Source organism: Ranitomeya imitator, chromosome 1 (assembly GCF_032444005.1).
Source record: "Ranitomeya imitator isolate aRanImi1 chromosome 1, aRanImi1.pri, whole genome shotgun sequence".
Lineage (NCBI taxonomy): Eukaryota > Metazoa > Chordata > Amphibia > Anura > Dendrobatidae > Ranitomeya > Ranitomeya imitator.
Window position 1 is genome coordinate 957,632,100 of NC_091282.1, and position 72,089 is coordinate 957,704,188.

At 44.8% G+C, this 72,089-nt stretch overlaps 1 long non-coding RNA gene across 1 annotated transcript; it reads left to right on the forward strand.

The window, feature by feature from the left end:
• The first annotated feature begins 28,037 nt into the window (after nucleotides 1-28,037).
• LOC138658233 (uncharacterized) lies at nucleotides 28,038-55,579 on the forward strand. Its single transcript, XR_011317406.1, has 3 exons — nucleotides 28,038-28,075; nucleotides 30,619-30,666; nucleotides 55,489-55,579. It is a non-coding gene; the product is annotated as an uncharacterized lncRNA (long non-coding RNA).
• The last annotated feature ends 16,510 nt before the right edge of the window (nucleotides 55,580-72,089 follow it).

The window sequence follows — 72,089 nt, forward strand, 5'->3', positions numbered from 1 at the left end:
ATGGGTGTGGAGGGCAGTGAATATTCATTGCTTTTTAATCCACATGGAGAGAAGTAGAACCGGAGAATAGAAGCCGCGCAGACCACAATAAAGGTATCAGAGTTACACACACACTCTGTTTATTAGCCTACGCGTTTCGTGGCCAACAGGCCACTTCATCAGGGCATCAAGATTCATCAGTAAAAACAGGTATATATACCTACAAATACAATCAAAAAAATATATACAAACATGTATAAACCCCACCTTCTTACGACATCACTTCTGGTGAGAACGCCCACTTTAAATCAAAAAATGTATAAAACACCCATAACATTAATTACAAAACATTAAAATACATAAAACACAATAATCAATCTTTAGAACTACAAATATTAATCAATAAATAATAAAAACAAATATATATAAACATTTCTGGTATCTAGATCAACCAGGATCAGAACTCACATATGAAGAAACCTAAAAACTATCCTCCAGAGAATAAACCTCCGTCTTATACCACTACACCACCTGGTGGTCTTACGAAGCAATTTTTTCCTCCAAAAATGGGGGGTGCGTCTTATAGTCTGGATGTACCTGCTCTGGCTAAGGTGGGGGAACGGCAGCGGGTCACAGGAGGCAGGAACTGGTGGCTGCGGCTAACTCCATTGCCCACTGCTAAAGAGAAATGAATATGTCCATGGGTGTGGAGGGCAGTGAATATTCATTGCTTTTTAATAGTGCACATGCTGTTAGCCTCAGCAACTGGCTTCCTGCAGCTGCCGGGCGTTCGCGTATTCACTCTGAGTAGGCGTGGAATGCAGTGAATATTCATTCCTTTAGCAGCGAGTGAACGACCGGCAGCTGCAGGAACCCAGCTGCTGCGGCTAAAAATATGCTCACTAGTAAGGAGCAATGAATATTGTCTCTCCTCCATGCACATAGTCCCGGCGTGGAGAGCAGTGAGTATTCCGGCAGCTGTCCTCGGCTTGTAGGCAGCACATGACGTCTCTGCCACGTGCTGCTTACAAGCATAAAGCAGCTGCTGACATGGGAAAAATATGCTGCGAGGGAGCGCTGGAAAGATAAGTATAATGGTTTATGGTTTTTTTTAAATGTTTTCTGATGAGGGCCATGCATACCAGGATAAGGATGGGGCCGTGCATACCAGGACAAAGATGGAGTTTCTGCATACCAGGATAGGGATGAGGGGGCCATGCATACCAGGAAAAGTGCCAATCATACCAGGATAAGGATCGGGCCATGCATACCAGGACAAAGATGTGGTCCCTGCATACCAGGATAGAGATGAGGGGACCATGCATACCAGGATAAGGGCCGATCATACCAGGATAAAGATGGGGCCATGCATACGAGGACAGAGATTGGGGCCATGCACACCAGGATAAGGATGAGGGGGACAATGCCTACCAGGATAGGGATGAGGGAGCCATGCATACCAGGATAGGGATGAGGGGGCCATTCATACCAGGATAAGGATGGGACAATGCATACCAGGACGGATATGAGGGCCCTGCCTACCAGGCTAGGGATAAGGGGGACATGCCTACCAGGGTAGGGATGAGGAGGCAATGCATACCAGGATTTTGATGAGGGTGCTGTACATACCAGGATGCTGATGAGGGAGCCGTGCATAGCAGGATGGGGATGAGGGGGTCATGCATACCAGGATAGGGTTGAGGGAGCCATGCATTCCAGAATAGAGATGAGAGGGCCATGCATACCAGGATAGGGATGAAGGAGCCATGCATTCCAGAATAGAGATGAGAGGGCCATGCATACCAGGATAGGGATGAGAGGGCCATGCATACCAGGATAGGGATGAAGTGGCCATGCACACCAGGATGGGGATAAGGGGGTCATGCATACCAGGATAGGGATGAGGGAGCCATGCATTCCAGAATAGAGATGAGAGGGCCATGCATACCAGGATAGGGATGAGAGGGCCATGCATACCAGGATAGGGATGAAGGAGCCATGCATTCCAGAATAGAGATGAGAGGGCCATGCATACGAGGATAGGGATGAGAGGGCCATGCATACCAGGATAGGGATGAGGGAGCCATGCATTCCAGAATAGAGATGAGAGGGCCATGCATACCAGGATGGGGATAAGGGGGTCATGCATACCAGGATAGGGATGAGGGAGCCATGCATTCCAGAATAGAGATGAGAGGGCCATGCATACCAGGATGGGGATAAGGGGGTCATGCATACCAGGATAGGGATGAGGGAGCCATGCATTCCAGAATAGAGATGAGAGGGCCATGCACACCAGGATGGGGATGAGGGGGCCATGCATACCATGGTAGGAATGAGGAGGCCTTGCATACCAAAATGGGGATGAGGGATGGGCGTGTATATCAGGATGGGGATGAGAGGTCTATGTATACCAGGATGGGGATGAGGGGGCCATATATACCAGGGTAGGGGATATTAAGTACAGAATTGACCACATTTTTTGCTTCAATTGCTTTTCTAATTTCCTCCTCTAAAACCTACTTGCATCTTATGGTCTGGTGCATCTTATAGTCTGAAAAATACAAAACCGATCTCACAGCTTTCTACTAGAAAAATCAATTTTTAAACTGCAAATCTTGAATATACAGTATATGTAAAAGTTTTGGCAGCCCTGGTCAAAATGACTGTTATTGTGAACAGTTAAAAGTTGAAGATGAAATGATCTCTAAAAGGCCTAAAGTTAAAGATGACACATTTACTGTGCATGTTAGGGGAAAATTATATATACAGTTGTGCTCAAAAGTTTAGATTCCTCAGCAGAATTTTTGCTTTCTTGGTTTTTTTTCAGAAAATATGAATGATAACACAAAACCTTTTTCTCCTCTCATGGTTAGTGGTTGGATGAAATGAAGCCATCTATGGTCAAACTACTGTGTTTTCTCTTTTTAAATCATAACGACAACCAAAAACATCCAAATGACCCTGATCAAAAGTTCACATACCCCATTTCTTAATACCCTGTATTGCCCCATCTAACATCAATGACATCTTGAAGTCGTTTGTGGTAGTGGTGGATGAGGTTTTTTATTTTCTCAGATGGTAAAGGTGCCAACTCTTCTTGGCAAAAAGCCTCCAGTTCCTGTAAATTCCTGGGCAGTCTAGCATGAACTGCGCGCTTGAGATTTCCACAAGAAGCTCAATGATATTGAGGTCAAGAGACTGAGATGGCCACTCCAGAACCTTCACTTTGTTCTACTGTAGCCAATGACAAGTCGACTTGGCCTTGTGTTTTGGATCTTTGTCATGTTGGAACGTCCAAGTACGTCCCATGCGCATATTCTGAGCTGATGAGTGCAAATTTTCCTCCAGTATTTGCTGAAAATATTTGCTGAAAATTTTCTGCATTCACCTTTCCTTCAACTTTGACCAAGTTTTCTGTGTCTTTGTAGCTCACACATCCCCAAAACATCAGCGATCCACCTCAGTGCTTTACAGTAGGAATGGTGTTCCTTTCATCATAGGCCTTGTTGACCTCTCTCCAAATGTAATGTTTATGGTTGTGGCCAAAAAGTTCAATTTTGTCTCATCACTCCAAATTACCTTGTTCCAGAAGTTTTGAGGCTTATCTCTGATCTTTTTTGCATATTGTACTTTGTGGCATTTTATTATTATTATTATTATTATTTATATAGCACCATTAATTCCATGGTGCTGTACATGAGAAGTGGTTACATCAAAATACAAATATCACTTACAGTAAACAAAACTAACAATGACAGACTGGTAGAGAGGGGAGAGGACCCTGCCCTTGCGGGCTTACATTCTACAGCATTATGGGGAAGGAGACAGTAGGTCGAGGGTTGCGGTAGCTCCAATGGTGTTGAGGTGGCCGTGTGGTCTTTACAGGCTGTAAGCTTCTTTGAAGAGGTGGGTTTTCAGGTTTATTCTGAAGGATCCAAAAGTAGTGGATAACCAGACGTGTTGGAGCACTGAATTCCAGAGGATGGGTGATATTCGGGAGAAGTCTTGGAGGCGATTGGGTGAGGAGCGAAAAAGCGTAGAGGAGAGGAGGAGGTCTTGGGAGGACCGGAGATTATGTGAGGGAAGATATTGAGAGATTAGTGTGGAAATATACGGAGGGGAAAGATTATGGATGGCTTTGTAGGTCAGTATTAGTAATTTAAACTGGATACGCTGGGAAATTGGGAGCCAGTGAAGGAATTTGCAAAGAGGGGAAGCAGGAGTGTAGCGAGGAGAGAGATTAATTAGTCGGGCAGCAGAGTTAAGGATGGACTGGAGGGATGCGAGAGTGTTAGAAGGTACGCCACAGAGGAGTATGTTGCAGTAGTCCAGGCGGGAGATGATTAGGGCATGAACGAGCATTTTGGTAGAGTGTGGGTTGAGGAGAGGACGGAATCTGGAAATATTTTTGAGCTGGAGGCGACTGGAGGTTGTGAGAGCTTGGATGTGCGGTTTGAAGGACAGGGCAGAGTCAAGGATTACTCCAAAGCAGCGGATTTTGGGGACAGGGGAAAGTGTGATTTCATTTATTTTGATAGATAGATCAGGTAGGAAAGATATGCGTGATGGAGGAAAGATGATGAGTTCAGATTTGTCCACATTGAGCTTGAGGAAGCGAGAGGAGAAGAAGGAGGATATGGCCGATAGACACTCTGGGATTCTGGAGAGGTGACATCTGGGCCAGAGAGGTCGATCTGAGTGTCATCGGCATATAGATGGTACTGGAAGCCATAGGACCTTATGAGTTGTCCCAGGCCGAGAGTATAGATTGAGAAGTGTAAGGGTCCTAGGACAGAGCCTTGGGGGATTCTAAAGAGAGGGGGCAAGATGAAGAGGTAGTATGGGAGTAGGAAACGCTAAATGTGCGGTTGGAAAGGTATGAGGAGATCCAAGATAGGGCAAGGTCTTTGCATAGTAATGGCTTTCTTCTGGCGACTCAACCATGCAGCCCATTTATCTTCATGTGCCTCCTTATTGTGCATCTTGTGCATCTTGAAAAAGCCACACCGCTAGTTTTCAGAGAGTCCTGTATTTCATCTGATGTTATTTGTGGGGTTTTCTTTGCATCCCGAACAATTTTCCTGGCAGTTGTGGACTAAATTTTTGTTAGTCTACCTGACCGTGGTTTTGTTTTTACAGAGCCCCTGATTTTCCATTTGTTAATCACAGTTTGAACGCTGCTGACTGGCATTATAAATTCTTTGGATATCTTTTTGTATCCCTTTCCTGTTTTATACAGTTCAACTACCTTTTCCCGTAGATCCATTATTTTGCTTTACCCATGACTCACAATCCAGAAACGTCAGTGGCTGGATGAAAGATCCAAGAGTCTGTCTGAATCCCAGAAACTCACTCAGCTTTAATGCACACACTGATCCAAGCAAACAGGTCACAGGTGAGGATGTTAGCCATTCAAACCCATTTGTGTCAATCACCAGGGTATGTGAACGTTTGGTCAGGGTCACTTGGATATTTTGGGTTGTCATTACGATTTAAAAAGAGAAAACACAGTAGTTTGACAATAAATGGCTTCACCCAACAATTAACCATGAGTGGAGGATTATATATATATATATATATATATACAGTAGGGCAAAAAAGTATTTAGTCAGTCAGCAATAGTGCAAGTTCCACCACTTAAAAAGATGAGAGGCGTCTGTAATTTACATCATAGGTAGACCTCAACTATGGGAGACAAACTGAGAAAAAAAAATCCAGAAAATCACATTGTCTGTTTTTTTAACATTTTATTTGCATATTATGGTGGAAAATAAGTATTTGGTCAGAAACAAAATTTCATCTCAATACTTTGTAATATATCCTTTGTTGGCAATGACAGAGGTCAAACGTTTTCTGTAAGTCTTCACAAGGTTGCCACACACTGTTGTTGGTATGTTGGCCCATTCCTCCATGCAGATCTCCTAGAGCAGTGATGTTTTTGGCTTTTCGCTTGGCAACACGGACTTTCAACTCCCTCCAAAGGTTTTCTATAGGGTTGAGATCTGGAGACTGGCTAGGCCACTCCAGGACCTTGAAATGCTTCTTACGAAGCCACTCCTTCGTTGCCCTGGCGGTGTGCTTTGGATCATTGTCATGTTGAAAGACCCAGCCACGTTTCATCTTCAATGCCCTTGCTGATGGAAGGAGGTTTGCACTCAAAATCTCACGATACATGGCCCCATTCATTCTTTCATGTACCCGGATCAGTCGTCCTGGCCCCTTTGCAGAGAAACAGCCCCAAAGCATGATGTTTCCACCACCATGCTTTACAGTAGGTATGGTGTTTGATGGATGCAACTCAGTATTCTTTTTCCTCCAAACACGACAAGTTGTGTTTCTACCAAACAGTTCCAGTTTGGTTTCATCAGACCATAGGACATTCTCTCAAAACTCCTCTGGATCATCCAAATGCTCTCTAGCAAACTTCAGACGGGCCCGGACATGTACTGGCTTAAGCAGTGGGACACGTCTGGCACTGCAGGATCTGAGTCCATGGTGGCGTAGTGTGTTACTTATGGTAGGCCTTGTTACATTGGTCCCAGCTCTCTGCAGTTCATTCACTAGGTCCCCCCCGCGTGGTTCTGGGATTTTTGCTCACCGTTCTTGTGATCATTCTGACCCCACGGGGTGGGATTTTGCGTGGAGCCCCAGATCGAGGGAGATTATCAGTGGTCTTGTATGTCTTCCATTTTCTAATTATTGCTCCCACTGTTGATTTCTTCACTCCAAGCTGGTTGGCTTTTGCAGATTCAGTCTTCCCAGCCTGGTGCAGGGCTACAATTTTGTTTCTGGTGTCCTTTGACAGCTCTTTGGTCTTCACCATAGTGGAGTTTGGAGTCATACTGTTTGAGGGTGTGCACAGGTGTCTTTTTATACTGATAACAAGTTTAAACAGGTGCCATTACTACAGGTAATGAGTGGAGGAAAGAGGAGACTCTTAAAGAAGAAGTTACAGGTCTGTGAGAGCCAGAAATCTTGATTGTTTGTTTCTGACCAAATACTTATTTTCCACCATAATATGCAAATAAAATGTTAAAAAAACAGACAATGTGATTTTCTGGATTTTTTTTTCTCAGTTTGTCTCCCATAGTTGAGGTCTACCTATGATGTAAATTACAGACGCCTCTCATCTTTTTAAGTGGTGGAACTTGCACTATTGCTGACTGACTAAATACTTTTTTGCCCCACTGTATATATATATACAGGGTGGTCAAAAAGTAGGTGGACAGTATGTGTAATAGGGTTATAATAAATGGATTGACCGAAGAGGCCCACTTGATTGGCCGGCACATTCACCAGACTTGACCCCAATGGATTTTTTCTTTTGGGGATTACTCAAGGACAAAGTTTATAGTCGAAAACCAAAATGTGTCAGTGATTTGAAAAATTACATAAGAGATGCATTACAGAAATTAATACCCAAAGAGAGTTGTGCAAAAATCTTGTCGAAGTGTAAGAGGCCGACTTCAAAGCTGTGCAAATTGTAATGGAAAACAGTTTGAGCACCTGCGTTGATAAAATTTAAGGGCTTTTGTATTATTGTTCAGAATACAATTTAATTGTCAATGTTATGCTTGTGTTAGTAAATATAATTTTATATATAAATCAAAATAAATGTTATTATTTTCTGTCCACCTACTTTTGGACCACCCTGTATATCAGGGCCGGACTGGCCATCTGGCAATTCTTGCAAATGCCAGAAGGGCCTGTCTGGTTGTGGGCTGCCTTGCCTGCTATGCTGTTAGCAGAATCTGTGTTCTCAAGACATCCATACTGTTAAGAGTTGTGATGGAGCATAAAGTGGCTGACTCCATCATTTACCCTAGCAGGACTCGGGTGTCATTAGAAATATTGGTCTTATAGTAAATCTTGCTTTCCTCCATCCAGTGTAATATTAGTGATATATGCCTGTGTGATTTCAAATGCCTGGGCTGAATTTCTGCCCCAGTCCGTACCTGCTGTATATATATATATATGTATATATATAAATATGTATATATATATATACACTATATAATTGTCTAAGGGTCTCTTCCGTCTGTCTGTCTGTCTGTCACAGATATTCATTGGTCGTGGCCTCTGTCTGTCATGGAATCCAAGTCGCTGATTGGTCTCGCCAGCTGCCTGTCATGGCTGCCGCGACCAATCAGCGACGGCCACAGTCCGGCGGAAAAATGGCCGCTCCTTCCTCCCCGCAGTCAGTGCCCGCTCCGTACTCCCCTCCGGTCAGCGCTCACACAGGGTCAATGGCAGCGTTGACCGCGGTGTAACGCACTCGGTTAACGCTGCTATTAACCATGTGTGACCAACTTTTTACTATTCATGCTGCCTATGCAGCATGAATAGTAAAAAGATCTAATGTTAAAAATAATAAAAAAAATAAAAAATAGTTACATACTCACCTTCTGGAGCCCCTTGATCGAAGCGGCCGATTACCGATGCTCCTCGTGACGCCCCGGTGGCCGCTCCATGCATTGCGGTCTCGCGAGATGATGACGTGCGGTCTCGCGAGACCGCTATGTCATCATCACGCGAGACTGCAATGCACTCTTCAGACCGGAGCGCGCGAGGAGCATCGGTAACCGGCCGCTTCGATCCGGGGGCTCCGGAAGGTGAGTATGTAACTATTTTTTATTTTAATTCCTTTTTTTAAACAGGGATATGGTGCATACTACGTGACTGGCCAATATACTACGTGACTGGGCAGTATACTTCGTGGCTCTTTGTTGTATACTACATGACTGGCCAATATACTACGTTGTTGGGCAATATACTGCGTGGCTAGGCAATATACTACGTGGCTGGACAATATACTACGTGGCTGGGCAATATACTACGTGGCTGGGCAATATACTACGTGGGCTGGGCAATATACTACGTGGACATGCATATTCTAGAATACCCGATGCGTTAGAATCGGGCCACCATCTAGTATATATATATATATATATATATATATATATATATATATATATAGGGTTATGGCTTGTTCACTAACATTGTTAGGAAACATCAGGCGATGCAAACCATTCAGGGTGCCCAAATTTTTGCATTGGCTCATTTTCCTTTTTGTAATTTTTAAAATGTAAGATATGATAATGTATATATATATATATATATATATATATATATATATATATATATACAGTTATATGAAAAAGTTTGTGCACCCCTATTAATCTTAAGCCTAATGTTTTATAAAAATTGTTTTTTTTTCAACAGTTTCATAAATCTAATAACTGTTGGACACAGTAATGTTTCTGCCTTGAAATGAGGTTTATTGTACTAACAGAAAATGTGCAATCTGCATTCAAACAAAATTTGACAGGTGCATAAGTATGGGCACCCCACCAGAAAAGTGACATTAATATTTAGTAGATCCTCCTTTTGCAAAAATAACAGCCTCTAGTCGCTTCCTGTAGCTTTTAATGAGTTCCTGGATCCTGGATGAAGGTATTTTTGACCATTCCTCTTTACAAAACAATTCCAGTCCAGTTAAGTTTAATGGTCGCCGAGCATGGACAGCCCTCTTCAAATGATCCCACAGATGTTCAATGATATTCCGGTCTGGGGACTGGGATGGCCATTCCAGAACAGTGTAATTGTTCCTCTGCATGAATGCCTGAGTAGATTTGGAACGGTGTTTTGGATCATTGTCTTGCTGAAAGATCCATCCCCTGCGTAACTTCAACTTTGTCACTGATTCATGAACATTATTGTCAAGAATCTGCTGTACTGAGAGGAATCCATGCATCCCTCAACTTTAACAAGATTCCCGGTGCCGGCATTGGCCACACAGCCCCAAAGCATGATGGAACCTCCACCAAATTTTACTGCGGGTAGCAAGTGTTTTTCTTGGAATGCTGTGTTTTTTGGCCGCCATGCATAATGCCATTTTGTTTGACCAAACAACTCAATCTTGGTTTCATCAGTCCACAGGACCTTCTTCCAAAAAGAAATTGGCTTCTCCAAATGTGCTTTTGCATACCTCAGCCAACTCAGTTTGTGGCGTGCTTGCAGAAACGGCTTCTTTCGAATCACTCTCCCATACAGCTTCTCCTTGTGCAAAGTGCATTCTATAGTTGACCAATGCACAGTGACACCATCTGCAGCAAGTTGATGCCGCAGCTCTCTGGAGGTGGTCTGAGGATTGTCCTTGATTGATCTCATCATTCTTCTTCTCTGCCTTTCTGATGTTTTTCTTGGCCTGCCACTTCTGGCCTTAACAAGAACTGTACCTATGTTCTTCCATTTCCTATGTTTCTCACATTGGAAATTGACAGGTTAAATCTCTGAGACAGCTTTTTGTATCCTTCCCCTGAACAACTATGTTGAATAATCTTTGTTTTCAGATCATTAGACAGTTGTTTTGAGGAGCCCATGATGCCACTCTTCAGAGGAGATTCAAACAGGAGAACAACTTGCAAGTGGCCACTTTAAGTAGCTTTTCTGATGATTGCATACACCTGACTATGAAGTTCAAAGCTCAATGAGGTTAGAAAGCCCAAAAAAGTGCTTTAGTAAGTCAGTAAAAAGTAGGTAGTAGTATTTAAAACAAGGAAATGATAAGGGTGCCCATACTTATGCACCTGTCAAATTTTGTTTGAATGCAGATTGCACATTTTCTGTTAGTACAATAAACCTCATTTCAAGGCAGAAACATTACTGTGTCCAACAGTTATTAGATATATGAAACTGAAATAGCTGTTGCAAAAAAACCAATTTTTATAAAACATTAGGCTTAAGATTAGGGTTGAGCGAAACGGGTCGGCCACTTTCAGAAGTCGCCGACTTTTGGCAAAGTCGGGTTTCATGAAACCCGACCCGACCCCTGTGTGGGGTCGGCCATGAAGTCGCCGATCTTCTCAATCTGGTATCGGAATTCCGATCCCGAGTTCCGATATGTTTGCAATATCGGAAATCGGTATCGGAATCCATATTTAAGTGTAAAATAAAGAATTAAAATAAAAAATATCGCTATACTCACCCTCTGACGCTCCCTGGTACTAACCGGGAACCTTCCTTCCTTCGAATCAGTGCTTGCAGGACCTTGCGGTGACATTGCAGTGACGTCGTGGCTTGTGATTGGTCGCGCGGCCGCCCATGTGACTGCTCGCGTGACCAATCACAAGCTGCAACGCCACCACGACGTCACGCAAGGTCCTGCAAGCGCTGATTCTTAGGAAGGAAGGCTGCCGGAAAGAAGCAGGGCGCGTCCGAGGGTGAGTATATACCTAATAGGAATATACTCACCCTCGGACGTGCCCTGCTTCTTTCCGGCAGCCTTCTTTCCTAAGAATCAGCGCTTGCAGGACCTTTTGTGACGTCGCGGCTTGTGATTGGTCGCGCGAGCGGTCACATGGGCGGCCGCGCGACCAGTCACAAGCCGCGACGTCACCGCGACGTCACCGCAAGGTCCTGCAAGTGCTGATTCGAAGGAAGGAAGGTTCCTGGTTAGTACCAGGGCGCGTCAGAGGGTGAGTATAGCGATATTTTTTATTTTAATTCTTTATTTTACACTTAAATATGGATCGCAGGGCCTGAAGGAGAGTTTCCTCTCCTTCAGACCCTGGGAACCATTGGAAACCCAATGCACTGCATTGGGTTTCGAGTTTCGGCCGACCCCGACCCCGACTTTTTTATAGGATCGGCCGATTTCACTCGACCCGACTTTTGAAAAAGTCGGGTTTCGTGAAACCCGACCCGATCCTATAAAAGTAAAAGTCGCTCAACCCTACTTAAGATTAATAGGGGTTCCCAAACTTTTTCATATATCTGTATATATATATATATATATATATATATATATATATATATATACACATTATCATATCTTACATTTTAAAAATTACAAAAAGGAAAATGAGCCAATGCAAAAGTTTGGGCACCCTGAATGGTTTACATCACCTGATGTTTCCTAACAATGTTAGTGAACAAGCCATAACCCTAACATGCTAATTAAGGTCTGAAACATTGGTCAATGATATCTGAGTACATAAATCTCCAAGGGTGCCCAAACTTTTGAATAAACCCATTTTCCTTTTTGTAATTTCTAAAATGTAAAAGAGAAATATATATATAGATTTTCCCTAAATACAAAGGAGATATGTCATCTTTAACTTTAGGCCTTTTAGAGATCATTTCACCTTCAACTTACTTAATTGTTCATTATAATAACAGTCATTTTGACCAGAGGTGCCCAAACTTCTACATGCCAATTTATTACTCTGGATTTAAAATTGAATGAAAGATGGAGTGTCAATTTATAAGTTGATTCCAGAGACATTAAACTTCAGATTTGCTATTCACTTATTGAGTGCTATGTTCTTCCTGTATTAAGTATTCGGAATCTCAGACTTGGTTCATGCAATAAGTTTGGTGTAAATATTTGTCTATCCTGAAACCCTGAGCACCCTGGACGCATTCTTATGAGAGGCGTATTGACTGGAGAGCTCCTGGTGCACAGATTTCAGCAGCTGGTAAGGATGTGGTTTTAACTATGCTCCAAACAAAACTCACTGACAACATGAAGGACACAGACACACTTCTGCTCAATGTCATCGAGTTCATTTTCTATTCTAGGAGTTGATATGTAAACATGTTATTGATAAAATTAAGATGTAACAAATGTAATCATTTCAATTCTGTAGTCAGATTGGTTAAGGAAACATTTTGAATGTATTTTTTTTTTTTACTTTAGCGCCATTTATAAGCCAGTTGACTACTAAGATATCACAATCTACTATTATCACGAGTAAACAATACTTAATTGTTGCTGTGCTATCTCAGATTAACCCCTTCACCCTTAAGCCTGTTTTCATCTTCCTGACCAGGCCAATTTTTTCAATTCTGAACACTGTCACTTTATGTGGTAATAACTCTGGAACTCTTAAACCGATCCCACTCATTCTGAGACTGTTATCACGTGACATATTGTACTTCATGGTTGTGGTAAAATTTGTTCGATGTGACTTGCATTTATTTGTGAAAATATCAGTTATTTGGCTAAAATTTTGCAGTTTTCAAACTTTTTATTTTTATGCCCTTAAACCGGAGTTACGTCACACAAAATAGTTAATAAATAACATTTCCCACATGTCTACTTTACAGCAGAACAGTTTTTGAAACATATCTTTTTTTGTTTTGTTATGAAGTTATAAGGGTTAAAATTTGACCAACAAAATTTATATAACCATTTTTTTAGTTACCACCTCACATTTTAAGTCAATCTTGCCTTGCACAGGCGTGTACTACGGAGGTCATAAAATGAACTTCAATCCAATATTGCGGCCAGCATGCAACCAGCGGGTAAGGAAAGGGTGAATCAAACACCCAAAAACTCCGCCCATATGACCGAAAACCGGTCCCGTCAAATTCAGGTGACAGGTTCCCTTTAACTTTTTTTCGCTAAAATTTTACTTTAGACCCAATTTTTCATTTTCATAAGGGTTACAGGAGCAAATGCAAATGCATAACTTTTGCTGTGTAATTTCTCCTGAGTATGCTCATACCCCATATGTGGGGAAAAATCACTGTTTGAGTACACACCGGACCTTGGAAGGGAAGGAGCACCATTTGACTTTTTGAACGCAAAATTCTCTGGATTCGAGAGCAGATGCCATATCGCTTTTGAAGAGCCCCTGATGTGTCTAAACAGTGGAAACCTCTCACAAGTTACCCATTTTGGAAACTAGATTCCTCAAGAACCTCCGCTGTTTGGGGAATCTCTCCTGGAATGTGTTGACTTAGGACGATACGGGCACTATCAGATTCAGAAGTACTTGGACCCTCACCTTCCTGAGTGCCAAACATTAGGGCCTTAACCCCTTTCTGCCATTAGACGTACTATTGCGTCCATGTGGGGTGGGCTTTACTTCCCAAGGACGCAATAGTACGTCATATGCGATCGGCAGCGCTCACGGGGGGAGCGCCGCCGATCGCGGCCGGGTGTCAGCTGTTTATCGCAGCTGACATCCGGCACTATGTGCCAGGAGCGGTCACGGACCGCCCCCGGCACATTAACCCCCGGCACACCGCGATCAAAGATGATCGCGATGTGCCGGCGGTACAGGGAAGCACCCTGCGGGCTTCCCTGAGCCCCCCGCAGCAACGCGATGTGATCGCGTTGCTGCGAGGGTCTCACCTCCCTCCCTGCTCCCTCCAGCCCCGGATCCAAGATGGCCGCGGATCCGGGTCCTGCAGGGAGGGAGGTGGCTTCACAGAGCCTGCTCAGAGCAGGCACTGTGAAGCAGCCTGCACTCCTATCAGATCAGTGATCTGACAGAGTGCTGTGCAAACTGTCAGATCACTGATCTGTGATGTCCCCCCCTGGGACAAAGTAAAAAAGTAAAAAAAAAAAATTTCAAATGTGTAAAAAAAAATAAAAAAAAATATTCCAAAATAATGAAAAAAAAATAAAAATATTATTCCCATAAATACATTTCTTTATCTAAATAATAATAAAAAAAACAATAAAAGTACACATATTTAGTATCGCCGCGTCCGTAACGGCCCGACCTATAAAACTGGCCCACTAGTTAACCCCTTCAGTAAACACCGTAAGAAAAAAAAAAAAAAAACGAGGCAAAAAACAACGCTTTATTATCATACCGCCGAACAAAAAGTGGAATAACACGCGATCAAAAAGACAGATATAACTAACCATGGTACCGCTGAAAACGTCATCTTGTCCCGCAAAAAACGAACCACCATACAGCATCATCAGCAAAAAAATAAAAAAGTTATAGTCCTGAGAATAAAGCGATGCAAAAAAAATTATTTTTTCTATAAAAGTTTTTATCGTATAAAAGCGCCAAAACATAAAAAAATGATATAAATGAGGTGTCGCTGTAATCGTACTGACCCGAAGAATAAAACTGCTTCATCAATTTTACCAAACGCGGAACGGTATAAACGCCTCCCCCAAAAGAAATTCATGAATAGCTGGTTTTTGGTCATTCTGCCTCACAAAAATCGGAATAAAAAGCGATCAAAAAATGTCACGTGCCCGAAAATGTTACCAATAAAAACATCAACTCGTCCAGCAAAAAACAAGACCTCACATGACTCTGTGGACCAGAATATAGAAAAATTATAGCTCTCAAAATGTGGTAACGCAAAAAATATTTTTTGCAATAAAAAGCGTCTTTCAGTGTGTGACGGCTGCCAATCATAAAAATCCACTAAAAAACCCACTATAAAAGTAAATCAAACCCCCTTCATCACCCCCTTAGTTAGGGAAAAATTAAAAAAATGTATTTATTTCCATTTTCCCATTAGGGCTAGGGTTAGAGTTAGGGCTAGGGTTAGGGCTAGGGTTAGGGCTAGGGTTAGGGCTAGGGTTAGGGCTAGGGCTAGGGTTAGGGTTAGGGCTAGGGCTAGGGTTAGGGCTAGGGTTAGGGCTAGGGCTAGGGTTAGGGCTAGGGTTAGGGCTAGGGTTAGGGCTAGGGTTAGGGCTAGGGTTAGGATTAGGGTTAGGATTAGGGTTAGGGCTAGGGCTACAGTTTGGGTTGGGGCTAAAGTTACAGTTAGGGTTTAGATTACATTTACGTTGGGAATAGGGTTGGGATTAGGGTTAGGGGTGTGTCAGGGTTAGAGGTGTGGTTAGGGTTACTGTTGGGATTAAGGTTAGGGATGTGTTTGGATTAGGGTTTCAGTTATAATTGGGGGGTTTCCACTGTTTAGGCACATCAGGGGCTCTCCAAACGCGACATGGCGTCCGATCTCAATTCCAGCCAATTCTGCGTTGAAAAAGTAAAACAGTGCTTCTTCCCTTCCGAGCTCTCCCGTGTGCCCAAACAGGGGTTTACCCCAACATATGGGGTATCAGCGTACTCAGGACAAATAGGACAACAACTTTTGGGGTCCAATTTCTCCTGCTACCCTTGGGAAAATACAAAACTCGGGGCTAAAACATATTTTTTGTGGGAAAAAAAAAAAGATTTTTTATTTTCACGGCTCTGCGTTATAAACTGTAGTGAAACACTTGGGGGTTCAAAGTTCTCACAACACATCTAGATTAGTTCCCTGGGGGGTCTAGTTTCCAATATGGGGTCACTTGTGGGGGGTTTCTACTGTTTAGGTACATTAGGGGTTCTGCAAACGCAATGTGACGTCTGCAGACCATTCCATCTAAGTCTGCATTCCAAATGGCGCTCCTTCCCTTCCGAGCTCTGCCATGCGCTCAAACGTTGGTTTCCCCCAACATACGGGGTATCAGCGTACTCAGGACAAATTGGACAACAACTTTTGGGGTCGAATTTCTCCTCTTACCCTCGGGAAAATACAAAACTGGGGGCTAAAAAATAATTTTGGGGGCAAAGATTTTTTTTTTTAATTTTCACGGCTCTGCGTTACAAACTGTAGTGAAACACTTGGGGGTTCAAAGCTATCACAACACATCTAGATGAGTTCCTTAGGGGGTCTAGTTTCCAAAATGGTGTCACTTGTGGGAGGTTTCTACTGTTTAGGTACATTAGGGGCTCTGCAAATGCAATGTGACACCTGCAGACCATTCCATCTAAGTCCTCATTCCAAATGGAGCTCCTTCCCTTCCGAGCCCTCCCATGCGCCCAAACAGTGGTTCCCCCCCACATATGGGGTATCAGCGCACTCAGGACAAATTGGACAACAAATTGTGGGGTCGAATTTCTCCTTTTACCCTCGGGAAAATACAAAACTGGGGGCTAAAAAATAATTTTTGTGGGAAAAAATTTTTGTTTTATTTTTACGGCTCTCCATTATAAACTTCTGTGAAGCCCTTGGTGGGTCAAAGCGCTCAGCACACATCTAGATAAGTTCCTAAGTGGGTCTACTTTCCAAAATGGTGTCACTTGTGGGGGGTTTCTACTGTTTAGGTACATTAGGGGCTCTGCAAACGCAATGTGACACCTGCAGACCATTCCATCTAAGTCTGCATTCAAATGGCACTCCTTCCCTTCTGAGCCCTCCCATGTGCCCAAACAGTGGTTCCCCCCACATATGGTGTATCATCGCACTCAGGACAAATTGGGCAACAAATTTTGGGGTCCAATTTCTCCTGTTACCCTCAGAAAAATACAAAACTGGGGGCTAAAAAAATAATTTTTGTGGGAAAAAAATTTTGTTTTATTTTTACGGCTCTGCATTATAAACTTCTGTGAAGCACTTGGTGGGTCAAAGTGCTCACCACACCTCTAGATAAGTTCCTTAGGGGGTCTACTTTCCAAAATGGTGTCATTTGTGGGGGGTTTCAATGTTTAGGCACATCAGTGGCTCTTCAAACGCAACATGGCGTCCCATCTCAATTCCTGTCAATTTTGCTTTGAAAAGTCAAACGGCGCTCCTTCCCTTCCGAGCTCTCCCATCCACCCAAACAGTGGTTTACCCCCACATATGGGGTATCCGCGTACTCAGGACAAATTGTACAACAACTTTTGGGGTCCAATTTCTTCTCTTACCCTTGGGAAAATAAAAAATTGGGGGCAAAAAGATAATTTTTGTGAAAAAATATGATTTTTTATTTTTGCGGTTCTACATTATAAACTTCTGTGAAGCACTTGGTGGGTCAAAGTGCTCACCACACCTCTAGATAAGTTCCTTAGGGGGTCTACTTTCCAAAATGGTGTCACTTGTGGGGGGTTTCAATGTTTAGGCACATCAGTGGCTCTTCAAACGCAACATGACGTCCCATCTCAATTCCTGTCAATTTTGCATTGAAAAGTCAAACGGCGCTCCTTCCCTTCCGAGCTCTCCCATCCGCCCAAACAGTGGTTTACCCCCACATATGGGCTATCAGCGTACTCAGGACAAATTGTACAACAACTTTTGGGGTCCAATTTCTTCTCTTACCCTTGGGAAAATAAAAAATTGGGGGCGAAAAGATAATTTTTGTGAAAAAATATGATTTTTTATTTTTACGGTTCTACATTATAAACTTCTGTGAAGCACTTGTTGGGTCAAAGTGCTCACCACACCTCTAGATAAGTTCCTTAGGGGGTCTACTTTCCAAAATGGTGTCACTTGTGGGGGGTTTCAATGTTTAGCCACATCAGGGGCTCTCCAAACGAAACATGGCGTCCCATCTCAATTCCAGTCAATTTTGCATTGAAAAGTCAAATGGCACTCCTTCGCTTCCGAGCTCTGCCATGCGCCCAAACAGTGGTTTACCCCCACATGTGGGGTATTGGCATACTCAGGACAAATTGTACAACAATGTTTGGGGTCCATTTTCTCCTGTTACCCTTGGTAAAATAAAACAAATTGGAGCTGAATTAAATTTTTTGTGAAAAAAAGTTAAATGTTCATTTTTATTTAAACATTCAAAAAATTCCTGTGAAGCACCAGAAGGGTTAATAAACTTCTTGAATATGGTTTTGAGCACCTTGAGGGGTGTAGTTTTTAGAATGGTGTCACACTTGGGTATTTTCTATCATATAGACCCCTCAAAATGACTTCAAATGAGATGTGGTCCCTAAAATAAAATGGTGTTGTAGAAATGAGAAATTGCTGGTCAAATTTTAACCCTTATAACTCCCTAACAAAAAAAAATTTTGGTTCCAAAATTGTGCTGATGTAAAGTAGACATGTGGGAAATGTTACTTATTAAGTATTTTGTGTGACATATCTCTGTGATTTAATTGCATAAAAATTCAAAGTTGGAAAATTGCGAAATTTTCATAATTTTCGCCAAATTTCCGTTTTTTTCACAAATAAACGCAGGTACTATCAAATAATTTTTACCATTGTCATGAAGTACAATATGTCACGAGAAAACAATGTCAGAATCACCAGGATCCATTGAAGCGTTCCAGAGTTATAACCTCATAAAGGGACAGTGGTCAGAATTGTAAAAATTGGCCCGGTCATTAACGTGCAAACTACCCTTGGGGGTAAAGGGGTTAATAACTACCTCCTGAAACTGAAGGAAGTCCTGAAATTGACTGCAGATCGAAACAGCATAAAAGCATTGTACAGTGCCATCTGTACAATGTACACAATTTTTTTGTACCATACTTTAGCTTTTCACATGGCATTGTATGGTTTGATCACCTGATCTGAGAGATCTACACCCCCATGTACTTATTATAATCCAGGATACAATTTGCCTCTTGGGTCTTCTGTTGTGGTACCTCAGACAGTGACAAGGGAGTGTGGTGCCCCAGGGTCCTGGTCGTCACAGTGGTATTGCTTTCCTCCCGGGGAGAGTGATGCTATGTTTGGAGGCAAGGAAGAATAACTGCATCCAGGTATCACAAACATGCAACACATTCATACTCCAGGCCACCAGGGTGAGCTTCTGATCCTATTTACTAGGTGACTCCTGTCACGTCCTACCGAAGGATCAATCGGGTAGACCCACTGGACCGCAAATACTGCGCTTGCTGATACCAGGAAGGGAGAGCCAGACCAGGGAAGCAGGTAAAAAGCTTTATTGTAAGAAATACAAAATATACTAGGAGAGACACCCCAAAGGAAGGCCACAGGACCAAAACACCAGGGTGCCTCTAAGGAGTCCAAGGCTTGGAGTGACCCCTATACAGGGATTTCCCCTTGACCTCCAAAAGAGGGTCCGATGAGACAGAAACCTGTGTTAAACCGACCTAGGAGGTTGAGAAGAAATGAACGGACAAAAACGGGGAAGAATTTGGAACTTGGAAGCAGGCTGAAGACTGCAGGGAACCGCACTGGAAACAGGACTCAGGATGCTGAGAAGACCAGACACGATCCTAGGGAAAAAGGTAAAACGAGTAAGACAGGCAAATTGGACTGGTAAACCTAGCTAGACCATACCTGGAGCAGAGACTTCAGGATAATAGAAGTTGCCCAGGCGGCGTCCAGGAGTGACTGAGATCCTTATATACCTCCAGCCTCCAGGTGATAGGCCGGGAGGAGGGGCAGTGAGTAGGGAGGGGCTGACCCTTTAAGAAGCCAGAGAGCTCACCTGCCCGCCCCCTATGCACTCCCTAGGAGAGGGAGAGAAAGGAGGAAGTGCAGCAGACATGGGAGCAAGGACCCGGGCAGCATGTCTGCAGGGACGGACCCCGGAGCGCCGGCGGACGACCGGAGCGTGACCCTGCTGGCTAAGGACAGGGCCAGAAGAGGTAAGAGCAGGCGGGTAAGAGAAAGAAGGCACCCCAGACTGCGAGGTGGTGACAGTACCCCCCTCCAGGCCCCCCCGGGCGGCGACTGGCAAAGAACCGCCGTAGGAGACGAGGAGCATGGACTTTGCCCTCCGGCTCCCAGAACCTCTCCTCAGGACCAAACCCCTTCCAGTCGACCAGGTACCATGTGGCACGCCCTCTCTTCTTCACGTCCAGGATGGCACTGACCTCATACTCGTCATTGGCCGAAATCGGAGGAGGACGCTCTCCCGGATCCTGGGAGAAGCGGTTGAGGATCACAGGTTTGAGGAGGGAATGGTGGAAAGAATTATGTATTCGCAGAGAAGGAGGCAGTAGTAGCCGATAGCACACATCGTTGAGTCTCCGGGACACCTCGAACGGTCCGATGTACCGAGGTCCGAGCTTGAAGGAGGGCACCTTAAGGCGGACGTACTTGGCTGATAACCATACCTTGTCTCCCTTTTGAAACATCTGGGCATCAAGTCTTCTCTTGTCGGCATGGTCCTTCATGCGCTGGGATGCTTTCACAAGAGCCTCACGAGTCTTGTTCCAGATGTTGGCGAAGTCGCGAGCCACGGCCTCTGCTGCAGGACTGGGAGTCGCGATGTCCAAGAGAGTCGGGATCCTCGGGTGCTGCCCATATACAATAAAAAATGGAGTGTTAAGAGAGGACTCACCAACATGATTATTGCACGATAACTCCGCCCAAGGCAGTAGGGACGTCCAGTTGTCATGGTGTGCGTTGACAAAGTGTCATAGAAAACCTGCCAACACCTGGTTTACCAGTTCCACCTGTCTGTTAGACTGTGGATGATAAGCCGAAGAGAAGTCCAAGGCAATATCGAGTTTCCTGCAGAGAGACCTCCAGAATCGGGACACGAATTGTACTCCCTTATCGGAAACAATGTTGGAGGGTAACCCATGCAACCAGAGGATATGTTGAACAAACAACTCGGCCAGCTTGGGTGCCGAAGGAAGACCAGGCAGAGAAATGAAGTGACTCATCTTGGAAAATCTGTCCACCACGACCCAGATGACAGTATTCCCGGAGGATGCAGGGAGATCCATGATGAAGTCCATCGCAATGTGTTGCCATGGTTTTGATGGTATAGGCAAGGGCAAGAGTTGACCGGTGGGAAGCCGTTTGGGGGTCTTGTTGCGGGCACAGGAAGAACAGGCTGAGACGTAGTCTGACACCTCTTGACACATCCCAGGCCACCAGTAGTGCTGACCGATCAACTGTAGAGTCTCTGTCAGACCCGCGTGGCCGGCTAGTAAGGAGGAATGTCCCCAGCGAAGGATGCATTCTCGACTCAGTTCGGGCACCAGCGTCTTACCTGGAGGTACCTGCGACAGTCGAAGCGGTGCAACCATGATCACCTTGGATGGATCGATGATGGGACGAGGTTCCTCCTCCTGATCGTTGGTAAGAAAAGACCGGGAGAGGGCGTCAGCCTTGATATTCTTATCTGCGGGATGAAAATGAAGACGGTAGTCAAACCAAGCAAAGAATAAAGACCAACGGGCCTGACGAGGATTGAGCCTCTGGGCAGACTGGAGATAGGCCAAGTTCTTGTGGTCGGTGTAGATCACCACCGGGTGCACCGCTCCCTCTAGGAGGTAACGCCACTCCTCCAAGGCCATCTTGATGGCAAGCAACTCACGGTCACCAATGGAGTAATTCCGCTCACAGGGGGTAAAGGCCTTCGAAAAGAAGCCGCAAGAGACCATGCGTCCGGAGGCGGCTTTCTGCGTGAGGACGGCCCCGGCACCTGTGGAGGATGCGTCCACCTCCAGAAAGAACTGCTTCTCAGCGACGGGCCTGTGCAGGGCTGGTGCGGAGGAGAAGGCCCGTTTGAGTGCCTGGAAGGAACACTCGGCCTCTGGAGTCCATCCATTAGCAGGTATTCCCTTGCATGTGAGTGCTGTGAGAGGCTTGACAAGATCCGAGAAGTGCTGGATAAACTGCCGGTAGTAGTTGGCGAATCCTACGAACCGCTGGATGACTTTGATCCCGACCGGCCGAGGCCAGTTCATGATGGCCGACACCTTGTTAGGATCCATCTCCAGCCCAGAGTCAGAGACGATGTATCCAAGGAACGGCAGAGAAGACCGCTCGAAGTGGCATTTCTCATACTTGGCATACAAGCGGTTCTCCCGTAATCGAAGGAGAACTTGTCGGACGTCTCTTCTGTGTGTGGGTAGGTCTGGGGAGAAAACCAAGATGTCATCCAGGTATACCACTACACATACGTACAGCATGTCACGGAAGACGTCGTTCACGAACTCCTTGAAAATGGCTGGTGTGTTGCACAGTCCGAAGGGCATCACCCAGTACTCGAAGTGACCATCACGGGTGTTGAAGGCGGTTTTCCACTCGTCACCGGCCCGGATGCGGACAAGGTTGTAAGCCCCTCGCAGGTCCAGCTTGGTGAAGATCCGGGCTCCCCGGAGCCGATCGAAGAGTTCTGGAATAAGAGGCAGTGGGTACTTATTCTTTACCGTGATAGCGTTTAATCCGCGGTAGTCAATGCAAGGACGCAAGGACCCGTCCTTCTTTTTCACGAAGAAGAACCCGGCTCCCACAGGGGATGTGGACCTCTGGATGAATCCCCGGGCCAAGCTGTCTGTGACATATTCTGACATCGCCTGAGTCTCAGCAGGGGACAGAGGGTAGGTTCGTCCTGTAGGAAAAGAAGCACCTGGAACCAAATCGATGGGACAATCATAAGGCCTGTGCGGGGGCAAGACCTCTGCTTCTCGTTTATCGAAGACATCCTCAAATGCCCAGTAGGCTTCCGGAAGTCCGAGCAAGGACGTAAGTGAGGGAGGCAAACGGATAGGCCGGACAGACAGCAGGCAACGGCTATGGCAGGCCGAACCCCAACGCTGGACTTCCCCACTTCGCCAGTCTATGACTGGCTCATGCGTACGCAGCCATGGCAGACCGAGCATGAAAGGCGGAGAGAGAGTGGGTAGCACGTAAAAGGCAATCCTCTCAGCATGGAGAGCTCCGATCTGAAGCTCCACCTCACTGGTAATGCCCTCAACGGAATCTAGTAGGGGTCTCCCGTCTATGGTGGTGATGATGCGGGGATGCTGCAGGGAGTGTATAGGAATGCCGAGGCAGAGAGCCATGTCTCGCTGAATAAAGTTACCTGCAGATTCCGAGTCCAAATACACCAACTCTGAGAATCGCCTGTCACAGACTTTCACCTGTATGGAAACAGTTAACGGTAGAGAGGTATCACTCTCACCTAGGATGGCCTCTCTTACCTGTCCTAGGTGGAGGAGTTTTCCGGTCTTCTGGAACATTGCCGGTGGAAATGGTTGGAGCCACCACAATAGAGACACAACCTCCGGGCGGCTCTCTCCTCACGCTCCCGGGACTCAGCCGGAGACGATCCACCTCCATGGGTTCGGGTGCTTCAGCAGAAGAAGCGTTACCTAGTAACAGGGGCCTCTGAAAAGAGGGTGCCAATCGAGGTGGTCTTTTCTCCTGGGTTCTCTCCTTGGTGCATTCTTGTAGGCGGCGATCTATCCGGACGGCAAGGGAGATGTATTCATCCAGGGTACCGGGAAGATCTCGTACGGCGAGCTCGTCCTTCAGGCGACTGGATAACCCTCTCCGGAAGACCAGCGAAGCTCAGAAGCCAAAGTGCGAAACTGTATGGCGTATTGGCCAACCGACAGAGTACCTTGCTGTAAGTTGAACAACTCCTCAGTGGCAGAAGCCACCCGACCTGGCTCATCAAAGATCTTCCGGAAGGTGTCCAAGAAGGCCCGCACATCGGATACAATGGGGTCCTCTCTCTCTAGTAGTGGGTTGAACCAGGCCAAAGCCTCGCCCTCCAGGTGTGATGCCAGAAAGGCCACTTTCGCCACATCCGTAGGGTATTGATGAGGGAGAAGCCTGGAATGCAGCTGGCATTGGTTGATGAAACCCCTGCACATTTTTGGATCCCCAGAGTACCTGGTGGGTTTGCAGAGACGAGGGGAAGAGAAGACGCCTCCTACGACATCGGGACTCAACACCGATGCTGCAAACGGGGCAGAAGGAGACCGCTGCAGATTAGAGAGCCGCTCGTCCACAGACGTCATGTAATCCAGCATCTGGGTCTGCATCCGTCCTTGTTGATCCAGCTCCTGATGGAGATCTGCAAGATGAGAGGAGTAAGATTCATCCACCCCCAGAGGGGAAGCTAGACAGGCCTCAAGGGTCCGCATGAACGCATCAACCTGTTCCTGGCTCTGGCGAAGACTAGCGAGCTCCCTCTGAGCATCAAACCTGGCATCAGCGGGGTCCATGGCCTGGGCAAAATCTGTCACGCCCTCCCGAAGGATCAATCGGGTAGACCCACTGGACCGCATATACTGCGGTTGCTGATACCAGGAAGGGAGAGCCAGACCAGGGAAGCAGGTAAAAAGCTTTATTGTAAGAAATACAAAATATACTAGGAGAGACACCCCAAAGGAAGGCCACAGGACCAAAACACCAGGGTGCCTCTAAGGAGTCCAAGGCTTGGAGTGACCCCTATACAGGGATTTCCCCTTGACCTCCAAAAGAGGGTCCGATGAGACAGAAACCTGTGTTAAACTGACCTAGGAGGTTGAGAAGAAATGAACGGACAAAAACGGGGAAGAATTTGGAACTTGGAAGCAGGCTGAAGACTGCAGGGAACCGCACTGGAAACAGGACTCAGGATGCTGAGAAGACCAGACACGATCCTAGGGAAAAAGTTAAAATGAGTAAGACAGGCAAATTGGACTGGTACACCTAGCTAGACCAGACCTGGAGCATAGACTTCAGGATAATAGAAGTTGCCCAGGCGGCGTCCAGGAGTGACTGAGATCCTTATATACCTCCAGCCTCCAGGTGATAGGCCGGGAGGAGGGGCAGTGAGTAGGGAGGGGCTGACCCTTTAAGAAGCCAGAGAGCTCGCCTGCCCGCCCCCTATGCACTCCCTAGGAGAGGGAGAGAAAGGAGGAAGTGCAGCAGACATGGGAGCAAGGACCCGGGCAGCATGTCTGCAGGGACGGACCCCGGAGCGCCGGCGGACGACCGGAGCGTGACCCTGCTGGCTAAGGACAGGGCCAGAAGAGGTAAGAGCAGGCAGGGAAGAGAAAGAAGGCGCCCCGGACTGCGAGGTGGTGACAACTCCTCACATATATATAACTGATAGTCTGTAGGGAAAGTTAGTCAGTCCTTCAGGGAAGCTGTTCCTGGCAGGAGCAAATTCCTGTCAGAGGACAGAGGAGAGAGCTCACAGAGCTGTGCATGCCCTCAGGCTGCCTCCTTCTGAGGCGCAGAGACCGGTAGCCGGAACACCGAGGTTGTAAGGACCTCTATGACTTACATCAGAGACCTGCAGGACAGCTAATTGCACGTTACCTGTCCGACCTAACACCCAGGAGGCACGGTGACAACCTTAGAGGCTGAGGTGTGCTAGAGTCCCTATAAACCAACAGGGAACTCTGGACTTGCCTCCAAACCAGCCGGACTCTGCCTGCCCTGTGGTCTGGTGCTCTGGACTGTTAATGCTGAAGTCTTCAGTAAAGGTAAAGAGACTGCTACCCTGTGTCCTCGTTCTCTGCGCCACTCACCATTCACCATCTATACACCGGGAAGCCCTGGGGATATACTTCACCTGTGGGAAGGTATGCCATCTAGCTGCCATAACATCACCCCAGCGGACCCCTTAAAGCAGCGTCGGTCACCCTGACCGAATACCACAGGTGGTGTCACGAACATAAACTTTATCCCTTTAAAGACCTTTCCCTTTTATACGGACGTCCCAGTGCCACGGACCGGGTCAGCCACCGTGACATCCCCCTGTGAACACCGGACCCGGTACCGAGTACCCCACTGCCCTGACGGGGCGCTCCAGGAGCTGTTGTCATGATGTATGGTGGTTAAGATTAGGACATCGCTTTTGTCCTTATAGTTGACCACCAGCATGTTGTCTGTCTCTACACTGGGCTCTGCTTTCACCCTTTCTCAGCAGTTGCCTAATTAGCGGCTTAGGGAGGCCTTTCTAATTTTTCATACTGTGCCGCATGCAATTGTTTCTCTGATAGAGAGGGTCTTGAAGAGTGAGATGCTGGTGTAAAAGTTATCTATATACAGGCGATAAACCTTATCCAGCAGTGGGTTCAGTAATTCCCAAACAATTTTTCCACTCAACCCCTAGGGCAGGGGGGTATTCAGGGTGGTCAGTCTGGGTGTCTTTCCCTTCATAGACCCTAAATCTGTGGGTGCTCCCTAAGGTACTCTCACACAGCTTGTACAGTTTAATTCCGCTTCTGGCCCTCTACTTGTTGGAATTTTAGCCTCCCTTTGAAATGAACCAGAGATTCATCTATAGAGATGTCACTTTGGGAGTTGCACACCTCAGCAAATGTTCTGCTGAAGTGTTCAACTACTGGCCAAATTTTATATAGACAATCAAAGTTAGGATCATCTCAGGAAGGACGCTGTGCATTATCACTATAATACAAAAATGTTTGGATGACTTCAAATCGTATCCTTGTTATAGCCTTACGGAATACCGGTGTGTGTAGAGTATATCAGTACTCCAGTATTGTCAAAGCTCTGTGTTTCTGACTATACCCATATGCAGGACAATTCCCCAAAATGTCATATTTTCTGCGCATTTACAGGGGTCCATCTGGCATATAAGGACATGGGATTTTGTGTAAAAAATTGATGGGGATAGACATTTGTCTGGGCTACCATAAGATTTAATATTTCCTCACTGAAAAAGAATTAAAATAAATTAATTTCAGTGAAGCCTGTAACGTGAAATTGGATTCCTGAACTGCCAATGAAATTTGGAATAATAGGCTGATAATTTCTTGGGGGGTGGAGTTCATATGGGATCGATTGCTGTGTCGACATTCGGGACAGACAGCTGCCTAAGGCCCCCGCTCCTCCAGGGGCCCCCAACCAGTGGCGTGCCGTTAATAGTGGCACATCAAGCAGCTGCTATGGGGCCCGTGAGTAAGAGGGACCTGGCACCACCACCCACATCGCACATTCAACTTATCGGCATCATTGATACTGATACAATTGAAAGCAGAGATAGAGGAGTGAGATTGTCAGATGACACTCCCTCTCCCATCACTTTCCCTCTGCCTCTGACTCAGCATGTGCCAGCAGTGGAGCTGATGAGAAGCACTGCAAGAGCCAGAGCAGCGTGGGAACGAGGAGGAGAGGTAAGTATTGTGTGTGTGTCTGCACTATACTATGAGTGGGGGTGCTGCATTGTACTGTGTGTGTGTTTGTGAGTCTGCATTATACTGTGTGTGGGGGCTGCACTATACTGTGTGTGGGGGACTGCACTATAATTTGTGGGGGCTGCATTATACTGTGAATGGGGGGCTGCATTATACTGTGTGTGGGGGCTGCACTATACTGTGTTTGTTGGGGCTGTATTATACTGTGAGTGGGGGGCTGCACTATACTGTGTTTGGTGGGGCGGCTTAATTATGCTGTGTGTGGGGGGCTGCATTATACTCTGGGGCTGCATTATACTGTGTGTGGGGCTGCATTATACTCTGAAGGGGCTGAATTATGCTCTATGAGGGGCTACATTATATACTGTGTGTGGGGCTGCATTATACTCTATGAAAGGGGCTGCAGCATACCCTGAGGGGGGCTGCAGCATACCCTGAGGGGGCTGCATTATACTCTGAAGGGGCTGCATTATACTCTGAGGTTGGCTGCATTATACTCTGAGGAGGGCAGCATTACACTATATGTGCTACACTATATGTATATGTACTACACTATATATATACTATACTATACTGTACATATACTATATGTATATGTACTACACTATATGTAATATGTGACCTACGTTATACTGTATCAAGGACTATCTGTCCCCATCATTCTTCCTCAGCCAGAGTAAAGAGGCCGGGGATCAAGCATCAAAAGACTTCAGCATTGTCAATCACGCTCGTTTAATGGCCTTAACTCAGCGCAGGTAAATACAATCAAAATGTTTCTGTGTGATGGTGTACTATGTGAGCATTTGGGGTCCACTTTAATCTTTTGCCCAGGACCCCACTTTGTCTAAAACTGGCCCTGCTCCTAGGGCACCCTGCTGGGGTCCTTTCTCACTAGATCAGGAGGAAGAAGAGACATAGAGGCATGTGGTATCTTCCTCACTGCCTGAATCCATGTTGGAGGCAACAAAAGCATATGCCTCCTCTGGTGAATGGCGTTTTTTTGACGAATGGGCCTTTTTTATTTTATTTTTCCAAACACTGGGGATGTGTGTGTAAGCGGTGCTTTTACATGTTGTGGAGCTTGTGTAAAGGGTACTATTTATTATAAAAATTAAAGAGAAAAAAGGAGAGAAAAAAGTTAAAAGGAATTTTTTTAAAGAAACACTTAAAAGAAAAAATTGAAAAAAAAAATCAGTACATGTAAAAAAAAGTTTGCATAAAAAATAACAGTGACGTTCACTAAACTAATGCCTTACCTATAAAGTTACTCTGTGCTATTATTTTTTTTTTTTGCAAAAGAAAAAACGTCGAACCTAACACTGCGACGTACGCTCCTCTAAAGCGCTAGCTAAAAATTTACCCAGCAATAATGCTACCTCCCTACTCTGTGCTAATTATTTTTTTTTTTGTAAAAGAAAATCAGATGTCACTAACACTGTGACGTCTGCTACTTCCTCCCTATCTATAAGACTACACTATACTAACTAGGATTATATATTTTTTTCTAAAAGAAAATCGGACTTCACATACACTGCTTCATCTGCTACTCTAACTAAAGCATGAAAAAGTCCCTTATGTTAGATTAACCCCTTTGGTGCTGACTGGTCAGTAACTATTGTTCAGCCAATTAGCTGTCTCAGACAGCACCAATCACAGCATGTCACATGGATTTTTATTTTTTGGAAAAAGACAGTACAGCCCATCGGGCCGGGCGACGTGCAGGGATGGCCTGCTGTCAGAGACAGCAGCCATCTTAATTTGCTCACCACGCGATGACCAGAAATACCGCCACCGTATATATACTTTGCTTTGTGGGAACGCAGCTTCCGAAGGGCAGTATATATATATGGAGCATATCGGAAAGGGGTTATGAAGATAATATGCAAACATTAAAAAAACAAAACAAATGCCCTCTGTAGAAACCCTTATTGAGAGAATAAGAATTTTCTAAGTTCAAACTTGACTTCTCTGTTGAGGCTGAGTCATTTTATTCCAATATGGGAATTAAGACTGATCCAGATGTTCTTGGAAATATCATTATTATTTTTCCGCTTAGGAAATCTAGCCTAGTTAGTCAAAGAATCCTAAACGGAAACTTTTTAATCCTGTCTTTTAATAATATCTGTCCATACTGAACAAAAACTATCAAACATTTAGCAAATTTTTAAAATTAACTTTTGCCAAGCCAAGTTCCTCAGGAGAAATCACTGTGACTGCAACATGATTTATAGCACAAATTGGCCTAAAAAGGGGTTTTCCCACTAAATACATATACGATCCTTTGGGGTCCAACCAATGGGTTACCCACAGATTACAAAAATGTGGGTTCCAAAGTTGAAATGGAGCTGTAATGAACATGCATGACCAACACTCCAATTACTTCTAAGGGACTGATGGAGGGTACTTGGGGGATCACTGTATCTGACTTGGTGGGGCTCCCAGCCAGGGGTGGACACAGACAGAGGAGAGACACTCTGCAATAACAGAATATGGATCCTTTGCAGTCCAATATGTGCCTCGGATAAAAATTATTTACTTGGTGTCTTAGCTAGAAGCTGTTTACTGCAGTGATAGTAGCCCCCCTTATCCCTTGGGCCCTAGTGCGGCTGCACATGTTGCACAAATGGTATGTCTGCCCCTGATTCCAGCAGATGGACCCCTGGTGACATACAGTTGAAACCAGAAGTTTACATACACTATATAAAAAGACACATATGCATGTTTTTCTCAATATCTGACATGAAATCAGAATAAACCTTTCCCTTTTTAGGTCAATTAGGATTACCATAATTATTAATATTTGCCAAATGACAGAATAATGAGAGGGAGAGAGAATGTTTTAAGGCATTTTATTACTGCAAAGTCAAAAGTTTACATACACGAAGATTACTATGCCTTTAAACAATTCTGGACTGCCCATGTGATGATGTCATGTGTTTCGAAGCTTTTTTTATAACATCTGAGTTAACTAGAGACACAATGGTGTTAACGCAATGGTGGCTACGGCAAGGTACTGAACATCCGCCTCTATTGATTTTATTAGGAGGTAGTCAGCTGCAGCCATTGTACAGTTGACAGAGTTCTGCAGTGCAGCTCCGTAACTAAGCAGTTCCGTCTGGGAACAGCCGAGTTTTACACCCCCCACGATCAGACATTGATGACTTATCCTATTGACTGGGCATCAATGTTAAAGTTCTGGACAACCCGTTCAAGTGGCAAAAACCCTTTAATCCTTCTTAATGTTAACATTAGCAGACAAGAAATGACCTAAAGACCATCCTATGCTTTTCTTGTCCAGGTGAGGATGATGGAGAAGTGCAAGGTCTGGACCTTCTATCTTAAGATGGTGAGTACCAGCAGTAAGTGGTGGATTCCATTTTGAGTTTTGCTCTGGGGTCTGTCCACATTTTAGTACATGTATCTCTGTTTAAGCACTTTACCTTTATAGCTAGATTATTTATTTTATTGTTACAAGACATATCATGGGATAGCAGAACACAAAGCAAACACCAATACAATAATACTAGAAAGTTACTTGCATGGTAAATGTTTCTCATGATGGTTTAATAAAATGGTTGGTTTTGGATAAAACCATGAATTATTCCATTCAGATTATATTCTGTATTATCATAATTCTGTTCTTACTTTCTACACTAGCTGTTGCAAGGTGGCAAGACTCCCAAAGAACAAACAGTTAGTATTGGGCATGCTCTTTTGATAATATGGTGTGAAAGCAGCACTGTGTCAACTCCTTGTTTCTACAGATCCTTTCAGGCTAAAGTAAAACATTAACATTGCCTTATTAAATGTGTGGAAACTACAAATGCCAATATTAAATGGTTGAGGAAGTGTATGTATGATTTAATGTTTAGTACATTGACCTAGGTTCCTGCGAGTGAGGAACGCATTTTGTTTTCAGATGGACTGCTAAATAATTGTTTGGAACATATAGTTAAAGGGGTATTCACATCTCCAAGATCCTATCGCAATATGTAGTAGGTGTAATAATAATAATATTAGCAAATATCTCCAATTAGAAATGTAGTATAGTTCTCCTGATTCGCTTGTGTCACTTACCCCATGTACAGGGCATTGCAGTAGTTTAGGTATCCAAGGTTACGACCACTCATATAGTGACAATTAGCTACTAGTGTTCGTAACCATGAATACCTAAGCTACTGCAATGCCTGTACATGGGGTAAGCGACATAGCGACTCTTAAAAGCTATACTAGATTCCTAATTGTAGGTATTTGCTAATATTATTATTATTACTACTTCTACTACATATTGGAATAGGATTTTGGGGAGGCGAATACCCCTCTAACTTTTCAGAAGTTATTATGTATGTATTTTTGGCTTCAACAAACACGTCATATTTGGTGTCGCTATGTCTGTAAAAATTCAAATTATCCTGCACGAAGAGCATCTAAAAAAAAGCAGAAATGGTGTAATTTAATCACTTTGTTTGCCTCTCTTAAAAAAAATGGAATAAAAATCAGTGCATATAAAAAAATGTATGTACCCCAAAATTATATCAACAAAATTTACAACTCCCTCCAACAAAAGAACAAGCACATACACAGCTCCATCAATGGAAAAATAAAACGTTATGGCTATACAAACTAACATTTTTAAACATTTTTTATTTATTAAAAAAAAAGGTGTAAAAAAGAAAGAAAACTCTATCAGTTTGGTATCCCTGTAATTAAAATGACCAGAAAATTAAAGAACACCATGGTGGTTTTACTGCACCGTGAACACCATAAAAGCAAAATCTCAACAGCAGTGGTAAAATTTCAGTTTTTCACCATCCATTCCTACAAAGGTCTTTTCCCCATTCTTAGTGCATTATATGGTAAATCAAATTAAGGCATTATTTGTTTCTCTCATGCTGTGATAAACAAGCTCTCTTACGGCAAAGGACAAATGAAAACATGGCTCTTGGAAAAAGAGGAATAAAAAAAGGCGAAAAACTAACAATGGCTGTTGCTGAAAAACTGTGACGTGATGTTAACAGGTGGTGGCAGAGGCACAAAGTAACTAAGTGTGTGGTGAAGCCACATGGCGTATGAGTGAGACTTGCTCTGTGAGTGAGCATAATAATGGCCTGAGCCCAGCCGGTCAGAAATGACCGTGAGTGATGGACTTCCTGAGAGAAGCTGTTAGCATTTTAGGTCCAGATTAGCTGATATGAGAACGTTGGTGAAGGTTAGGAGTGGGATTCATGGATTCGGAGAAACATTGAGACTACACACTAATGCCTTTGAGATGTCACTGAAAGAAGCTAAAGAACTTTTGAGTCTGATAGAAAGACGTTTATGTGTGGGAACCAAAACTGAGCTACTGGGATCCGAGAAGTACTCAGCTCAGAGACAGGAACAGCACGTAATAAGGATTTGCACCCGGAAGCTATAGTAAATGCCTGAGGCAAACTACACGGACCAGCATTAGGGGATGGCTAAAATATAAGCCTTGTATTTGCCAGCTCACTCTCCTCCTGCAAACTGGGAAGTTACAAGGAGTACTAAGTAATCTTATGTGACACAGGCTGAGTTGTGAAGAGAAATGCAATTTCTATGCCAAGGTTAAGCTAATGAGGGTTACTGAAGTGTTGCTGTTCCAATTTGTGTGTGTGTAAACACTTCTCTTAAAAAGATGGTGCCCTTATACAGGAGACTTACATTCACCTGCTAGTCAGAGACCTTGTTCCAGAGGCACCAAGTGTTGTTTGACATGAACGTTTGTACTCTAATTGACCGCTAAAATGTCAGTTGGGTCCATGAGATGCAGGACCCTGCACCATTTCAGCTGTTCAGTGGGGCCAGGATGGGGCAAAGATCAAATTAAAAAGGCTTCCACTGGTAACAGGTCCTTTCTGATGACCAATATTTTAGTTTTTTAGTGCACCAATATGTTGTGTCTCATGTATTAATATCGGGCACTTTCCTTACTGTTTACTGTGTGTACTGTGGGTTAGGTGGTCCCACATTGAGAAGTGAAGCCTTAGCACTGCGGTCGGTCTGCCACTGACTAAAGGGAGGTGGTAAGCAGAAAGGAGCTTCCTTTTGTTTTCCAAACATCTCCTTCTCGCCTTTTTTTGCCATTCCTGATTTACCTTCCGGTTCCAATCTTCGTTTCTGTGCCCTTCTAACAACCAGTTCTTTGTGAACTGCAAGCTGAGGATTTTGACCGGTTGCATGCAAGCTACTCTGCGAGGTCCTTGGAGAGACACGAAGGAGTGCCGATGCTTGATCATGGGGAGGGGGGAGGTATGTATAACATATACTGTTTTAAACAATATGGAACTTACCTTATTCAAATTGTTAAAGATAGATTGAAGAAAATTAAGAAAAAAAAAACCCAAAAGAATATTACCGGTATATAAGAGAGAAACTACAATATATGTTAATCCTACTCTTTATTTCAATGCTATAAGCTTCAGTCATTTTGTTCTGGCCAGCAGCTTGTCAGATCATGGGGTTAAAACAGCAGTAGATGGCCGAAAGGACAGATTGAATGGGAGCCAGGTATGAGCTTGCATCAGCCTGAAACAGCCAGGAACTCAGCAAAGTGCTGACCTAGTTTAATAACATGCTTAATTCTGTGTCACGGAGATCTAACTGGAGTTCAGAAGTGTTTGCATTAATCAAATACCGAATAATCATGTCGTGTGCAGCCCATATGATACACCCTGACGTAACAGATAGCCGTAAACCTAACTAACACTGCACACTGACGCTGAAAGGTAAAATGCCGCAGTCATACAAGGGATGGAACGTGGCAGATGTTTTATTTTTAGCAGGGTCACATATTTACTTTGCAAATGAGGACTTTAGGCTCAAAAACATAAAGGTCATTTATTATAAGAAGTATCTGTTGCATTTTTTTTTAATAAAAAAATATTGATTGCCACTTGGTAACTTTGTATCAATGGCTCATAGAGAAAAATGTCACGATATTTTGGGGTATTGAAGACATTGCAGATATGGACATATGTTCATATGTCCGTGAAAATAATCGAACCTCGCTCGGACATCCTATTGCGGTCTGATTTTCACAAACTGTTGGAAAGGAAAAGGTGGAGCAACGTTTCTTTCCCACGCACAAGAAAAACTGATGGCACTGGGACCACACTCTGAAGAAAGTCTGATCAAAATAATTGGTCCATTGTGCAAAATACTAACGTCTTAAAGAACTCTAGAACTTTTCCGCTGCATTTGAGATTTTTTTTAAAGCTGGTGATTACTTTAAGATAAATTACCCCACTGACTTTACCCCCTTCACAACATCCGCCGTACATATATGGCGCTGCAGGAGATGAAAACCGCTGTGCATGTAAGGCCGGCGTCACACTGGCGTTTTAAACGGCCGAGTGCAATGTGATAAAAAATCGCATTGCACTCGGACCAATGATAACATATGGGGCAGCTCCCACCAGCCAACTTTTTGTCGGCCATTTTCCTCGGTCCGAGACAATCGCAGCATGCTGCGATTGTCACCGATTATCGGATCAGACTCGCCAATGCAAGTCTATGGATGTGAGGAAAAATCGGATTACAAACGGACGCTCACATGCGAGGAAATCGCATCCTCGCATTACAATCGGATTACAGACGGATCACTGTTTAGGAAACATTTGTGCGATTCACGTCCGTATAAAATGGACCGATTTTTTAGACTTTGTGTGTGACCCCAGCCTAAGGTGTGTTGAATGAGCCAGTTCACTCCAATCACCTTCGCAATCAAAAGCGGGTGTCAGCGCTATACGAGAGCTGACACCCTGTGACAACTCCCACAGGGTGTTTAACCCTTCTGATGCCACTCTCGATAGTTTCAGCGACATTGATCGATATAGCAGAGGGAGAGAACTCCCTCTCTGCTCCAATTAGCACAACACGATTGGGATCACTTTGTGCCGATGGTCTCCGTGGTGACCCTGGGTCAAAAGATGGCCCCCAAGTCACCCAGTTAAGTTGGCAATCAGGGCAGGGAAAGTTGATGTCCCGTCCTGGGACAAGATGAAAAAGGAAAAAAAAAAGTTTTAAAAATATTTTTTTAAAATCACAAAATTATTAACAGATAAAAATGAGAAAATATTTCAATAAATACATATATTTATATAAAAATAAAAATTAACAAATAAAGTAAACATATTCAGCATTTCCAAGTTCGTAACGACCTGACCTATTAAATTATCCAACTAGTTAAAACCTTCATGGAACACCGTAAAAAAAAGTGGCAAAAACTATGCTTTTTCACCATACTGCTGAACAAAAGGTGGTAAAATACGTGATCATAAAGTCAAATGAAAATAAAAATGATATTGCTGAAAACGTCATCTTATTCCGCCAAAAAGAGGCACCATACAGCTCCATCAGTGGAAAAACAGAATAAAGCTATTATTATGTGCCCGAAAATGATTCTAATGAAAACGGCGACTCTTCCTGCAAAAATAAAACAGTCACATGACTCTGTCAGCAGAAATATAGAAAAATTATAGCTCTTAAAATGCAAAAACTTTGTTTTGCAAAAAACACATTTTTTAGGCTAGTTTCACACTAGCGTTTACCTGATCTGCAGCGGGCTGCGGACTTCCTCCGTGAAGCCCCGCCCTCCGCCGCACCTCCGCTGCTAGCTCCGCCTACTTCTGCATGCGGCCCGCATGCGGCCTGCGTACCTATATTTAACATTAGGTACGCAGGTCATGCAGCTGTATGCGGTTGGTGCCGCATGCGTCGTTTTGACGATGCGGAAAAAAAAATGCTACAGGCTGCGTCCTACGCTGGTGGCCGCATCGTCAAAACGACGCATGCGGCACCATCCGCATACAGCCGCACGACCTGCGTACCTAATGTTAAAGATAGGTACGGCGGCCGCATGCGGGCCGCATGCAGGTGTAGGCAGAGCTAGCAGCGGAGGTGCGGCGGAGGGCGGGGCTTCACGGAGGAAGTCCGCAGCCCACCGCAGATCAGGTAAACGCTAGTGTGAAACTAGCCTTAGTGTTTGATAGTAACCAAACCTAAAAAATGATATAAATCTGGTATAGCTGTAATCGCACTTATTCCAAGAATATGGTAGTTTAATCACCTATACTCAGACTCTGCTTGCTTCATTATCAATGGGACTGCTGGAAATAGATGAGTACAATGATGAACTTTCTACCGAATTCCATTGACAATGACCAGAGCTGAATATGCCTACTTCTGCTCAATCCAAGAAAGAACTACTGAGCCCTGTTCTCGGGGTTCTAGAGTTCTAATCTCAGGATCACACGGGGGTGCCAATGATCAGATTTGCAGCAATTATCCAGTTATCCCTTATCCTATGGACAAAGGATATAATGTGATTTTAAGAATAACACTTTAATAAACTTTCTTGGTTTTAACACCTCATAGATTTTCATATCCCTCCAGAATTCCAAACTCATATGTCTCTTAATTTGCTAAAGAAAAATTATTCTTATGCAGAACAAGTATCTATATTATGTTTATTTATGATATATATATATATATATATATATATATATATATATATATATATATACAGATATACAGTACGGTATATATATACGGTATATATATATATATATATATATATATATATATATATATAAAATATTTAGTTGGTCATCTTTCATGCTACAGAAGCATACACAGTATTATAACAACTGTCTGCTCTTCTCTTTCAAGACTTGTCATGCACATAAGATATCAGTCTGGACATTAATTATATCAAATTCAGAGCCATATAACTGGAATTTAAAAATATTTATTCATTCATACACATTGCTGCTTCTTGTCTTTTAACATAAATTTAGCATTTTTTCTTGACATCCAGTTTTATATACACATGAATAGAATGACAGTGTCATGCAGTCGCAGTTTACATGCAGTTGCAGCTTAGATGAGCCCTATTTCATTTAGCACCATCGGATGGCATAATAAATTTATAGGGTCTGTCTAAAAGAAATTGTACACAAATATAAGGGAATATTCTAAGATTAGACTGCACAGAAATTATTTATAACCTGCGTGGAGACACGGGGGTCAGCGGGTACTCGAGTCCGCAGGTTCAAGACAGCATGGACCAGGAATCATCCCACTGAACTCCCATTCTCTTTTTACCATGGGCATAATATTACTCAGGCAATACAGGGTGAGGGTAAAACAATGTGGCAATACTTTATTGAACCACAAAACAGGCAATTAACACATATAATAGTCCCAGCAAAATTTCCAAGATGGTGGAAAATTACAGAGTCTCATCCTGACTCGCCCGGATAAGAGCAGCTGTGACTTCAGAGCATTCAGGGTCAACTATCCCCACCTGTAGCAGTCACAGAGAAGAGGTATTGACAAGCTACGGAAGCTGACAGTCCATTGAGGTACAAGACCAGGTGACCGGTGGGTCCGACTCTTGGCTTTCTTAAACATATCTATGAGGCTCAGGTGACCGATGGGTCCAAATCCTGACCACCTCAAATGTATCCATTAAGACAAAGAAGAGAGAAGGACAAGGTACAACGTGGACAGTCGTCCTTTTGGTGGGGACAGGGAAGTCTTGCCTGTTAGAAGTTTGGCATACATGGCTGAGTTTATGTTCTGCAGCCTTTCCCGGCACCCTTGTGTTGTACGCATTTTAGCCAGCACTAATTACTGGCTGGTCACCCTTCTAGACCCACAGTACAAGGAGAACTTTCCATGTCTCCTTCCCGTGGTGGAGATGTCTCATAAAATATTGCAGTACCCGAAGGCCCTAGTTGAAGAATTATTAAAAAAAATTCCTATCTGACAATGCTGGCGGCATAAGTCACAGTTCCTTGGATAACCAAGGAGTGGAGATGAGGAAGACACACACCAGATGCAACAGAGGCAGGGTAATGCTCTCAAAGGTCAGGGACAGATTTCTCAGACCCTCCCAGAGCCCAGGCCTTGATGCGCATGGTACTCTGACAAGGAAGGAAAAGTTTTGGAAGATGATGGAGCACTTTGCCGACCGTACCAATGTCCTCCGTGATTCCTCTGTGCCTTACAACTATTGGGTCTCCAAGTTAGATACGTGGCATGAACTGTCATTCTACTCCTTTGAGTCCCTGGCCTGGCCTGTCGCTAGCGTTTTGTCAGAGCGAGTTTTTAGTGCCGCCGGAGGTATTATAACAGATAGGCATCCGCTTGCCAGCTGAATATGCCGGCAGGGCAGCCTTGTTCTTTGCTTGTTGTAGGGCAGCCTTGTGCTTTGCTTTAGTTGTAGGGCAGCCTTGTGCTTTGCTTTCTTGGTCTGGGTGCACTATTTTTACTAACGTGCAGTATTTATTATTCTTTTACCCAGCCCTGGAGCTATACACTGTGATGTATTAATATTCTATATGTTGATTTATTGAGAGGGCTAAATAAGCTTTATGATTGCATATAATTCCTGTATGGGTATTTTATAGTGTTTTGGAGTGTGATGCACTGTGTTTGGCAGCTATTTTGTATTGTTTCCCCTTTTATTTGTGTACTGTATGTATATGTTTAATAAAATGACATTTTAATTTTCTGCTATGGCATTACTTCCGTTGTGTTTGTAGGATTAGTATAATTGGAAGTGCCTTTATTAGGCCAGAATATTTTTGGTTAATCTCAAAATGCCGACAGGCTGACTCTTATCAAAATGAACAAGTGCTGGATTGGCCCAGACTTCTCTACACAACCGAATGACAGCAATGGAACATAAACTCAAATCCAGTGGTTTCTGGTCTATGCCCATGCACCCCTTCCCACCCAAACTTGGGTATGCGCTTCAGGATGTCCTCTTTTTGTGTCATCCTCCTCCTTCTTCTCCTGCAGCACCATATCAACAGGGTGATTGTGCTACTCTCGTTATTCACTTTTTAAGGGTGTTTATGATGCTCGCATTAACATCTTTTAGACACCTACCTTGAACATTATTTGATATATATGTATACCCCCCAGGGGCAAATGTTTTTCAGCACTTAGTCCATTGCATTACCAGTCTAGGATACCCACTTCTTTCTAATGGGAAACAAAGTTTTCTGAGGCCCTCTAATACGTTTCTTCAAAGGGTTATTGAAGTGCCTCCTTCTAATTTTTGACATCCCTTTCACTTAGTGCATATACTTTATTAGTGTAGTAGACCCACTACTTAGTAATGGGAAAAAAAATGCTTTTCTGAGGCTCCACTTTCTAGTGGAGGAAACATTTTTGGAAACAAAAAGAGTCAGTGGGTTCTATCAGTATATGATCCAGTGCCTTGTTGTGGGCTGTCAGGTGGTCATCACATAGGGAGTTCTCACACTGCATACAGGATTTGCTAGCGGGACAGGAAAGTTTGTACAGTAAGAACAGAAGATACTGGTCTCCTCCATATCAGACTGACTAGATGCCTGTCATGCGCTATACCTAGTGTCACACCTCAACGTAGATGACTTGTAGATAAGAGTGGTATTATTGTAGAATATAGAAGGGATTTTATCAGGCCCTGAAAATATATTTTTCCTAGCACCCATGACAGCACCAACGAGAGAGGGGATCCACCCCACAAGGAGAGGGAACCTTTAAGATAAAAAGGGCGGCTTCTCTCCGCATCCGTGATTTCTTGTCCTTGTTGGGTGGAGCCTTTACCTGATGGCGGCAACGAGCAAGATGAAACCCAGACCCAGGCCGGTCGGCAGCGGCAGGGCACCGACTCTGCTTAGGCCGACGCCGGTGATTCTGGAGGCGCCGTGGGGGGCCCAATAGGGTCTCAGCCACAAGCGGGCAGGAGTTGGCGGTGCCAGCACTGCATGGTGGCCAGAAGCCCTGCGTTCTGGCGCATGTTCAGAGCGCAGCCGGAAACAGGAAGTCACGCTCTGATGACGTGGCCTGGACCTTTGCACCCGGAGGATGCGGGGCAGTACCAGAAGCTGCAGGAGGCGCCGGCCGGTGGATCCCCTGTGTGTGTTGCCTCTTAAGGCAGTACCACCAGCCAGGCAGGGGCACTGGTGCAAAATGGATGCACAGCAGCAGCAGCAGCATGAAGGATCAACAAAGGAGCAGCCACAACCCACCCAGCACCAGGATTAAAGTTCTGAAAGATCCAGTGGGGCATGCAGAGCCAAGGATTCTAGGCAACACAGCTCCTCTGGGATGAAAGTTTCCAAGGTCCCTAAAGGAGACCCTTTGGACGACGTCCGGCCTCCTGTTCCGGTACCCTTTGACTGTTTGGTGGGGTGAGTGAGTTATGAGAATGCCATGTATTAATGCAGGCCTCTCTCTCTTTTTTCTCTCTCCCCCTCCATTGCTTTCCTTTTTTTCTGTATGGCTTTATGGTAGGCCCATCCTAGAAAATGTACGGGAAAGTCAAATCATAGACATTGTGCTTTATGTGGGCAGGATCTGGACAGTGCATGGCCCAAAAGAGTATGGCAGCCGTTTATTAATGTCACGGTGGCTAATGAAGCCCCTGAATTTTCTGATACCCTGAGAACTCTCATTAGAGCCAAGGTAGAAAACTCTCCTTCACCATCGGTATCTTCAGACCAAGGTGGTCTGCAGGATACTTCAGCCTCTTCCTCATCAGAAAGTGACTCAGGCTCGGGTTACTGCTTTCCCCTGGAAGAAGTAGACAAATTGGTCAAGGCCGTTAGATCCACGTTGGGTCTAGTGGACCAGAGGCCCAAAAGATCTATCCAGGATATTATGTTTGGTACCCTGGATAAAAGGAAGCGTAGAAACTTTCACATGAATGACCAGCTACAAGGTTTCATCACTAGGGAATGGGAAAAACCAGAGAGGAAAGGTTCCCTTTCATCTTCTTTTAAAGAAAATATCCCTTTGAGGAAGAAGCGTCTTTGTCCTGGGGCAAGGTTCCCAGATTGGATGTGGCCATATATAAAGCTTCTAAGAATTCATTTCTTCCCTTTGAGGACTCGGGGTTGTTAAAAGACCCTCTGGATAGGAAGGTGGATACCTTCCTCAAAGCTACATGGGAATCGTCAGCAGGTGCATTGAGACCGGCCATCGCAGCAACATGCAAGGTCTCTTATGGTATGGCTGTACGTTGGAAGAACAGCTGGGTGAAAATTTGTCTGTCAACCCCTCACTGTCCAAGATCAAGGGAGCAGCGGCTTTCCTGGCAGATGCGTCGGCAGACTCCGCTAGGCTGGCTGCAAGGTCAGCTGCGCTATCTAATGCGGGCAATAGGGCGGTCTGGTTGAAGAGCTGCCCCGGCCATATTCAGGCAAAAGGGAAGTTATGCTCTCTTCCCTGTGAAGGACAGTATTTGTTTGGCCCAGCTTTGGATGACCTTTTGGAAAAGGCGTCTGACATGAAAAAGAGATTCCCTAAGCCTCCCTTCTCTTCTTTTAAACAGCCCTTTAGGAGGAAAAGGTATGATAGAAGGAGAGGGTCCACTGATCAAAGGAGACGAGATGATGGTCATAAAAGATCTAAAGGGTTCCTGTTCGGTTCCTCCTCCCGAAGGGATTGGAAGCCCTCCAAATGACTTTTTTTCCCAGATGGGAGGAAGGCTTTCTCACTTCCTTCCAGCATGGGAAAAAATATCGTCCAGTCCCTGGATTCTCAACCTGGTGGGGAGAGGGTTGAGGCTAGAATTCATGAGATATCCCCCAAACATTTTTGCCATTACGGCCCCACGGGCATCCATGTTAGAGCAAAAAGCTCTAGAGACAAAAGTTCTATGCCGCTTAGGAAAGAATGTCCTGCAGTTTGTACCAGTGGAGGAAGAAGAAGAAGGGTTCTATTCTCCATTGTTTCTAATAAAGAAACCAAACAGTTCTTACAGAACCATCTTCAACTTAAGAGGCCTGAACAAGTATTTAAAAATCCCAAAATTCAAAATGGAATTGATAAGGTCGGCGATTCAGCTGCTCTTTCCGGATTGCTATATGGCCGTCCAGGACTTAAAGGACACGTATTATCACATGCCAATTCATGCAGAGTTCAGAAAATTCCTCAGGGTGGCGGTATCGGTGGAAGGCGTTGTAAAGCACTTCCAGTACAGGGCGCTTCCATTTGGCCTGGCAGTGGCTCCTCGAGTTTTTACAAAATTAATAGCGGAAGTTAAGGCCCACCTGAGGGAGAGGAACAGATTAGTCATTCCATACTTGGACAATTTCCTTATAGTAGGCTGTTCCCTTACTCCCTGCCGCAGTCAAGAGGAGGATATAGTCGTCATCTTGAGAAACTTAGGTTGGTGTTTAAACCTGGAAAAATCAAGGTTGCTGCCGCAGAGGATACAGGTCTTTTTAGAACTCTTGCTCAACTCCCACCAGCAGGAATGTTGGCTGCCGGAGCAGAAGAAAGAAAAGTTGTTCAATCTCATTTCCAGGGCAATAAAAAATCCGGTAATGACTCTCGGGAGTGCGATGCCACTCCTGGGTTCCTTATCTTCGTGTACCCCAGCAGTGAGGTGGGCCCAGATCCATTCAAGAGACTTACAGGGGTTCGTTCTCAAAAACCAACGCGTGTTGCAGGGGCATCTAGACAGTACGCTAACTCTACCACAAGAAGTTGTGGATTCTCTCCACTGGTGGTTGAGGATAAAATCCCTTCGGGAGGGGGTCCCGAGGTTTCCTCACATCTCCAGAATAATCACCATAGATGCCAGCCCCAGGGGGTGGGGGCACATCTGGACAGCCACCTCGTTCAGGGAACATGGTCACTGTTAGAGAAGGAAGCCTCCTCGAATATGTTAGAACTTCGGGCAGTCGAGAATGCATTGCAGAGCCTTCTGCCGTTTCTGCAGGGCTGTCATGTAAGAATACTGTCGGACAACCAAGTCATGGTGACATATTTAAATCATCCGGGTGGGTATGCGGTCCCAGACCCTAATGCAGGTATCCAGACGAATTTTCGATCTAGCAGAAAGCAACATCCTTTCACTATCAGCCATCTATATCAAAGGGAGGGACAATGTAACAGCAGACTTTCTGAGCTGCAGGCCACTTCAACAAGGTGAATGGTCCCTTGTATTCCGACATAGAGATGTGGGGAGAACCGGAGATCGACCTTTTCGCCACCAGACAAAACACCAAGGTTGAGAAATTCTGCTCCTTGAACCCAAGAGAAAACACCGATGCGGTAGATGCGTTCTGGATCAGATGGAAGTTTTCCCTGGCATATTCTTTTCCCCCGGTCTGTCTCATACCAGCGGTCCTCAGGAAGATCGGGCAAGACAGGGTGAGGGTAATACTCGTAGCCCCCTTTTGACCCACTAGGCCCTGTTTCTTCTGGCTGAGGAGTATGTCAATCTTGGATCCCTGGATCCTTCCGGAGATCCTAAACCTTCTGGCTCAAGGGCCTGTACTTCATCCTCAAGTGACTGGGCGGCACTTAACAGCCTGGAACTTGAGAGGTCGGTGCTAGAAGTTAAGGGATTCACAGCTAGCCTGATTTACACTTTGCTTGCTTGTAGGAAACTAGTCACTACAAGAATTTATGGTAGAACATGGAAAAGATTTCTCTCATCTACTGGGTGTTCTCCAGAAAGGAAAGTGCCTATGAAAGAGATTCTGGAATTCCTTCAGAAAGGGCGAGATCATGGTCTATCGCTAAGCATGCTAAAAGTTCAGGTGTCAGCATTGGGGGCAGTTTATAATTACAATTTAGAGGGCAATTGGAGGGTGATTAGATTAATTAAGGCCTGCATTAGATCCAGCCCAGCCCCGATAGCCAGGGTCCCTCCATGGGACTTGAACTTGGTCCTAAATGCCTTGACTGAACCCCCATTTGAGCCTTTAGGAGATGCGTCCATAAAACTGATTACTTTTAAGACCATACTCCTAGGAGCCCTTTTGTCAGCACATAGAATTGGAGACATACAGGCCCTTTCAGCAGACCTCCCTTCACAGTGGTAATGAGTGATAGAGTAGTCCTGAAGCCTGATCTAGCCTATTTGCCCAAGGTGGTGTCGAGATTCCATAGATCACAAGCGATATCCTTACCTTCCTTTAGTCCTGACCCAAAAAATGATAGGGAAAGGAAATTTCATACCCTAGATGTCAGGAGGTGCCTTCTTCACTATTTGCAAAGTCTTGTAGGAACGATAGGGCTTTGTTTATCTCCTTCCAGGGTTTTAGGAAGTCTCGAAGGGTTCCTTGTCCAGATGGATAAGGGAAGCAATCCAGTCAGCCTATATGTGTGTGGGAACACCGGTCCCAGACGATCTGAGTGCCCACTCCAAAAGGGCGATGGCAGCTTCTTGGGCAGAAAGGGCAGATGTGTCTATCGAACAAATCTGTAAGGCGGCTACGTGGTCATCACCTTCCACATTCTAGAGTCACTATAGACTGGATCTTTCCTCTTCTTCTGATTTAACTTTTGGGAAAAGGGTTCTACAAGCTGTGATCCCTCCCGATACAGTAATTCTCTGTAATTCTCTCATGGGTGCTGTCATGGGTGCTAGGAAAACACGTATATTACTTACCGGTAATGTGTTTTTACGAACCCCATGACAGCACCCTTATATTCCCTCCCGTTACTAAACTTTTACCCTTTGGTTGGTGGGTCATTCTATATAGGTACCACTTAAGGTGGAATTAAGAATATTTGATATAGTCAATGAAATTGTATAAATGTATATACAGTATGTGTGTGTACACTAACCAGGAGGTCCTCTCGAGCTCTGTAAACCACTGATGCGGAGAGAGGAGCCGCCCTTTTTATCTTAAAGGTTCCTTGTCCTTGTGGAGCGGATCCCCTCTCTCGTTGGTGCTGTCATGGGCTTCGTAAAAACACATTACTAGTAAGAAATATATGTGTTTTTCTTGTACGTGGCAGCAACAGACTCTGGAGGAACGCAAGTAACACTGCCAGCTTTGCTGAATGTCTGAGTACAGATCACTGTAAAAAGCATGAATTGGTCAATGAGTGCATGGAAAAAAGCAGCAGCAAGAATTAGAATTTATAAGGCAATAATCCCTGATTAGATGCCTGTCATACACTCTAACTAGTGTCACACTTCACCGTAAACAAATTGCCTAAAAAAGTGGTATTATTGTAGAATATAGAAGGGGTTTTCAACTGGCCTTGAAAAGATACTGCCAGCTTTGATGAATTTCTGAGTACAGATCACGGTAAAAAACATGAATCGTCTTTTACGGTGATTTGTACTCAGAAATTCATCAAAACTGGCGGGACCACTCGCAATCCTCCAGAGTTTGTTGCTGCCACATACAAGAAAATATTTTTTGGGGAATCTTGACATTTCATGATGCCTTACACACAGTCAAGGCACCCAGGGCCTGAGTCAGTAAAACAACCCCAAAGTATCTTTGGAACTCCATCATATTTGACTGTAACTACTGTGTTCTTTTATTGTAGGCCTCATTCCATTTACAGTAGAATGATGTGCTTTACAAAAAAACTCTGTCTTGGTCTCATCTGTCCACAGGACGCCAACTGGCCCTCTAAAAATAGCAGCGACCGCCTGCTGCCCCTGTATAAATTGTGATGGTCACCTGCTGGCCCTCCAAGTTTCAAACTTTACAGTATTAATATGAAAAAGACAATTTGCCCACCTCGGATGGATAAATTATATTGAAGTAGCAATATTTTTGGCTATGTTAAGCATAGCCATCGGCTGGACATCCAAAAATGCTTAGTCAGAGCTGGCTGGTGGCCTCCAAAAATTAGAGTGTGGGCTGCCTGCTGGCCCTTTGACAATAGTGAGGGCCTCCTGCTGGCCCTTTAAGAATAGTAAGGGCTGCCTGATGGCTTTCTACAAATAGTGATGGCCACCTGATGGCTCTGAAAAAAAAAATTGTGACTTTCAGAGTCTCTCCTTCACACATTAATCCAAAAAGTGAAACTCATATATTATGTAGAGTCATTACAAGCAGACTGATCTATTTCAAGTGTTTATTTCTATTAATGTTGATATCTCTCTCTATATATATATATCTATATATCTATCTATCTACAAATATATATATATATATATATAACGTGAATATATAGCATGTATATGTGTATATATTGTAAAGTTTCTGCTCTTAAAGCGCTTGAAGTACAGTATATATGGGAAGCAATTTCTTAAACAATGTCCAGGATTGTCTACTCAAACTTCATAATCCATGCAGTAAATAAATTATAAAGTGGCCCTTAGGCATAAGGAAAACAAAAATAGTACAAATACAGTGACACATATGTGTTGGTCCAGTTCACCCGGACAGCAACCCAGACAGCGTAACATCCAGCACGATAACTCTGGCAGGAGACTTAGCACAGGAGGACTCCTCACCTGCAGTCTCAATCACTGAGTGATGCAACTGGTTTCCTTTTTATCCACTATCCAATGCCCTGGGATAAGAATATGTGAACAGCCGGTTCCTAATAATAATAATAATCTTTATTTTTATATAGCTCTAACATATTCCGCAGCGCTTTACAGTTTGCACACATTATCATCACTGTCCCCCCATTGGTATGTCTTTTTGAATGTGGAAGGAAACCGGAGTACCCGGAGGAAACCCACGCAAACACGGAGAGAACATACAAACTCTTGACAGATGTTGTCCTTGGTAGAGTTTGAACCCAGGACCCCAGCGCTGCAAGACTGCTGTGCTAACCACTGAGCCACCATGCTGTCCCTATTAACACTCTCAGCACTATACGTGCTGGTGCTTGCTTCCGGGCTAACATCACCGAGTATAACCATCTCTGGGATTTGTATCTCTTTTCAATGATGTGTCTGGAAGCCAACTTACAATATACAGTTGTGTGAAAAAGTGTTTGTCTTCCTCCTGATTTCCTATTCTTTTGCATGTTTGTCACACTTAAATGTTTCAGATCACCAAACAAATTTAAATATTAGAGCCTTAATGTTCTTATTGCTTAGCACTGGTTTTCGTCTTGGAACTCTGCCATGCAGGCCATATTTACCCAGTGTCTTTCTTATGTTGTAGTCATAAACACTAACCTTTACTGAGGCTTGCAGGTCTTTGGATGTTGTTGTGGGGTCTTTTGTGACCTCTTGGATGAGTCGTCACTGCGCTCCTGGGGTAATTTTGGTCAGCCGGCCACTCCTGGGAAGGATCATCACTGTTCCATGTTTTCACCTTTTGTGAATAATGTCTCTCACTGTGGTTCCCAAAACTTTAGAAATGGCTTTCTAACCTTTGCCAAACTGATAGATCTCAATTACTTTGTTTCTCATTCTGGAACAAATTTCTTTGGATCACGGCATGATGTCTAGATTAATGCCAGGACTGTACTTTATAATCCTGATTTCTACAGCTTATTTGAGAATGATTGAAATAACATGTATTATGTCAATACCTATTATAGAATAAAAATGCTTCAATGGTGCTAATTCATATATTTTTGACATATACTATAAAAAGAAAATATTGGGACAGTTGCACATTACACCTACTGAAGTTTTTATGACATCACATTCTAAATTTAGAACATGGAGTTGATCCCTTCCTTTCTCAGTTCAATAGTAGATTCATATACTCCATTGAACAAACTTGTGCTTAGCTCAGCAGCGCCTCCCACTAGGACGAAAAACAATGTAGACAATTCAGAGACGCTGAGGCACCAAGATAATGCCTGTGTGGACTTTACTTTGTTCCTTGGGCACAGTAATACTGCAACATAAAAGGGCCTTCCTGAAACTGTTTCCACAATTTGGTGCAATGTAAGTGTTGGAATCACTGTGCCTTGGTCTGAGGAGAACCTGGAGGGCTGTAGCTAGGTGAATACCGGACTCTTCAGTGGAGCCCCTGATGATGGGGTTAGACTTGGCTCCAGATGGACAACAGGTGCTACACCAGGACGGACCTCGGGTGCACAGCAGCTGACCCCCAAGGGGCAGGAAGCTGGAACGGCCCAGAAGGTAAGTTCAGTTGGTACAGGCAGGCATTGCAGGAACACAGGAACAGGAGGTGCAAACAGGTATGGCTGGTATACAGGCAGGCACTGGCAGGTACAGACTGACAATTAAGGTATGCAGGCAGGCACTGGCAGATGCAGGCTGGTACAGCTGATATATAGGCAAGGACTGGTGGGTGAAGGCTGATATGGTGGAATACAGATAGGCAGGTGTTGGCAAGCATGGCTTGAATACAATAACACAGCAGGTACAGAAATACTGGGACATGCATGTACCAGCAGGTACTTAGCAGGTACTAACAGATACAGGGGACTTGAGATCTAGTAAGCAAGCAATATGGTACAGTGAACATGTTGCTCTGGTACCTACCAACAGGTGGAGGTGCCTTAAATAATAAGTGTCTACCAGCCATTAGCTGGGGACACTGTAGGATGGCACACGCTGTCCCTTTAAGAGGCCAGTAGCACAGAGGACAGGGATCTGCTAGCTGCGTGTAGACCCTGGGCAGCAGGAGAAGGAGGATGTGCCGGAAGGTGGTGGAGATGGTGAGTGAGTTGGTGTCCCTATTGGGGGAGAAGGGAAGTGTGCAGGGATGCTGGTGCTACAGTTGGAAGCATAAAATTGTCTAACCTGTCTTGGAATGCTGAAGAATTAAGATTTATCTTCTTTACAGATGGCACAATGCAGAGCACAGAACACTCAGAGCATGTTTTCACTGCTCCAGAGTCCAGTTACAGCATTCTTTACAGTACAGTATCAACATTAAGCATTCTGCTACGTGATATACGGCTTTGATGTGGCTGCTTGACTATGAAAACCATACCCCAAAACCTCGGGAGCACAGTTTTTGTGCTTATGGTTTTGTCAGATGAGGTTTGGAACTCTGCAGCTGTTGAGTTTGCAGAGTTTTCGACTTTTATGCCCTGTGCACCTCAGTACTACGCAACCCAAATCTGGAAATCATAGTGGTCTGCCACTTTGTGACCGGGTTGCTGCGGTTCATAAATGCTTTCAGTTTTACCACTAACAGACAATGGTGAAATATTCATGATCTGTCTTATTACAATGCTGGCATCCTGTTACCGGACCACCCTGGTATCAGTGAGGTCTTTAGAATGATGCACACATTCACAAAGGATAGTAAAAGCAGACTGCATGGCTTGGGGCTGGATTTTATACCTGAATTCCCTCATTAAGAACTCTGTCTCAATACTTTGGTCCATGTAGTGTTCCTGGTGTTATTGTTTACCATGTGGTCTAATTGCTGCTCGATGACTGTCTTGAATTTTATTGGGCTGGGAAAATATTTGACCACACAAATATTCTATGACCCCTTGTACATATTCATGTGAACACACGCCGTGCCCACATACTTTCACATCTGGTTCATACTAGAATCTATCTAGGAATGTACTCCTTTCAAGCTTTCAATAAGGATACTTACAACGTACCAACAAGGGTGTTGATTTGCAGACATTAAAATATTTCTGTGCTGTGAGGGTGGGGCTCGAACTACTCAAGTACACTGTGTTCTTTTTCCTGATTTTCCTGATACTAGAACAGACTTCTGAAGAGGCATGCTAAGCCACTCCATTATTATTATCTGCAAAAATAATGTAAGTCCAGGCAAACAATTGTGGTAGTCATTAGTATGTGACATACCGTTGTTATACCGCACATCCATCTGCTCGGCATTCCATTGTGAATATCATATTTAGCAGATATTCCATAGTTATATTATCACTAAACATTACGAAATCTGTACATTACCACTTGTTGACACTATTGTTAATCACACAGTTACATAATTGTACTGATCTACCATGACACCGTGATATCATCTTTATTGCATTAGGAAGTCTTTAGTAAAAAAATAAATACATGTAGAGTCCCATGTTGCTCAGATGTAAAGTGAAGCTTTTTTCTTGAAGTACACTCATTTGTATACAAGGAACAACATATGAGTTTTTCAGTGTACACATACAAGCAAAATACAAAAATACCACTACTGTCCTACACTCGCTGCCTAAAATGATTGTGTAATAGCTTTTCATTTGTGCTCCAGCCTGTACTTCTTTGAGAAAAAGACTTGAATAGCAACCTACAGGGCCATCATTACAGTGTGCTTATGGGTTGTCAACACAGGCATAGCTAGGGGTTCAGCCCAACAAGGGGCGAAACACATGTGAGTGGATGTCCAACTAAACCATGTTAACTATGTTGGCACACCATATTCGTGGGCATACGTGAACCTCACCAGAAGACAATGCTGTTGCTGAAAATAAATATCTGTATAATGACCAACACCAATATTACCATCCAATGACCATATAGTCACAGATCCCAGTCCAGCAGAAGACATAAGAGATTGTAATTGTAATTCCTGCTGCAGCGTAGCAGCACACAGCCTCCACCAGGGGGTGCGGGTGAAGGAAGACAGGTACACTCACGGTGAAATCACAGAGCAGCAGGCAGAAGCCACTAGGTGGCAAAAGAGTAGTCAGACAGGTGGGTCAGCAACAAACAGGAAGACGAAGTACCAGAACTCACAGCAATGCAAGTGATCAGAGACAAGCCAGAAATTGGAACCAGATGGAACCGCGGGATCCAAAACGTCAGACAGAAGACAAAGTCGGGTTACGAGCCAAATAGTCAAAGCCAAATGGGAGACATAGTAGAAGAGACGTAAAGCAGGAGGCAAGGTTCAAAATTCAAGCCGAGTCATACACTGTAGGAAATCACCAAATAAACTAAGACAGGGATGGGAAATGGGTCAGGCACAAAAACGGGTAATCAGAGGAAGAAGGATCACTAGGGTATTCGGGTCAGCTGCTCAAGCCAGGGACTGGAACTATCGTTGACAAATTCTACCAGGAGTGGCACCAATAAATAGCCACCCATGAACCAAGGAGAGGCAGGAAAGGTTAACCCCACCATAACCAGGCCAGGGAAAGAAAAACAAGAAGCAAACCCCGACCTGGATCATGACAGTAGTACAGTTATAGATAGTGACTTACAAATTAAGTTCTTTCTGATGGAGTCATTCACTTTTCCAACTGACCCAGACCGCCACAACAACTTCTTCCAGCCATGATTGATCTGCAGACTTTATAACAAGGACACATTTAACTTCTCACATTTCCAGCACCGTCCTATCTATTTCCATCCTACACAAATTTCCCATTACATTGTGACCCCAATGCTGAGCCTAATGCTACTGTATTTGTCCCTGTTACTAGAGCTGCTGTGTTGGAAAAACAGTGTCCTACATAATAATGCCCACTAATGTACCTTTTACAAATTCAAATGCACCCTTTGTGCCTTCTAGATGGTATAACTGCACCCTAGAAAAAATTAATAATTGAGCATGTGTCCTCAGAAAGTGCTCCCCTATTCACAGTATCATGACCACACAGCCCCTTTTACATCATATGACAGCCCCCACAGCTCCTCTATACAAAGTATGATGTCACTACAACTCCCCTATGTACAGTCTAATAGGCCCACCCACAGCTCAACTGTACACAGTATAATGGCCCCCACAGTACCTTTCACACAGTATAATGCTCTGAAAGCCACAGTATAATTTCCCACACTATATGATGCCGCACATTGCATCATATATACAATATAATACTCCCACACTGTGTGATAGTCATCTATATGAGTTTTCACACTGTACAATGCCCCAGCGGGGGCGGTCAATGCAGGGGGTCATCGCACCAGGGCATGCACAGGACGTAATCATGCCGTTCCTCCCCCCATGGCACTCGTTGCTACACACACCGATACAGTGAAGTGTGTCTTGGTCTGGGTAGACCCCTCATAGTAAGGTGCTTGGGGAAACCACCCCCTCTGTTCCCCAGTAGCTTTGCCAGTGGTTATCAATGTCAACTATCTTGCCAATACTAGTGGGGTTTAAGGCATATAACTGCATAAGTATAAATTTGGCATTCTGACATTAAAGGGAACCTGACAGCAGTTGGTTAGATTAGTGAACCTCTGACCATCTTTGCGTCAGAGAGACTCTGTCTCTTTAACATGCTCTTTTACACAGTACATATATAGTCATGTGACGGAGATGAAAATTGACCATTAATACTACTTACTGTACTTTACCAGCCTTTTGATAACCCCATCTCAATTTTTTTGAAATATGCTGTCATCAATTTCTAATCTAGTTATTTTTTTCAAATGAAATTGGAAAATGGCCAACTTTTAACTTATGGCATGTGTTATATGTTCTGTTATGAATAAAATATGGCTGCAAAAGATTTCCAAATCATTTCATTGTTATTTTCTTTTCATTTAGTATAGCATCCCAACCTTTTGGGAATTATAGTTGTATAAATATGTGTTTATGTATTTTATGCACAATTGTAGTTTAATCTTGGTGCTTCTGTCCATGGACTATTTTGGGAGCGCTGTCACTCATGTCAGCAACTCGCTTGCGTTACCCCTGCAGCACGACTGACAAACCAGTGTGTGTAGAGAGAATGGCGAGAAGAAGAACAAGTTATCCCTTTGCTCCTACTTGTTCTTTCTGCACATGTTGGAGTCTCCATCATGCTGTGAATGTGCGTTGATTGTGACATGAACATATAAGTGATGGTTCTCCTAGACAGGACAGAAGCCCTGAGATTAAACTTCAATTTTGCAGCAACGGCATAAAGATATTTATAATTGGTACATCATTACAAACATCGTTAGGAAGCTAATTTATGGGGTGCATTCTGCTGTCAAGTTCCCTTTAAGGATAGCTGGCTGACAATAACCTCTTTGAGAGGTGTAATGGTAATAATGTTTACATTTATCAAGCAATTTTCTCAGATCCTCGTTTTTATTCCTACAACTTCTTTTGATCCTATGCAAATTTTGATTTCTAGGCACTTTTTAGAAGACAGGTCTCTATGATTACTCCTCTGTGTGCAAGCAAAACTTTGTTGCAATCTTTATTTTTCTTGCTGCATCAGTACCTGCTATTCCTAAGACTTTCCATAGGAAGAGATGGAATTCAGGTCAACAAACTGAATCACCTAGCGTTAATATTAATTTTCTGCTATTTATATACAGCTGATATCGACCATGATTACATTGTTAGCAAAAGAAGGACACAACTTTATTTCTACGCACATAGTGACAAATTATTAAATCGCAAGAAGTGGTAAGAAACTTAGGAGAAGAAGGAGATGTAGACCTCTGGAGAAGTATGTAAAGTGGTAAGATATGACTGTTCCTGCACCTGCATGCAGTTAATCCTATAGATGATCACAATTTTTGAACCTCTTTTTTAAACTTTTCTCAATAATTCAATATGTGGATAATTAATTCAGGCACTTCAACTGCCCTGAAATGACTTGTGTAACTCTCTGAAGCCTTCTATGACTGTATCCAACACCTTTCAAACTCTTTAGCGCCACCATAGCCTTGGTAATATCAAGGTGACCTCAATATGTATGCTGCATTGTTGCATATGGTTGCTGCATTTCCTGCCTCGGCTTGATAGACAGTGCTAGACCATGTTTTTCGCTAAACTATGCTATATTATTTGATGGCTGTGTTATACTATGTAATGTGATAGCTGCAAGTCATTATTAGAAAGCCTGCCTGGTCACTCTCATGGCAATACACATCTTCTCTGGCTCATGCAACTTTCTGCATTGTGTAAACTAGCGATGGGCATTTTTGGCATGTTGCACAACTCAAATCACTAATTGTTGGAATTCACTGGCTCCACCAAATTTCAAACATTCACATCGAATCAATTCACTCATCAACTTATACCCATTTCCACCACCAAGGGTTTCTGAGTCTATTGGACTCCATGGGCGACTTTCGTTAGTGTCATACTTCTTCTGCATTTGCCAAAAGAAAAAAATGTATATTATATATTGTATATTTCAACCTTAGAATCTTCAAAGTACACTACTTATAATCTGATAACAGCTTTACACACCGTTGGCATTTTCTCAATCAGCCACATCAGGTATTCACCTGGAATGGCTTCCAAATGAGCATAATATGCCTGACCAATGTGGAATCTTTGTCCTTCAGAATGTTTTTGCAATCATCAGGTGTGTTTTGCAGAAGCAGTGTTGGTATACAGCCCTTTACGGTGTTGATCTCGATTCCACAACTGTTCTGTCAGAATATGGCAAGAAACAGCTGAGAAAAGAGTATTGGCAATCAACAAAGTTCATTATAATCAATAGATCTTGGAATAATCATAAGTTCCATAATTGGATGTGTTTTAAAAAATGTTTTTATGCTTAAATAATCTTATAAATCTGCCCCTGCTGTGTACTGTGTAATGGCTGTGTCTGACCGTACAGGGACATGGTCTGAACATTCCACATCTCCTGGGCAGGGGAGGACGAGTATATAGATATTACAGCATGGGACTTGAAATGATTCTTTCTTTGAGGTAAAATATTGCCTAAAAATAGACAGACAATTACCTTACAAAAAGAATGAGCTGAAATCCCATTCTGTAATGTCCATATACTCTATTTTGCTTCCACCCCTGCCCAGGAGCTGTGATATGATAAGAACATTTTTTCAACACATCCAATAGTGGAATTTATTGTTATTCCAAGATCTAGTGTTTAAAATGAACTTTAGTTTTGGACCAACCCCTTTAGGGCAGGAAGATCAGTTAATCCAGAAAATTGCTAGAACATTAAAGTACCCTAAAAACTCATTTGTTCAGACTGGCCTACCGCCTCAATGCATTAACCTAACGATCCCTGTGTGGCCTATTTAAAAAAAAAAAAAACAATCAGGTTCCTCGCATCATGTTCTCATTCACTTTATGCAGTTAATAGCCCTCTGTGTCTGTACTGCTACATACTTAGGCAGTTAACTGGTTCATGCAGCTTTACATGAACACCCGAGCCTTACACTATGGCTGGTCTGAATAACTAAAGCATTTGTTATCATCCACCTCTCATGTCTCCCCTTTTCCTCATAGTTTGTAAGCTTGCGAGCAGGGCCCTCATTCCTCCTGGTATCTGTTTTGAACTGTATTTCTGTTATGCTGTAATGTCTATTGTCTGTACAAGTCCCCTCTATAATTTGTAAAGCGCTGTGGAATATGTTGGCGCTATATAAATAAATATTATTATTATTAATAGCAAACACATTTCAACACCATTTGACCAGTCAGCGGGAGACTGTGAGGGGCACGCCTTTATGGTCAAATTACTGCATAGAAGCCACTACTGTGGACTACAAACAAGATGGCCTGGACATTAGATCAGTGGAAATCTGTACTTTGGTCTGATGTATCTATATTTTACATTATTGGTAACAATCTTCATGTCTTTATAGGATGAAGAAAAGGTGAGTGGATATTTTCGACATGTACCCACCGTGAAGCCATGCGGGAGAGGTGTGATATTGTGGGGATGAATTACTGTTGACCATGTTGCAGATTTATTCAATGTTCAAGGTACACTTGCCCAGTATGGCTATCACAGCATTCTGCAACAACATGCCATCCCCTCTGTTATGCACTTAGTGGGACCACATTTGTGTAATAATCGGTCAATGACCATAAACACAATTCTAGGCTATGTAAGGGCTATGTGACCAAGAATGAGTTTCAACCCAATTGAGACAGTTTGGGATGAGTTTAACCACAGCGTGAAGGCAAAAGACAAACATTTGCTCAGTACCTTTCAGTGCTCCTTCAAGACTGTTGGGAAGCCATACCATGTTAATTCTAAAGCAACTTAAGACAATGGCAAGAGGGTGAAAACTGCCATCAGAGTAAAAGAAAATTACTTTGAGAAATCTAAGGTTGAAATCATATTCTGGTTTGATTCACATGTTTCATCATTACTCCTTTGTTCCATATGTGGTCCTTCGTGGGTTTGCTGCCTTCAGTCTAAATTTGCGATATGCATATTTCAATAAAAACAAGGAAAACAATTGCATAAACAGGTGTGGTCATATGTATTCAGACCCTTTGCTCAGACACTCATATTAAAGTCACATGCTGTCCAATTCTTTGTGATCCTCCTTGAAATGGTTCTACTCCTTCATTGGAGCCCAGCTGTGTTTAATTAAACTGATAGGACATGATTTGGAAAGGCACACACTTGTTTATATAAGGCTTTACAGCTCACAGTGCATGTCATACCAAATGAGAATCATGAGGTCAAAGAAACTGGAAAGGAACTCAAAGACAAAATTGTGGCACGGCACAGATCTGGCCAAGGTTACAACAGAATTTCTGCAGTACTCAAGGTTCCTAAGAGCACAGTGGCCTCCATAATCCTTAAATGGAAGAAGTTTGGGACCACCAGAAGTCTTCCTAGACCTGGACGTCCAGCCAAACTGAGCAATTGTGGGAGAAGAGCCTCAGTGAGAGAGGTAAAGAAGAACCCCAAGAGCACTGTGGCTGAGCTCCAGAGATGCAGTAGGGAGATGGGAGAAAGTTCCACAAAGTCAACTATCACTGCAGCCCTCCACCAGTCGGGCCTTTATGGCAGAGTGGCCAGGCGGAAGCCTCTCCTCAGTGCAAGTCATATGAAAGCTTGCATAGAGTTTACTAAAAACACATGAAGGACTCCCATACTATGAGAAATAAGATTCTCTGGTCTGATGAGACGAAGATAGACCTTTTTGGTGATAATTCTAAGTGGTATGTGTGGAGAAAACCAGGCACTGCTCATCACCTGCCCAATACAATCCCAACAGTGAAACATGGTGGTGGCAGCATAATGCCCTGGGGGTGTTTTTCAGCTGCAGAGACAGGACGACTGGTTGTCATTGAAAGAAACATGAATGCAGCCAAGTACAAATATATCCTGGATAAAAACCTCTTCCAGAGTGCTCTGGACCTCAGACCTGGCTAAAGGTTCACTTTCCAACACGACATTGACCCTAAGCACACAGCTAAAAAAACAAAGGCGTGGCTTCAGAACAACTATATGACCTTTCTTGACTGGCCCAGCCAGAACCCTGACCTAAACCCAATTGACCATCTCTGGAGAGACCTGAAAATGGCTGTCCACCAACGTTCACCATCCAACCTGACTGGAGATGATCTGCAAGGAAGAATGGCAGAGGATCCCCAAATCCAGGTGTGAAAAACTTGCTGCATCATTCCCAAGAAGACTCATGGCTGTACTAGCACAAAAGGGTACTTCTACTCAATACTGAGGAAAGGGTCTGAATACTTTTGGCCCTATATAGGCAGCTATCTGGGGGTTCATACTGTATATAGGATGCTATATGGGGCTCATCTATATATATAATTGTCTAAGGGTTTTTCCGTCTGTCTGTCTGTCTGTCTGTCTGTCTGTCTGTCCTGGAAATCCCTGCTCTCTGATTGGTCGAGGCCGCAAGGCCTCGACCAATCAGAGACCGGCACAGCATCGACGTAGAAATCCCGTGTCTCTGATTGGTCGAGGCCGCCAGGCCTCGACCAATCAGCAACGGGCACAGCGACGATGATGTCATAAAGGACGTAGACATCCTGCGTCTCTGATTGGTCGAGGCCGCCAGGCCTCGACCAATCAGCAACGGGCACAGCGACGATGATGTCATAATGGTTGCCATGGCGACGATGATGTCATAAAGGTTGCCTCGACCAATCAGCAACGGGCACAGTCTGCCGCGAATTATGGAATCATCATTGTCCATATATTACAGGGACATGCATATTCTAGAATACCCGATGCGTTAGAATCGGGCCACAATCTAGTCTATATATATAATTGTCTAAGGGTTTTTCCGTCTGTCTGTCTGTCTGTCTGTCCTGGAAATCCCTGCTCTCTGATTGGTCGAGGCCGCAAGGCCTCGACCAATCAGAGACCGGCACAGCATCGACGTAGAAATCCCGCGTCTCTGATTGGTCGAGGCCGCCAGGCCTCGACCAATCAGCAACGGGCACAGCGACGATGATGTCATAAAGGACGTAGACATCCTGCGTCTCTGATTGGTCGAGGCCGCCAGGCCTCGACCAATCAGCAACGGGCACAGCGACGATGATGTCATAATGGTTGCCATGGCGACGATGATGTCATAAAGGTTGCCTCGACCAATCAGCAACGGGCACAGTCTGCCGCGAATTATGGAATCATCATTGTCCATATATTACAGGGACATGCATATTCTAGAATACCCGATGCGTTAGAATCGGGCCACAATCTAGTCTATATATATAATTGTCTAAGGGTTTTTCCGTCTGTCTGTCTGTCTGTCTGTCCTGGAAATCCCTGCTCTCTGATTGGTCGAGGCCGCAAGGCCTCGACCAATCAGAGACCGGCACAGCATCGACGTAGAAATCCCGCGTCTCTGATTGGTCGAGGCCGCCAGGCCTCGACCAATCAGCAACGGGCACAGCGACGATGATGTCATAAAGGACGTAGACATCCTGCGTCTCTGATTGGTCGAGGCCGCCAGGCCTCGACCAATCAGCAACGGGCACAGCGACGATGATGTCATAATGGTTGCCATGGCGACGATGATGTCATAAAGGTTGCCTCGACCAATCAGCAACGGGCACAGTCTGCCGCGAATTATGGAATCATCATTGTCCATATATTACAGGGACATGCATATTCTAGAATACCCGATGCGTTAGAATCGGGCCACAATCTAGTCTATATATATAATTGTCTAAGGGTTTTTCCGTCTGTCTGTCTGTCTGTCTGTCTGTCCTGGAAATCCCTGCTCTCTGATTGGTCGAGGCCGCCAGGCCTCGACCAATCAGAGACCGGCACAGCATCGACGTAGAAATCCCGCGCCTCTGATTGGTCGAGGCCTGGCGGCCTCGACCAATCAGTGACGGGCACAGCGACGATGATGTCATAAAGGACGTAGACATCCCGCATCTCTGATTGGTCGAGGCCGCTAGGCCTCGACCAATCAGCAACGGGCACAGCGACGATGATGTCATAATGGTTGCCATGGCGACGATGATGTCATAAAGGTTGCCTCGACCAATCAGCGACAGGCACAGTCTGCCGCGAATTCTGGAATCATCATTGTCCATATATTACAGGGACATGCATATTCTAGAATACCCGATGCGTTAGAATCGGGCCACAATCTAGTACTCTATATAAGCAGCTATGTGCGGGCTCATACTGTATATAGGAGGCTAAATGAGGGCTCATCTATATATATAATTGTCTAAGGGTTTTTCCGTCTGTCTGTCTTTCTGTCTGTCTGTCTGTCTGTCCTGGAAATCCCGCGTCTCTGATTGGTCGAGGCCGCCAGGCCTTGACCAATCAGCGACCGGCACAGCGACGATGATGTCATAAAGGAAGTAGACATCCCGCGTCTGTGATTGGTCGAGGCCGCCAGGCCTCGACCAATCAGCAACGGGCACAGCGACGATGATGTCATAAAGGATGTAGAAATCCCACGTTTCTGATTCAGCGACGGGCACAGTATCGACGTAGATGTCATAATGGTTGCCATGGCGATGATGATGTCATGAAGGTTGCCTCGACCAATCAGCAACGGGCACAGTCTGCTGCGAATTCTGGAATCATCATTGTCCATATACTACGGGGACATGCATATTCTAGAATACCCGATGCGTTAGAATCGGGCCACAATCTAGTACTGTATATATTAGTCTGTGTGGGGCTTATCTTCTATATATACAGGGTGGAGCGCGGTAATTTGCTTTTTTGCACTGCATGCTGTGGCGGCACTGTCGGTCGAAAAGAGGGGAGAGTGGGTGTGGCTTACAGTGGCTGATGGGAGATTTGTATTCCTCTGCCTTTCAGTTGCCATCATGCAGTGGACACGTGAGGAGAGGTCATTTTGTGTTGAAGCGTATTTTTCAAATGCCCACTCGATCATTGCAGTGCAGCGTGCTTTTCGTTTACAATTCGCTGTTCCTCCACGCGGACGTGTTCCTGGACGGCAATCAATTGTAAATTGGGTGAATGCATTCAGAACAGCAGGGAATGTGTCATGTGTACGAAGGGGACCTGAGAGAAGGATTACAACACCACAAAACATCGAGAGAGTTAGAGCAGCAGTACTGCAATCTCCGAAACGCTCTGCTCGGAAGCAATCATTTGCTCTTGGCATTTCAAGACGTTCTCTCCACCGGATTCTTCATGATGAACTGAATTTTCACCCGTATAAAATGTGCGTGGTCCAACATTTGTCAGCATGGGACTATTTGACACGGCGGACCTCTTGTGAAGACATGTTAGCAACGATACCCCGTGACGCAATTGTGTTTTTTTCTGATGACACATTTTCACCTCAGTGGGTGTGTAAACAAACAAAATATGCGTTACTGGAGTGAAACAAACCCCAGAGAAGTTCACGAGAGACCTCTGCATTCGGACCGCGTCACTGTGTGGTGCGCCATATCACGAGTAGGCATCATTGGTCCTTACTTTTTTCAGGATAATGGTCGTGCCATAACTGTGAACTCCGAACGGTACTTGTCTATGATACAGGATTATTTTCAGCCGGCTCTTGAGGCAATGGAACTAGAGGATACATGGTTCCAACAGGATGGTGCCACTGCACACACAGCGAGGGTTACCATGAATTGTTTGAGGCAAATGTTTCCTGGACGGCTTATCTCTTTGAGGGGAGATGTGAACTGGCCAGCACGCTCACCAGATTTAGCCCCATGCGATTTTTTCCTTTGGGGTTACCTGAAGTCTAAGGTGTATATCAACCGTCCCAACACCTTGGAAGACCTAAGGAACAATATTGAAGCTGAAATTGGCAGAATACCAGTGGACATGCTTGTTAGAGTTCATGAAAACTTCAGAAAACGTATGCAGCAGTCTGTGGATAGCGAAGGTCGACATTTGCCAGATACACTATTTAAAACCATGTAATTTAAAAATTCCATTACTGTTCAGTATAATTAAAATATAAAATAAATTTTTCTAATGATCATAATTTTTTTATTTCATTCCCAAATCAGCAAATTACCGCGCTCCACCCTGTATAATTGTCTAAGGGTTTTTCTGTCTGTCTGTCTGTCTGTCCTGGAAATCCTGCGTCTCTGATTGGTCGAGGCCGCCAGGCGACGATGATGTCATAAAGGTTGCCTCGACCAATCAGCGACGGGCACAATCTGCCGCGAATTCGCCTCGACCAATCAGCGACGGGCACAGTATCGACGTAGATATCATAATGGTTGCCATGGCGACGATGATGTCATAAAGGTTGCCTCGACCAATCAGCGACGGGCACAGTCTGCCGCGAATTCTGGAATCATCATTGTCCATATACTACGGGGACATGCATATTCTAGAATACCCGATGCGTTAGAATCAGGCCACAATCTAGTACTGCTATATAGTGCCTCATACTGTATATAGGAGGCTATATGGGGGCTCATACTGTATTTAGGAGGCGATATGGGGGCTCATACTATATATATATAGGAGGCTATATGGGAGCTCATGCTGTATCTAGGAATCTGTATGCAGGCTCATACTGTATATAGGGAGCTAGATGTGGGATCATACTTTATATAGGTAGCTATGTGCCGACTCTTACTGTATATAGGAGGCTAAATGGGGGCTCATACTGTATTTAGGTAGCTGTGTGGGGTCTCATACTGTATATTGGGTCTGTGTGTGGACTCATACTGTATGTAGAAGTCTATGTAAGGATACTGTATGTAGGGGGTTGTATGTTGGCTCATACTGTATATAAGGGGGCTGTCAGGGGCTCATATTGTATGTATGGACTATGTGGGGACATATTGCCTGAGCTTATGAGCTGCTATCTTCATTGCAGTACGGCTTATGGTCTCCTTTTATTGTTCTGATTTGAAGGAATTCCCTGATGAACCCCTGAATGCCCAAAACAGGGGGGAGCGCATCAAAAGAAGATTCCATAAAGCTAAGTACACAACTGTTAAGGCCATATAGGGTCTATATACAGTGTATATAAGTAGTCAATGTCCATGGAAACATGACTATGAGGTATATGGGTTTTTAAACTAACTAAAGTTTTTAAGGTTTTTTTCTTATGATTTACATGTATAAGGGCCGCATTGGTTGATCACTTTGATTGTTGATTGAGGGGGCTGTGTGGCGTCTCATATTGTATTTATGGCGCTGTGAAGGTTCATACTATATACAGAGGGATGTCAGCATACTTAATTCTGCTCAATATTGTCATACAATTAGTATAATAATAATTAATATTAATATGTTAATATTAATATTGAGCTAAATTAATTTCAGCCTATTGGTTCGGCACTCCACAGCAGTCACAATCTCTCATGTGGCCCCTTTTGAAAATGAATCTCCTATTCCTGGTCTATTATGTAATGTGTAGCGCTATATTATATATAGTGCTGTACATAACGGAGAAAATTGTCGTTTTTCTATCTACACATGTGCACCAGAGCACCTGTGTGTTGCTCACATGACCTATCACATGATCTAGCAAAGGGAATCATGTGATATGTCACGTGATATATCGGGTGCTTGGTGGGGGCCCAAGCCTTCTAAACTGCCCGGGGCCTGACTACTCTTAATCCGCCCCTGCTATTGATTTTGTGATTTTAATAATTCCTCAACTTTTCTTTCTTGATGTTACATATTCAAAATTGAGGCGGAAATAAATACCCGTTATACTGATATATGTAGTTCCGTATATATGCGTTTATCCTAATTATTTCTTGCAGAACAAGATAGGAATAAAGCTTCACATTACATATGGATACAGAATGTCCATAAAATCTGGAATGAGAAGGAAAAGGATTGTGTTGCAGCAAGTAAAGCAATCTGTCCTGCTTTCAATCCTGTTACATAATTGGCCTTGGCAGGTCTCCTGAAGGTGCCATGTCTCCATCTGATCACTCAACTGTCAGAACAACACGTTCTCCAGAAATGTCTTTGACAAGTGAGTGATGGCTGCAGCAGGACATATAATATCATGTCAGAGGAACATAATCTCCACCCAATATTCCTTAAGCCTTATCCCAAAATGAACAATAATGTGACTTATTAATCCTTGTTATTATTATAAAGGGATATATCCATTTAATTACATTACTCTTCTTGCATTTTCTGCTTAGGCAATCACACCCCTTTCTGACTGACAACATTGTCAGGTTATATCTAGTAAGAGGCAATATTGGATATCTATTCAGAGCAGTACAATGGGTTCAAATGGATTAACTTTGGTGGAAAATATGGCATGAATATACTGTCATTTTTCTCGAGCAATTATTACACTGCAGGTAAATAGGAGTCACTTTTGCACCCATTAATAGCCCATGGAGAGCTGATGGAGGAGAATGGAAGGAAAGATACATGACTGCGTATCCCAAGATTGGATCTTTGAGATACCGCACCAATCCTACCCCCCGATCATTTTACCAAAGAAATGTTTCTACCCCTAAATTAAGACATGACAATTATTTCTTTGGATAATTTTGGCCACAGCGGCCATTTTATTAATAACAAACATAAACAAGCTAATAAATCTGGCACCTAATAGGCAAAAGCCCAAACCAACTTGAAGCGAAAACCCTTCTTTACCCTCAGCCGTAACCACCAGCTCGAGGGCACCATGTAACCCGTTTACCGGGCAAACCAACCCCAAAGCTCCCGAGATAAAATCCCCGTCCAGAGCCAGTAAACCAAAGCCAGATCAGCCCCATAAAACCAACTCCAAGAACCCCGCCCCCCGCCAACCACGAGCAGCACTGAACACCTCAGGCTCGCGAGTGCCCCACCACCGCCATGGCCCTCTCCACCCCTTCCTGTATTGCCAACATCCACAAATCCAAGCCAATATCGTTCAAATGAACGCCATCATTCCTCCAATAATTTCCCACACCAGCTTCCAACTCAAAATGGCGAACCACCACCCCCATATTACGGGAAGCAAAACTCGCCACGGCCCTATTCAGCTTTACGCAGGCCCTATTGATCCCCTTCATAGAACGTAATGCCCTCCACGTTTTCCTGGGCACGATGTCCGACCAAACCGTAACCATCCCTGGAAAGGATGGAACTCTCTGCCCCAACACGTCCGACTATCAACCACAGTCGGATCCTTCAGACGGAACCTGAAAACTCATCTCTTCAGGAAAGCCTACAGCCTGCACTGACACCGCTGCTGCCTCATCACTATCGAAGCTACCGCCTCACCAACACCGGAGCTACCGCCTCACCAACACCGGAGCTACTGCCTCACCAACACCGGAGCTCCTGCAACCCTCAACCTACTGTCTCCTTCCCCATAATCCTGTAGAATGTAAGCCCGCAAGGGCAGGGTCCTCGCCCCTCTGTATCAGTCCGTCATTGTTAGTTTGTTTACTGTATGTGATATTTGTAACTTGTATGTAACCCCTTCTCATGTACAGCACCATGGAATCAATGGTGCTATATAAATAAATAATAATAATAATAATAATAATAAAAAAAAGGATACCCATAATCTTAAAAAATCGTAACGGATATCCCTAATTAACTCTCTCACTGGCTTAGACCCCAAGTCATTCCCACCCAGATGTACAACTACAATGTCCGGGGGACGAACCAAACTAGCAGAGCGGGCAAACTCGGCCAGTAACCCGTGCCACAACATGCAACACAACCATCGGACCACCACCGCATCTCTCTGAAAACCCAATTGCCTACCATCTTGTCTAACATCGGCACGAATCGCCCCCCAATGCACAAAAGAGTGTCCGAAAATCCACGCCAGAAGTGGGGTCCGACCTGCAAAATACAACGATAATTAATACCCCAACAAGCAAGTAACCAACATCAATTACGCACATAAGACAAATAACGATTCGATGACCACCTGCCAATACGCCGAATAACCTCCGGTCCCAAACCCAAACCAGCAGCCTCAGATGCTGCCCCAATCCGAAATGAATGTGTCCCAAATGACAAGGGGTCAAGGCCTAAAAATGTCAATGCCTGTCTCAATACTGCCGTGAACTGAAACCGCGACAAAAACTCACCTTGACGGTGCCGTAAAAGTGGGCCAGACCTGTCCGGCTCCAGCCCCCAATAATCCTCCAAACACCGATGAGGGCACATCAAAACCCCAACCACCTTCCCTAAAACCACACATCTTCCTTTTCCCAACTGATCAGTCTTCGACCGCCGAATCCAAAAGGAAATTCCATCTGACCAAAATTCAATATCCTCCGCCAACAAACCCCCGGCTTTAAACCTGTTAGGGGACACCAGCTCACCTATTCTCAACGCCCCGAAAAAAGCCAACGAAAAGGCCAATCGAAACAGAACAGCCTCAAAGTAAGAACTACAAATTTCCCCCAACGCTTCCCCCAAACGCTCCAACGTCCCGAAAGATATGGGCCTACGTGTATCGCAAGTTGAAGAACCCTTCCGAAAACCTTTTAACGCCTGCCGAATCAAGAAATCCTTAGTAACATCCACGGCACCCTGGAGCTTAAAATCAAAAGCCACACCAGCTATAAATTTGTTCAGCTTCGACACAGACCAACCCCATTCCTCCGCCGACCCAATCAAAAGCAAAATCGCCATCACCCTGTGACCATCCGATTCAACTGAACCCAACTGCTCCAACCACCCTTCCCACAAATGCCATGATGTCTCATAACCTGACCACGTCCTTCCCGACACCGAGGACTGTATCAGCCGACCTCCTCGTCCGCAACAATCCGCCACAAATGAAAAGGGCATGTCATTCCTGCATCTTCCGCTTCTGGAGCCAACTCCCTGAAACGTTCCCACTGCAAACGAGACAAAGCATCCGCTATAGAATTTTGAACGCCGGGAACATGTACAGCCGAAATCCATGTATTCAACTCCAGGCACCGCAAAACTAACTCCCGAACCAGTCTGATTATCGGGGGAGAGGACGAAGAAAGACTATTGATCACCGACACCACACTCGAATTATCACAATGAAAACGTATTCGCCTATCCTTAAAAGTACTGCCCCAAATGAACACCGAAACCACAATTGGAAACAGCTCCAACAACGCCAAATTTTTAGTGAAACCAGCTTCACGCCACCAATCAGGCTATCCTTCAACATTCCATTTTCCAGCACAATAAGCCCCGTATCCAACACTGCCAGCCGCGTCCGTTAAAATTTCGCAATCAAAATCATTCAAATCCTCCTGTTGGATCAGAGCCCTACCGTTATAATTGTCCAAAAAACGCCGCCAAACTGCCAAATCCTCCCTGTGTTATTTGTTCAAACGTACAAAATGATGTGCTGACCGCACTCCAGCCGTAGCCCTCGACAATCTCCTGCAAAATATCCTGCCCATAGGCATGATACGGCACGCAAAGTTCAAACGCCCCAACAATGACTGCAGCTCTTTCAACATAACCTTGCGCAACTTTCCGCATCTCATCACCTCCTGCCGTAAAGCCAACAGCTTCTCCTCAGGCAACCGGCACTCCATCTTCTCCGAGTTTATGAGAATACCTAAAAAGCTCAAAACCGTGCCAGGTCCCTCCGTTTTTTCCCGCGCTAAGGGCACACCAAACTGTCTCGCCACCCATTCCATCGTAGCCAACAAATTGCCACACAACAAAAACAAAGAATCCGGGGGGCCAACAAACAAAAAATCATCTAAGTAATGAATAACAGACGGAACCTGGGAAACATCCCGAACAACCCACTCCAAAAAAGTACTAAAGGCCTCGAACAGCGAGCAGGAAATCGAACAACCCATAGGCAAACACCTATCCAGATAGAACCCCCCGTTCCAAAAACATCCTAATAGCGGGATACTATCGGGGTGAACCGGAAGCAAACGAAAAGCCGATTCAACATCTGTCTTAGCCATTAATGCACCTGTGCCATACCTACGCACCCATTGCACCGCGGCATCAAAGGAGGTATAAACCACGGAACAAAGCTCTTCAGCAATGCCGTCATTGACTGACGGGCACTTTGGATATGACAGATGTTGAATAAGGCGAAACTTATTAGGCTCTTTTTTAGGGACCACCCCCAGAGGCGAAACAACCACACCCTCCACCGGTAAATCACTAAACGGCCCCGCCATGCGCCCTAACTCAACCTCCTTTGCCAATTTAGCCGTAACCACATCCACCTGAAGGTTAGCCGACCTCAAATTCTTTTTAGAAACGGGGATAGTATGAGCCGGATGAGGAATCCGAAAACCCTCCGAAAAACCATCCCACAGTAACCTAGCCTTTTCCCTATCCGGATACCTACTTAAATAAGGGGCCATCTTTAGAACCCTCACTGGTGTCACCCCCTTGACCGCCTCCCACTGCTGGTTTGCCCCTTGCTTTCTTGAAACATTTGGCCACTCCATGCGAGGCCCCGCCACAGTGAGAACAGACATGCTTGAACTTGCATGTACTGCCGTATTTGCATTGGCCGTCATTAAACTGCCAACACATCCCTGCTTTGTCCTTAGCCCCTTGTGACCCCTGTGTTAGGGCTGGCGGAATGCACCGAGTAAATATAGAGATGATATTTGGTGCGTTCGCAGCCCGGGGTCCACCGTGCAGGAAAAGAACCTGCTGCTGGCAAACAGCGGCACAATATGGCGGTAGAAGCGAACTCTGTTGCTTCACAGCGTCGCTATAAGGAAAGGTCTGTGTCCTGTTAAACTCCACAGGAATACACAGTAACTGCTGAGCAGATAGCAGCTTGTGGTCACGCAGTCCAGGAGGCAAACATACAATCTCCTCACTGGAGGAGCCGGTATTCTAGTGGCTTATTTCAGCCGGGGCCCTGTAACCAAACACACAATCTCCTCACCGGAGGTGCCGGTATTCTAGTGGCTTATTTCAGCCGGGTCCCTGAATACACACAAGCGTGACCACACTGGCGCAAAACTCATGTCATGCATTGATACTACCGCATGGCCGTGGCCAATGAGAGACTGCCATACCTGAGCATGTGACCCTAGATCTCCACTGAGAGATCTTACCCTGGGCATGCTCAGTGTGTGAAAAGCAGGAGTTAGTCCTAGCAGCTATAGGACCTTCCTACCATGTGACCCTTGATCTCCACTGAGAGATCTTACTCAGGGCATGCTCAGAATGAGAAAAGCAGGACTTAGTCGCAGAAGCGTCTGCTCGCCGCTGCCCAGCACTGACTTCAATGGCAGAAGCAGGAAAGGCAGCAGTAACTCTTTGTACAGAGTGGGACTGAGCAAGACGCTTGGACTGACGTCTCCGCTGAGCAGGCTCAACTGCGGCAGGAGAGGAATGGGAGACCGCAGCGGAGATGGCCCGAGATTCCCCCTGTGCAGAAGCGGGAACTCGACCCCTAACATTACCCCCCTCCTAGGGCCCCCCCCTCCTTGGACCTCGCTACGTTCAAAGGCAGCAATGAGCTGCGGAGCCTGAATGTGCTCAGCAGGCTCCCAGGACCTGTCCTCAGGACCATAACCCTTCCAGTCCACCAAATAAAATTTTTTACCACGTACCACCTTGCACCCCAAAATAGCATTCACCTCGTAATCGTCCGTAGACGAACCCGATGTCCCAGCAGATGACTCGGAAAACCGGGACATGTATACGGGTTTCAAGAGGGACACATGAAAGGTGTCGGTGATACCCAGGCGTGGCGGAAGGGCTAAACGATAGACCACAGGATTAACCTGTTCGAGGACCTTAAAAGGACCCAAGTAGCGAGGTGCAAACTTAGTGGACTCCACTCGCAGCCTGATGTTATGGGCGGAGAGCCACACCAAGTCGCCAGGAGCAAAGGTCGGAGTGTGGCGCCGATGAGCATCGGCGGAGGACCTCATTCTCTCCTTGGAGGCCCAAATGGCATCCTGAGTGCGGTCCCAAATATCCCGTGCCTCCACAGCCCAGTCTGCCACCCTGGAGTCGGCGGAAGACACGGGCATAGGCACAGGTACCCGCGGATGCTGACCATAGTTAAGGAGAAATGGGGTTTGTCCAGTGGAGTCGGCCACGGCATTGTTCAGCGCAAACTCTGCCCAAGATAGCAAGGATGCCCAGTCATCCTGCCTGGCTAAGACAAAATGTCGCAGATATGTGACCAAGGTCTGGTTGGCCCTCTCTACCAACCCATTCGTCCTGGGATGATATGCGGAAGAGAGATTTAACTCAATGCTGAGAAGACGACAAAGCTCTCTCCAGAACCGAGACGCAAACTGGGGACCCCGGTCACTGACAATTTTGTCTGGCATACCGTGTAGGCGGAAGATGTGTTTTATGAACAACGCTGCCAAGGCCCGTGCAGAAGGTAACCGTGGAAGCGGGACCAAATGCACCATTTTAGAAAAATGATCAGTGACAACCCAAATGATGGTACAGCCACGAGACTTGGACAAACCCACCACAAAGTCCATCCCGACCATCTCCCAGGGCCTGTCTGCCACCGGCAAGGGATAGAGTAACCCTGCTGGCCGTTGTCGAGGAGATTTATTTTTGGCACAGGAGACACATGCCTGAATGTAATCTCTGACATCACGAACCATATGTGGCCACCAGTACGACCTCGCCAGTAGCTCAGATGTCCTTTTTGTCCCAAAGTGTCCACCCACCCTGGACGAATGAGCCCAAGAGAGAACCTCCGGTCGCAAATTAATGGGTACAAAAGTCTTGCCCGGAGGCACAGACTCTAGTGAAACCGGAGCTACGGTTCTCAGGCTCTCAGAAGGGACAATAAGCCGAGGCTCCCCTTCCTCCTCCTCAGATGACACAACAGAGCGAGAGAGGGCATCAGCACGAATGTTCTTCTCCCCAGCGAGATAATGGAGGGTGAAGTGGAACCGGGAGAAGAACAAGGACCATCTGGCCTGGCGAGAATTTAGCCGCTGGGCTGTTTGCAAATATAACAAATTTTTGTGGTCCGTGAAGACTTGAAAGGGAAAGCGAGCCCCCTCCAAGAGATGTCTCCACTCCGAGAAAGCCAACTTCATCGCTAGCAACTCCCTGTCCCCGATGGAATAATTCCTCTCCGCTGGTGTGAAGGTCTTGGAGTAGAAGAAGCAAGGATGCTTCCGACCTTGAGCATCCTTTTGGAAGAGGACTGCTCCTGCACCAACGGATGAGGCATCCACCTCCATTATGAATGGCTTATCAACATCGGAACGATGTAGGATGGGAGCGCTAGCAAAACGGGACTTAATAGAAGAAAAGGCCCTGGAGACCTCTTCTGACCACAATTTTGGATTTGCTCCCTTCTTGGTGAGGGCTACCAAGGGAGCTACCAAAGTTGAGAAGTGGGGAATGAACTGGCGGTAATAATTAATGAACCCCATAAAGCGCTGCACCGCTTTAAGAGAATGGGGTTCTTGCCAGTCCATCACAGCCTGTAGTTTGGCAGGATCCATAGCCAATCCCTGGGCGGAGATGATATAGCCCAGGAAAGGTAAAGACTCCTGCTCAAACATACACTTCTCCAACTTTGCATAGAGAGAATTTGCCCGTAAGAGGTCGAAGACTCTGCCAACATCTCTCCGGTGGGAGTCAATACCTGGAGAAAAGATGAGAATATCATCCAGATAGACTACGACCGAGGTGGAAAGCATATCCCGGAAGATGTCATTGACAAAGTCTTGGAAAACGGCTGGGGCATTACAGAGCCCGAAGGGCATCACCAGATACTCATAGTGCCCATCTCTGGTGTTAAATGCCATCTTCCATTCGTCCCCCTCACGGATGAGAATCAGGTTATAAGCACCCCGCAGATCTAATTTGGTAAATACCTTAGCTCCCCTTAGCCTATCAAAAAGCTCAGAAATCAGGGGCAGCGGGTACTTATTTTTAACGGTGATGGCGTTAAGACCCCTGTAATCATCTATGCAAGGACGTAATTCTCCATTCTTCTTCTGCACGAAGAAGAACCCTGCCCCTGCTGGTGACACTGACTTCCTAATGAACCCTCTTGCCAAATTCTCCTGGATGTATTGGGACATGGCCTCCGTTTCCGGAAGAGAGAGGGGATAGACACGTCCCCGAGGAGGTTCTGCTCCAGGCAAGAGATCTATAGGACAGTCATAGGGGCGGTGAGGCGGAAGGGTCTCCGCAGCCTTTTTGGAGAAGACGTCTGCATAGGACCAATAGTATTTGGGAAGAGAAGAGAGATTTGCGGGTATTTCAGTGGTGGAAACCTGAACGCACTCTTTCACACATCTGCCCTTACAGGATTCACTCCAACCCAATATCCTCCCAGAGGACCACTCAATATGTGGGGAGTGGAAACGGAGCCAGGGTATTCCCAGCAGAATCTCATCCATTCCCTCGGGAAGGACAAGAAGGGAAATTATCTCCTGGTGGGATGGGGACATAGCTAACGTGAAAGGGACAGTCTGGTGTGTGATCTGAGATGGAAGTGTCGACCCATTCACTACCCTAACAGTCACCGGTTTGGCGAGCATCACCAGAGGTATTGCATGGCGCAGAGCAAAAGCTGAGGAGATGAAATTCCCCTCAGCTCCAGAATCCACACAAAGCTCGACTGTTAGAGAGTAAGAGCCTAATATGATTGTCCCTTTGAAGGACAGCTTGGAGGAAAATGCCGCTGTGTCTAGTGAACCTCCTCCAAGGGTTACTAGACGCGATCGTTTACTCGACCGCCGTGGACATTTATTGGCATAATGTCCTTCTTGTTGGCAATTTCTGCAAACCACGGGTACTCGAGCGGTCCGAGACTTAGCTCCCGCTCGAGAAACCTCCATGGCCTCATGGGAGTAAGACGCCTGTACGGAAGATTCCAGAGGTCTGGCGAAGGTGGGAGCCAGCCGAAACCTCTGCCTACACTGGGCCCGCTCCAACCTTCGCTCGTTAAAACGGAGGTCGATGCGGGTAGATATAGAAATAAGCTCCTCCAGTGTGGCGGGAATCTCCCTGGTGGCCAAGGCGTCCTTCACATGGTCTGCCAGTCCTCTCCAGAACACCGGAATAAGGACTTTATCCGGCCATTCCAGCTCAGAGACCAGAGTCCGGAATTGCACGGCGAACTGGCTGACCATGGACGAACCCTGT